At 36.7% G+C, this 71,936-nt stretch overlaps 5 protein-coding genes and 3 long non-coding RNA genes across 12 annotated transcripts in view; 7 read left to right on the forward strand and 1 right to left on the reverse strand.

The window, feature by feature from the left end:
- Window positions 1-1,136, forward strand: part of LOC110864734 — a 4,769-nt gene extending 3,633 nt beyond the window's left edge. The window contains exons 2-3 of the mRNA XM_022113859.2: window positions 322-533; window positions 603-1,136. Of these exons, the coding sequence (XP_021969551.1) occupies window positions 322-533; window positions 603-983 (593 nt within the window). The 3' untranslated portion in view covers window positions 984-1,136. The remainder of the gene's footprint in view (window positions 1-321; window positions 534-602) is intronic.
- A 20,759-nt stretch (window positions 1,137-21,895) lies between these two features.
- Window positions 21,896-25,134, forward strand: LOC110863758. Its single transcript, XR_002549342.1, has 3 exons — window positions 21,896-22,025; window positions 23,227-23,309; window positions 25,024-25,134. It is a non-coding gene; the product is annotated as an uncharacterized LOC110863758 (long non-coding RNA).
- A 2,061-nt stretch (window positions 25,135-27,195) lies between these two features.
- On the forward strand, window positions 27,196-30,423 carry LOC118479692. Its single transcript, XR_004860067.1, has 3 exons — window positions 27,196-27,325; window positions 28,527-28,609; window positions 30,324-30,423. It is a non-coding gene; the product is annotated as an uncharacterized LOC118479692 (long non-coding RNA).
- A 1,949-nt stretch (window positions 30,424-32,372) lies between these two features.
- On the forward strand, window positions 32,373-35,612 carry LOC118479693. The gene is made up of 3 exons (XR_004860068.1): window positions 32,373-32,502; window positions 33,704-33,786; window positions 35,502-35,612. It is a non-coding gene; the product is annotated as an uncharacterized LOC118479693 (long non-coding RNA).
- Window positions 35,613-36,645: 1,033 nt separating this feature from the next.
- LOC110864733 (SPX domain-containing membrane protein At4g22990) lies at window positions 36,646-45,501 on the forward strand. 4 transcript variants are annotated; one of them, XM_022113858.2, is made up of 11 exons: window positions 36,646-36,832; window positions 39,282-39,357; window positions 40,514-40,634; window positions 40,721-41,035; window positions 41,329-41,433; window positions 41,931-42,388; window positions 43,079-43,377; window positions 44,260-44,435; window positions 44,571-44,761; window positions 44,850-44,983; window positions 45,055-45,501. In XM_022113858.2, the coding sequence occupies exons 2-11, from the start codon at window positions 39,305-39,307 to the stop codon at window positions 45,291-45,293; spliced, it is 2,091 nt and encodes a 696-aa protein (XP_021969550.1). In that variant the 5' UTR covers window positions 36,646-36,832; window positions 39,282-39,304; the 3' UTR covers window positions 45,294-45,501. The 4 variants fall into 4 exon arrangements, with proteins under 4 accessions (XP_021969550.1, XP_021969548.1, XP_035830287.1 ...); XM_022113856.2 differs by having other exon boundaries at window positions 36,652-36,832; window positions 44,257-44,435; XM_035974394.1 differs by lacking the exon at window positions 36,646-36,832 and adding an exon at window positions 38,869-39,047 and having other exon boundaries at window positions 45,055-45,489.
- Window positions 45,502-46,773: 1,272 nt separating this feature from the next.
- On the forward strand, window positions 46,774-51,076 carry LOC110864732 (ATPase ARSA2). The gene is made up of 7 exons (XM_022113854.2): window positions 46,774-47,276; window positions 48,575-48,696; window positions 49,728-49,878; window positions 49,966-50,076; window positions 50,148-50,286; window positions 50,374-50,489; window positions 50,782-51,076. Exons 1-7 carry the CDS (start codon window positions 47,016-47,018, stop codon window positions 50,956-50,958), a joined length of 1,077 nt encoding a protein of 358 aa, XP_021969546.1. The 5' UTR covers window positions 46,774-47,015; the 3' UTR covers window positions 50,959-51,076.
- A 12,158-nt stretch (window positions 51,077-63,234) lies between these two features.
- Window positions 63,235-67,242, forward strand: LOC110864730 (peroxisome biogenesis protein 16). Of its 2 annotated transcripts, none has more exons than XM_022113852.2 (8): window positions 63,235-63,514; window positions 64,694-64,751; window positions 65,012-65,228; window positions 65,458-65,729; window positions 66,261-66,520; window positions 66,658-66,725; window positions 66,825-66,886; window positions 67,003-67,242. In XM_022113852.2, exons 1-8 carry the CDS (start codon window positions 63,446-63,448, stop codon window positions 67,062-67,064), a joined length of 1,068 nt encoding a protein of 355 aa, XP_021969544.1. In that variant the 5' UTR covers window positions 63,235-63,445; the 3' UTR covers window positions 67,065-67,242. The 2 variants fall into 2 exon arrangements, with proteins under 2 accessions (XP_021969544.1, XP_021969545.1); XM_022113853.2 differs by having other exon boundaries at window positions 63,236-63,514; window positions 64,694-64,767; window positions 67,003-67,212.
- Window positions 67,243-71,878: 4,636 nt separating this feature from the next.
- The window catches only part of LOC110864729 (transcription factor TCP9), a 1,129-nt gene continuing 1,071 nt past the window's right edge, over window positions 71,879-71,936 (reverse strand). Inside the window, exon 1 of the mRNA XM_022113851.2 lies at window positions 71,879-71,936. This exon is cut by the window's right edge and continues 1,071 nt beyond it. The gene's annotated coding sequence lies outside the window, so the exon portion shown is untranslated.

Consider the following 71,936-nt stretch of genomic DNA (forward strand, 5'->3'; position numbering starts at 1 on the left):
ACTTTTTGCAACAAAAGTGAAAGCAGTGGCGGATCCAGAATTTTATTCTAATGGGTTCCGTTTGCTAAATTCTCTTTAATTCTTACTATTTTTTCCAAAATTCTACAAAGTTCTCACTAATTTTTTCCGTTTTTTTCCAAACGTACTGGGTTCCTGGGAACCCACAAATGTGGGCTGGATCTGCCCCCGAGTGAAAGTTAGGAGTCCTATCAACGTTGTGAGTAATTATTATTGGAGAATGACCAAGTGAGCTAATTTGGATTATGAAAATCAGTTTTACACTCCAAAAATAAATTTTGTCCACTGTTTGTGCCATTGTAGTTGATGTGCTGGTTTTGGGGTTTGCCAACTTGGTGGCCGATGGGATATCAATGGGGTTCGGAGACTATGTTTCTAGTAACACCGAGCGAGATGTTGCAGTGAAGGAACGCCTAGTGACCGAATGGGAGGTCACGAACCGCCGGAGATGCCAAGAACAAGCATTACTCGACCGGTATCGAGATCTTGGCATGAACATCGATGATGCAACAACGGTATATATACACATATATATGCACTACAATTATTTTTCGTTTTATAATTAATCAGTTAATTGTTTCAAGGTTGTGAACATATTTGCAAAGTATGAGGACATAATGGTGGATGAAAAGATGGTCCAAAACGGAATTTTATCGCCGGACGACGGTGAGAAGCCATGGAAGAAAGGTTTGATCACATTTGGAGCGTTTTTAGTGTTTGGTAGTGCTCCAATCCTTGCATTCATCATCCTTATTCCGTTCACATGCAACGATACGCATAAGTTCATTGGCGCGTGTATTTTGTCTGCTCTTGCCTTAGCGGCACTGGGAGCTGCCAAGGCAAAGATAGCGGGACAAAAATACGCGTTATCCGTTTCCGGGACCTTGTTCAATGGCGCGCTTGCTGGTTTTGCAGCTTATGTGATTGGGTGGGTGCTTAGGGATGTGGCTGGTTTAGAAAATTAGATATGGGGCTTCAAATTAAGTACAACTAGCTAATATTATGTTTGTTAATTATCAATATTAAAGTATGGAAATGACAATTACCCCCAGCTGTTCTTAACTTTATAGATGTGATAGGCACAAAATGGTGTCAAATTTTCATAGGTTTAGTAGAAAGCAGGAATCATTTGCCTTGGAAAGTATATGCATAACAATAATGGCCTGGTCTATTCGCACACGCTCTTGGTCTATTTAAACACCCCAAAGCGCCCCGCTATGGCCAAAGAGGGGCGCTTTGGTGTAAAGTCAACAGACAAGGTCTGACAGGTTCAGTCCTTGTCTGTTGACTTTACATCAAAGCGCCCCGCTTTGGCCTAAGCTAGGCGCTTTGGTTTTTTTTTTTTTTTTTTTTTTTTCCAAAACGCCCCGCTTTGGCCTAAGCTCGGCGCTTTGGTTTTTTTTTTTTTTTTTTTTTTTTTTTACATTTTGGGCGTATTTTTTACTGGTGACTGGTCTACGTTTAAGTTCAAATTTTATATTTTTGGTCCAAATATTACAATATTTAATTTGTTTGTGCACATATATCTAAAGGTGAAGTCTCATCTCAATATTTAATTTGTTGAGGCATCTCACTGTCGTGTACAACCCTTTCCAACTCTTTGACTAGTCTCATCCGTGCTATAGTATACATTTTGCAGTTCTTGTGGGCTCCACAATGCCACTTGCCACAATGAAATATAGTATACATTAGGGTGTAGGGAGTGGTTATACACTTGAAAGTGGTAAACTTCAAAATTAACCAATGAGAGTGTGCCACGTCATTCAGTCATAAGTGTTTAAACTATGTTGAAAATGGTTGGCAATGGTTAGACACTTGGTGAAGTGGTAAACTTAAAAAAAAAGGTGTGATTGGTTAAAGATGGCATGGACCCCACTACCGACGGAGCTTAAATGAGTTCTTGTTAACATTTTTTGAAAAACAAAATTCATCTATAATGCCGACACGAAAAATTAATATGTTTGAAATATAACTGCTAGATATATTTGACTAATATAGTAAGATGATAGCTAGATAGTAGAGGTGAGGGTCCATGAATGACACTACAAGAAATTTTGTCTGACAAGTCGACTTTTTTCGACGGCCTATCCCGATGACATCGTCAGGAAAATATTTTGTCGATGCTGAAGCTACTCTACCTTTTTAATCACATCTCTTAATTTAATAAGTTAAAATATTTTGTCCATACAATTTTTAACATGATACGTTCATGTAAAATTTTATTTTAAAAAAATCGTTTCTAACTAATAACAATAATATACTTAAAATAAGTAGCATGTTTTAATTCCTTTCACACATAATGTAAGTTGTTATTTGTTAGGTTAAACTCTTTTGACCAACTTAGATTTGATTTATGTATTAGATCCCAACATTATTTAGTGAAATCTTCTACTTTATATAATGGTTAAGTGCTTTTAGTGGCGAAACTTGAGATTTCTAACTGGGGGGAAGAAGTCACCGTACCTAAAATTTCTATACGAAAACTACACTCTCCACTACTGAACGAAAAGTTAAATGTGTTTAATAATAATGACGTTAATTCTTTTACAATCCAAAAGTACGTTTGTGTTTGTTCAATATATGCGTTACATCACGTTAAAAACCGAATGTCACCGACACGACCCAATCAGATTCAATACGCACTTGTACGACCCAAAATGACAATATACATCATAATACTACAATTTATGAAAAAATACGTCATATACATGTACGGTAGGCGGCTGATACACATAAAACTACTCATAGGAGTACTTGTGCTTTCAAATCAAAATGATACGATATAATGGAATACGACATCACACGTAACCGATTTGATCCGGAACTTGCAGTATAGTCCATATATATTAAAAAATGATGTATAATGGAAAAAGCGTAAAATTTAGACTATTATCGACGCGTTTGTGAATTAAAAACAATTTTAAAAAAAATTAAAAAAAAACCCTAAGTGCTGCGCTTTGACCTAAGAGGGGCGCTTTGCCCAAAAATGTAAAAAAAAAAAAAAACCAAAGCGCCCCACTTAGGCCATAGCGGGGCGCTTTGATGTAAAGCAACAGACAAGATCTGACCGGTTCAGACCTTGTCTGTTGACTTTACACCAAAGCGCCCCTCTTTGGCCATAGCGGGGCGCTTTGGGGTGTGAAAATAATTTTGGCCGTGTGTGAATAGCATGATCCATAATAATAATAATAATAATAATAATAAGTTAAAATGTTGAATCCAACAAAGTTTAAATGATGCATAATAAGTTAAAATGTTGAATCCAACAAAGTTTAAATGAAATTACAATATTGTTCTGGTAACTACTAAATCATAATAGTAGTTTTGAGGGTGATTGAGGTTGAGACTTGTTTGTGTTATTCGTATATACATCAGCAAAGCCGTCCCCCTCTCCCCAAAAACTCTCGAAAAAATTTAGGCCTCGGCCAACAAAAAGAATTGGGCTCAAATTGTGGTTTAGGGGAAATAATTAAAAAAATAAAACCTTAGTGATTAAGCCAAGACTTTAACTTGAGACTTTTACATTATTTTAAGATAGTTTTTCCACTACACCGCCAATACTTTTTGCATAATAAATAGATGAATATACTAACTATATAATCTAATAAATTTATAAAAACTTTTTGGGCCCTTTGGATATTTGGGCCTCGGGCGTCGGCACGGGTTGGCCGGCCCAAGAGCCGGCCCTGAACATCAGCTGTTTGAAAAATTGTTTAACTAAACAAATGAACGATTTTGGTTGACGTTAATCGAACAAACGAATGATTTTTTTTTAAAAAAGAAAATAAATGTATTCGTTAGGGATGGGCTCGGTATCGGTGCTGGTAAAAAAATACCGATACCAAAATTCGCCAAATACCTGTACCGAAATTGTTCGGTATTTGAGGGTAAAATTCGGTAAAAAACCATTGCCATACCGAACCGAAAGTACCGGTACCAAAATTTTTTTTTGTTCATCATCGCTCTTTTTATTTAAATAAATGAATACCAACAAACTTCGTGTTGGTTCATTGATAGATGGATTAGTTTACATTGCCTGATTTTGTAATAATAAGAGTAAATTACGTTTTTAGCCCCTGTGGTTATATCACTTTTACTGTATTAGCCTAAAATAAGAATTTTTAACATATCTACTCCTATGGTCTCTATAACTAACCATGTTGGCCCCTAAGTCTAACCACTTTAGCTCTCATGGTCTCTGTAACTAACCATTTTGGCCCCCATGATCTCTAGACTTAGGGGCCAAAATGGTTAGTTATAGAGACCATGGGGGCAGATATGTTAAAAATTCTTATTTTGGGCTAATATAGTAAAAGTGATATAACCATAGGGGCCAAAAACGTAATTTACTCTAATAATAAATTAAATAAATAGTCACTTATTTTTGTAATAGTAATTAAGTATTAACTATTATTGTTAAGTTAAAACATATTTTGATAAAAGAACAGACTAGCTGAAATCTTAAAGGGGATCTTTTGGACGATTATCTAGTCGTGTTTTTGTTTTTGAGCAATGGAAAAATTATTAAATATGAATGTGAGTAATATTAAAATTAAAACATGTACTAAACATGAAAACAACATTCATGCTTTTTACCAAATGTTTAACTTTACCTTTGAAAGGTATATTTACCAAAGAAAATGCACATGCTACATCACTAACTTTTGGCTCTATTAATTTGCCAATCAAAAATAAAATTTGTGTTGTGATTAGTATGAAAGTATTATAATAAGTTTAACACTACGTGTCAAATGCGCAAGAAAGGGGGCTATATAAGTTGAGGAGTAAACTGCCATTTTGGTCCCTGTGGTTTGGCCAGTTTTGCCACTTTAGTCCAAATCTCAAACTTATTACATCTGGGTCCCTGTGGTTTGCATTTTGTTGCCATTTTAGTCCAAAATCCAAAAACCCTATTTTTTTGACTGTTGCAATCTCTTATTTTGTCCTGTAGTGCAGGGGCATTTTGGTCATTTAATTTTTCATTTAACATTTTCTTATATCAAAAATTAATATATATATATATATATATATATATATATATATATATATATATATATATATAATCAGCTCTCTCTCTCTCTCTCTCTCTCTCTCTCTCTCTCTCTCTCTCTCTCTCTCTCTCTCTCTCTCTCTCTCTCTCTCTCTTATTAAAACCCAACCCAGATCAAATACCCCATATCCCAATTACATCAAAACCCTAAATAGTTGCTCCCAACTCCGCCACTGTTGTTCTGCCACCGCCGCCGGTGGTGGTGGTGATGATGACGACGTCGTTTTGTTGGTGGGTGGTGACAGCAGTACCATTTTCTTGCTCATTTTTGTTTCTTTGTTGCACTGTGTGTGTGACAGTGTGAGTGTGTGTGTGATCCTCTAGGTTGGTCTGTGATTTTGGTATACTGATGGAGGTGGTGGTCGCCGGAGATGTTGCAGGTCGCCGGAGATGTTGCAGGTTACCGGAGGTTGGTGTATTGCGAAGATGGTGGTCAGTGGAGTGGGGTGGTGTTTGATGGTTGATGATGATGGTTTCTGGGGACGGTGGTGGTAGATGGGGGCGGTAACGAAATCAGGGGAGGAGAGAGAGGAGAGAGAGAGAGTAATCGGAGGAGAGAGATGGGCACGACAGCGACGGCAGACGAAGGTGCCGTCTCCGACAACGCCAAGAACGGCGGCGGTGGTGGTGGTGCTTGGCGGCGAGAGGGGGTGGTGGTGGTGCTTGGCGAGATGGTGATGAGGGTACTGGGTTTGAAGATAAAGAGTGTTATTGTTTAGAAATCGAATCGGATTCAAGTTACATTAGGTAATTTATCTTGTGTTTTTGGATTGGTTTTTGTTACTTGAATCTGGTGGTTACTTGAATCTGCATCTCTGGGTTTTGATGATGTTCACAAATACAATGGATGTTCAGAAATCGGATTTGTAATCGTTTGTTGATTTTTGTAATTTTTCTGGGTTTTGTTTAATAGTGTTCATATGTGTGAGAAAACAATAAATTTGCTGGGTTTTGATGATGACTCGATTAGCAATGGATTCAACAAGCAAATTGTTCAGAAATCATTTGTTGATTTTTGTAATTTTTCTGGGTTTTGATGATGATGTTTGAAGATGAACGATGTCTGGGTTTTGATGATGTTCTTGAAGATGATGATTTTCTGGGTTCTTTATTTTCTTGAGGATGTTCTTGATTTTCTGGATTTTCTGGGTTTTGATGATAATGTTTGATAATGTTTTGAAGATGATGTTATTAATTATTGAAATGTTATAATAAATTAATATGGACCAAAATGCCCCTGCACTAAAGGACAAAATAACCAGTTTTCAACAGTCAAAATGGAGGGTTTTTGGATTTTGGACTAAAATGGCAACAAAATGCAAACCACAGGGACCCAGATGTAATAAGTTTGAGATTTGGACTAAAGTGGCAAAACTGGCCAAATCACAGGGACCAAAATGGCAGTTTACTCTAAGTTGAGTGTGTAGGGGTTAATCCCTTCAATTATATACAGTCACACACATATGTGTGTGTGTGTGAGAGAGAGAGAAACCTTAGTGTAGCGCCGTGATGGTTTTCGCGAGCTCGCCGGATTCCGTTGTATGGCGCCCCTCAGGGCGGTGTTGCGCAGCACCATAGGGCACCTTTGGCGCGATACCCCGTTCGACTACATATGGTCTTAGAGATGAGGACCTAGGTTTAAACCTGGACATAGGAGATTAATTTAGGATTATTCAGTGTAATTGAGAAGAAGCAAGCGCTGCAATTTAAAAAAAAAATAGAGTCAATGAATCCTTTTCTAGTTATAACCAAAAATCTTAAAAAAAAGTATTAACTGCAATTCCTAAACTCATTTGTAACCTCAGCCAACCCATATACCACTAATTTAGTACCTTTAGAATCAACTTGATCCAAATTTATTTACATTCGACTCGCCTCTTCGACAATTTCAGATAATCAAAAACCATCTTCACATTCAATTATACATACATGTGTATGTAAATATATGTGTGTGTGGGGGGGGTCAGGCGTGATAATTTTCGCGAGGATTCAAAATTCAGACCCGATAGTGCCGGCCATAATGGTGTAGCCGGGCGCTATACACCACTACAACACGATATAAAGCCCCATTACGAATTGTCTAAGAAATAAAAAAAACTGATTATTGTATTTTTAAGTGATACACTCATTAAATATAAACACGGTTACAAGTCGGTTTGTAATATAGAAATTACTTAGGCATCAATTTTTTTCACACCTAAATGAAAATATCCTTATGTTGCATGGTATGGGATAAACCTCGTAGGAGTTTTATCACGTCACATTAATGTCACGTTTGGGTCACGTAGACAAATGAGTTATATAATTACATACCTGAAACTACCATGTAGTGGGATAAAACTTCTCTCATTATTACTCAAATATGTTTTTAAACTAATTTAGATTTATTTTTAATATATAAACATTTTAAAAATTATATTTTTTTTTGAACGGCAAATTTGGATCACTGACGGACCACTGGAGTATCATCGTGCCACCAGTAGAACCACCCGATCATATCCATATCCACTAGACATAATGCCTATACACCAATTCAGGAGGAAACCCAACAAATATGGTAAAAACCCCCTTGTGGGAATTGAACCCAGGACCTATCGGTCCCAAAGTTTTATCCCACCACCAAGATGCCATTAGGCTATAAAGCCATGGGCTTTTAAAAATTATATTATTATATTCTCCTATATATTAATAAATGAATGAAATGAACAGTAAATTATAATATAATAAAATATTATATACAGTTTTTTATAGTTTTACTATTTTAACATTATAATAATTGTTATCTTCTTTACTTTTTAAGTTTGATAAGCTTGGTGTTAACCGGTACTTGTATCGAAAATACCGGTTCGTTATTAGTACATGAAGGTAAGAAAACAGAATCAGCCTGGTACATAAAACGCCAAAAGTCGGTACCGGATTGAGTTTGATAATATTTTAGTTCGAGAAATTTGGTACTACTACCTAGTACCATTTGCTCATGCCTGATCATGGGTCCGTACGAACAACAACGGTATCGTACAACTTTTTTTTTAGTTTCAGGGGTAGGGATGAGCTCGGTGCCAACTGATACCGAATCGGTATTGGTACCGAAAATACCGGTTATGGTATCGGTATATGAAGGTAAAAACCGGTAACGAACCGGTACTAGGAACGCCAAACGTCAGTACCGAACTGGTATTTAGGATCTTTCGGTTCAGGAAATTCGGTACCGGTACCTATTACTATTTGCTCATCTCTGACTACGGGTTTCTACCGAACAACATCATTACCATACAACTTTTTAGTTGATTTTCTTGCGGTTATTTTTTAGTGTTTTTTTCTACATTTTCTTTTTATTCTTCTCAGCAATTCCGTGTGCAACGCGCTCGTAGTGATTTCAAACACATATAAACACAGACTAAATAACAAAATAAGTTCGCCGCAACGCGGCGACGGTTTTTGTTACATTGTAAAAAAAAAACAATAGTAAAATATTAATAAGAATATAAATTAGATAAGTAAATGTTAAAAACATGTAACGAAATTTATAACTACATACTTAAGAAAAAGGTAGGAAATTTTAAAAAATGGCTTAATTCCACTGATAGAACCTCTCAAAATTCTCTAAGCCTAATAGTGGCTAAAATTGGTGTTGTGAAGACGTAAAAGCTCGTCATGGGTCGTGTCAATCACTTCATCTTCAGTTAAACCCTCTTTATCGTTTAACACATTGTTAAAGAGCCTCTCAAATCCTGTAGACTTTGTTCGGATAGCCACAAACCTTGATATTACTTCATTAACATTACGTTGGGTTTCACTCACATGTTGCCAGAATTAGGTAGAAAACATGTTTCAAAACGAGAACGAATCTTGAGGTTGCCCTTGCTCGATGACATGGACCCAACCCGTAACGAAAACGATTTCCTCTTCCTTGATCCAACGTCTTGTCATTTGAAAATTGATGAACAAAAAATATTGAGAGTGAAAGAATATAGAGTGAGTTGTGTGAAAGTTTTGAAATATGTTGCGGTTTAGAGCATTCCCATTAGGTTCTTTATGTCAACCACATCACCAGATTATAGAGAGAAAAAAAAGTTTTTCATCTTTTCTGATCTCCATTAGCATCTCTAAAATAGAGATAAAGGTTTAGAAAAGCTATACTACTTCTCTAACTATTGAGGTATAATATTTTGAGTGTATGAAACCGAGAAAAAACAATAAAATGAGTGTTTCTGGCGGAAATAGAGATAAAGAATCTGACGAGAGTTTTTTTTAATAGACAAACTTTAGAGAAAAAAATGTATTTTAATTAAATTATAGTGATAGAGAACCTAGTATAAATACTCTTGGATGGGTATTTATAAAGTTTTAAAATAAAAAAATAAGTTATTAAAAAAATCAAACCATTGTTCAACGGTAAAAAAAATTGAGAGACTCATATGTTGTTTTCGTTGGCACTAGTGGTGATGGGGTTGGCGAAGCCATCCATAACGCCCTGGAACCGATGTTGGGGGTCGCAATAGGTGTGATGTGACAAGGGTCGTGAGCCCACACCGTAAGGCTTTATTTTAATAACTCTTACAGACATATACTTGTCGTGACTAGTGTTTTGATCGGGTTTTTACATGCAATAATATAACCTATATAATATTTTAAAACATATAATACCTCCAATTTTAAAATAAATACAAGATAATACACACAATTTTGTCATTCTTGTTAATGGTGTTTTACGTTATTGATAAAGTACATACATGTAGTGTTAAAATTTTGATATTTCAGATATGTGAACACAAAACTATTTCTATAGTGATAACCACCTTTCTTTTTTTAATTGGACAAGTGTAAAAAATACAAACATGATACAACAAAAGACTTCTAGGAACATTTTTAGTATGTAATAATTAATAGATAAGTACACTACTTGTAATTACAGATAAAAAGCCAAAGATCCATTAAGTTGATTGTATTTGTTAGTTTATTTTATATAGATTTAAGTAAAATTAACTTAACTAATTAGTATGATGGATACATATTTTTTGTTAAAATATAAAACTAAAAAATATATGAAAAATATAAATTTAATTAGTTTTTACCTTCTCATAACCCCTCACACAGTCACATGAGAATCATTTAATCAACATTTTCGCTTGTCTCCCATTGAAACATTATATTAGACCGTGGGGTATGGGGTTTGGGTTTGGGTGTGGGTTGGGTGAAAACGCCTAAGCCACCATCCCGGGTGGGCTTGGGTTTGGGGCGTGGCCCTTGGGGTTTGGCTTTCAAGCCGGGCGTAGGGCGGTATGGTCATGCTAGTTGGCTGAATCTCATTGGCTCACCTGTCACACCCCAACTGATGGCGGAATCATCGGGGCATGGCACTGAGCAAAACAGATTTTCCAGAAGTTTCCATAACAATTATCACCACTATCCAGTTTAAATTAACACGTCCCATACCGTGTCCCAAATAACAAACAAATTATTACAGATAACAACTAGTCAAATATTCTGTTCCGACAACTCAGATTTAAATAAAACAAATAAATATTGTTCGGATGCTCCTAAAGACCCAGCCTGACAAGATCTACAGACAACTATGCTCTAGTTGCTTTTTCCTGACAGACAACTATTTGTTGGGGGCCTCTAGAGCTTTATTCTAGCCTCGCTTTCCTAGCAAGCAAACATCTTAAACACCTGTCACATACGTTAAAATAAAGTCAATACACATGATGTAAAGGTGAGCATACAAGTTTGATAATAGCATATAGAGTTCGAAATAGTTTACGCATAACCAGCACGTACACAGAGGAAAACGAAGCATGTTAATTATCGACATGGATCTGTCGATACCAATGACTGCGGGTTGACCGTACGAGACGGTTCGCAATACATGATTACCACCGTAATCCATGCAAGTATTTGTCCTTAACAACCCCCGTGTGAACGGGTGCTGAGTCCAAACTATAGTACTACGTCGTTAAGGCAGGTAGACAGCATTCCACGTGTAAACACAATCAACAAGCATTCATTTAGTCACGTAATACATGCAAAATCGGTTAGCGTTCAAATAATTGAGTAGTGTGTTCGATAGTGATTTTGATAAGTAACGTATGTAACACCCAAAAGTGTTGAAAGCAAAAAGGGATCGAGTATACCCACAGCGATTGACTGATGGATTGAAGGGAACGCTTGAGAGTAGGGTTAGCCTGAATAGTTCGATAGCATAACGATGAGCAACACGTAGAAAGGAAACAAGTGTAAGTGGGTCGAACAACCTGGTCGATCGAACAGCAGGTTTGATCGGATGGGATGTTCGTTCGGTTAAACAACCCGTTCGGACAGTCTGTTCGATCGGCCGGTAGGCTCGATCGGCTGGACTGCTCGAGTGGATTGTTTCTTCCTTTGAGTAGGATGTGTTTGTGTAGGATGGTTTGAACTTTTGAAGTTTTTGTTGTAGTATTTGAGAACACTGAAGTGTACTTACCTTTCAGGTCGATCGATCGAACGGTCTGTTCGATCGGTCGGCTTGACCGATCGGTTAGCCACCTCAGTAGTTAGTCCTTAGCAGGATGTCACCGAATCGAGCAGCATATTCGATCGAACAACCTGTTCGTTCTGATAGCATGTTCGATCGGGTGGCACTCCAATGCGTCGAACGAGTTGAAAATCGATTAAGTGTTGAAGAATAGTATCTCATGATCCGAAGAGTAATGTTTACCAATCAGTCGTTCGATCGGACATTACTTCGTTCAATACCATACCTCATGAGCTGGTCAAATTGTGGGGCCACATGCTAGCCGATCGGCTGGCCTAGTCGATCGGCTGACCTGTCCGATCGGTTGGGCTGTTCGTTCGAACAGCCTAACCGTTCGGTCAGCATCCTGACCTGGTCGGCCTGTTCGTCTAACACTTGGCTGTTCTGGTTATTTGACGTTATATCGAGGTAGTTTGGCAACGAGCTAAACCATGGAACTTCCATTCTTACTTGTTTCACCTGTTCGGATAGGAATCACCCAAATCCGGCCAGTGAACGGTTCGGAACGGTAGTTTAATGTTTAACCCGAAATAGGTGAACCTCGTAGATAGAATCCGGATCTTGAATCACACAACCATTGGAATGATTAGTGAGTCGGTTCAAGCTCCGTTTCTACCGGTTTGAAGGCATTGAGTGTAAAAGAGTTGAAAGAAAGTTGGAATTCCTCCTTTCAATCCTTCACATCATGTAAATGTCTAGATCTTTGACAGATCTTAGCTTGTTTATGTGGAAGTCGGTTAGATCTGAGCTATTCATGGTGGATTAAGGCCAAAACATGGTGTGCTTGAAGAACACCATGATGACATCATCCAAGAATGCTTAGATCTTGGTGATTTCACGGTTAAAAATCAAGATTCGAAAGATAGAAAGGTGTAGGAGCATGTTTTGATCAAGAAAGTACAAGATTTAGGATGAAAACTTACCGAAATCGGAAGAAATCTGAGAAAAGAGGAGGAGCACGAGCTGGTCGGTCAGAACTTTCCAAAAGTGGTAAAGAGTGACAATGACAGCCCTATTTATAGGCTCAAAGAGAGGAAAAGAGCTGGCCGATCGGCCAGGCTTCCCCGATCGGACAGCCTGCTCGATCGAATAGCCTGTTCGATCGGCTGGGCTGTTCGATCGGCTGATAGCCTGATCGATCAACAGCCTGGTTCGAGGGTTCGGTGCGACGATTTTCGATATTTCGATTTCGATTGAAGACGATACGAGTACGATAAAGTTTCCTATTCAAATTACTTTCAGTCCCAACTACTATATCTAACATACAATCATCTATATTTCACCCTATACTTACGTTACCATTCGTCGTAATTCGATTTCGATTTCATTCGATTTGAGATTCGAGTTTTGATTGGAGTTTCGATTGAATCGATTGAATACCACACAAAACATAAAGTAAACACGCACAGGTAACACATAAGGCACACACACACGTATAGCAACAACCAAAGTTCGTGTAATTCGAGATTCGAGTTCGATGATAGTTAGATCGGTTTGACTACTGATTAGTTAACTTTATCGCATTGATACTTCCTACTATTCACAGTCGTAAATCGGTTCGCGTCGATCAAACATTCGATTACTTCGATCCTTTCTTGATTACAACACTTATTCTACATAATACAGATAAAACATAAAGTCGACTATATACAGTCAAAGAAAGTCAAAGTTGACTTGGATTTTGACTTTGACTTTGACAGTCGAAAACACGGGGTGTTACATCACCCGCCACGTCAGGCGGGGTAGTTTTGAATTTCGAATTTTAAATTTCAAACGGTCCCCCCATCTTCTCTAACCGCCACCCGGGTCCCCCAAAGGCCTCTATATATGGTAACCCCAACCCACTGGTCCCCCCATCCCACGAACCCAACAACCCCACCGGCTACCACTTCTGTCCCACCGGCTACCCCACTGGTCCACCCCTTCTCGAACCCGCTACCCCACTTCTCTCGAACCCAAACCCGCTATGGCATCCTGGACCCATGAAGAGGAAATTGCTCTCGTCACAAGCGCCGTTGACGCTATGAAGGGTCGGCCACCGGGCCAAACAAAATATTGGGTGGAAGCATTCAGAGCCTACCGACATAACGTTGGTAACGACCGCCACAACCTCAACGCGTGCCAACATAAATGGCGCGAGCTACGGCCCAAGCTCGAGCGTTTCAAGGCTTATTACGAAAGCCATTCCCGGTGGCGATTTAAGCCACGAGGACCGGGTGGCGGTGCGGTGGCTAACATAGAGTTTCGAGGCAAGGAAAAAAGGCGTTCGACAAGATCGACCTTTTTGAAATTTATTTAACGCTTTAGGTTTGTTATTTTGTAATTTTTAGTATTATGTAATTTTTAAAATTTTAATGAAGTTGTAGGTTTTTTTATAAATGTTGTGTGATTTTTTATAAATTTTTTGTATTTTTTTTAATTATTCTGCCACGCGGTGCACCCAACCCAAGCCCAACCCACGCCCCGCCATACCCCGCGGCCACGTAACCAGGCGGTGGGGGGGTCCCTATCCATGTGTCAGCATATGCCCCAACCCAAGCCCCACCATACCCCACAGCCTTAGGTAATAACTTTTATTTTCACCAATAAGATCATACAAGCTTTAAAGTTTGAGGTAATTTTGAAAGTTAACAATAGGTAATAACTTTTATTTTCACTGATAAGATCATACAAGCTTTTCCTACAATGAGTTTTTCTTATATTAGTCCGTTAGTGATCAAAATTTGTTGTAAAAAAAAAAAAGAAAAATCATACAAGCTTTAAAGTTTGAGTAATATTGAAAGTTAACAAGATTATAGATGATGGTTAAAATTGAGTAAAATTGAGAGTGACGTGTTTTTCTTTTATCAATATGTGGTCATGTGCAATCCTAGTATCCTACCAATGAATTTTCAGATCGTTGTCATCCCCTAATATTATATATGTATATATTTTAAAACTAGACACTATTACAAATAAAAAAAAATTTCTTTACAAATATTTTACGGACGCCACTTGGTTGATTCATGATCGAGTTGAGCATCAAGCCTTCTACCATCCAGAGCGTGTTTTCCTTGTTTTTTGTTTTGTTTTGTTTTTGTTTTTTTTTTTCTTTTCTAAATTGTCATGTTTAGTAAAAATCTGGTTTTTATATCGTCTGTAAAGAATTGAAAAGCTAAAGTCTCTAGAAATGATCCCCATTAACAGACAATATATTTGAAAGGGTATTATGTTTAAAGCATAACTAATGTGTTGCATCTTTCAAAATATAGTTATTTATCCAAATTTCAAATAGACCAACACATTATTATAATATAGAGGTTGGTTCAACTTTTTAAAAATTATTTTTTTAAGGAATATTCTTCGTAGATCTGTTCATGATATCAATTTAAGGAATATTCTTCGTAGATCTGTTCATGATATCAATTTTCATATATTAAAGTTGAAATATCTTTCTGATCTTGTTACTAATGACTTGATCTTGTTACTAATGACTTGTATAGCATTAGAAACATATCTATACTATCTAATAAAATAAACCTGTTTTGAGACACTTGTTATTCTCTCATTTAATTGATTAAAATTATTAATAATACTAAAAATAATAATATTTGATCTAAATTAACACAAATTCTTAATATTAATAATATTTAATCAAATCTAAAATCTAATCTAATACAAATTTTTATTATCAATAATATTCAATCAAATCTAATAAGAATTCATACAAATTCCAAAGTTGATATTAACTTTCTAATAATTAAAAAAAATCCGCCTAACACCACAAATGTTTCTGTTAAATTCAATTAATTAATTTGTTCAACAATCACTATTATCTTTATTATTCAGTACGGTTAACCGTTTTATCATAATACAACCTCCCACCTATTCAATCATATGATTTTTCAATCTTATATTAACTAAATAAATAAAGATTAATATTCAATCTTATCCTACTTTAAATATAAAAAAAATCCGTTAGTTTAGATTAATATTCAATCAAATCCTACTTTAAATATAAAAAAATCCATTAGTTTTTTTAAATATATTTTTTTATTATTTGGTATATAAAATCATATTTATTCAACCCATGTAATACACGGGGGTTTTTAAAAATATAACTTTTTTTTATTATTTGGTAAACAATGTTACATTTATTCAACCCGTGTAATACAATGGTTTTAAAGATATAATTTTTTTTAATTATTTGGTATATAATATTAAATTTATTCAACCCGTACAATACATATGGTCCTTCTAGATATGATTTATTTTATTATTTAATATATAAAATTACATTTATTCAACCCGTGCAATAAAGGAGGCTTTTAAAAAGATAATGTTTTATTATTTGGTATATAAAATTCATTTATTCAACCCGTGTAATACACGGGGTTATAACCTAGTATTTATATATAACATTTCTCTCACCTGTTAATATTCAATAAAAGTTCATAGTGTGTGACACACATACCACATCTAAATAGGGGAATATATAGTTCGGTTTAAGTCGGTTTTGGACTCAAAACTAAAAGGAAATGAAAATTGACCAGCGTTAGTTTTACATGTTTAAGGTTTAAGGGTGTCCGGGGCGTAGTCGGGGAGTGGCTTCGGTGAGGGGTTTCCCCGATCGGGAACACCGCCGCCATCACTGCGGGGTCCCGATTCGGGGTTGAACTTGGGCATGGATTCACCGATGGAGGAGGGGGGAAGTTTGGTGGGCCAGCTGAGCATCAACCAATCAAAGCTTTTGTTTTTTTTTGTTTTTTTTTTTTTGAATAAAAAAATAAGGGGAGTTAAGAGGGGAGTGGCGCCATCAAATTGGGGTGTTAGGGGAGTTTAAGAGGGGACTTGACGTGGCACACGGGGATTGGTTTGGCGTAAGAGAGGGGACTCACCTATTAGGTGAGCACCCCCTTCACCCTAAGTCGGTTTTGGACTCAAAGGTTATAGTTCGGTTTAAGTCGGTTTTGGACTCAAAACTAAAAGGAAAAGGAAATGAAAATTGACCAGCGTTAGTTTTACATATTGGTTCAATTTGGTCGTAGGTCGATTCTTTTAGGTTTACATTTGTGTTTGAAATGTCAGACCCTGAAAAAAGTTGACCTAAAAATAAATTAGGGCCTTAAACTTTTGGCAAATTTTTTTCTAGTCCATTTTTAATGAATCTGGATTTGAAACATTTTGCCCTAAAAATTTGTTCCAAAATAATAAATTTGGGGGCATAACTATAACCTGTAAATTAGCAACAAAATATTGCTTCAGTTACATCCCATGCATGGAGAGTTTTAAAAAAATAATTTTTTATTTCTAACCCAATGCTTTTCATTTTTTTACAATAACATTTTTTTATTTTCATCTTTGGCCCCTCATAATTTTCGTCTTTCACAAGTTATTCGTTTTACGGTTCCTACTAAATTTTGCAAGACACGCTGCAACGTGCGTGTGGGGTTCACCGTTTTTGGTATATTTTCCCATTTGACAGGCTCGTCGCAACACGTTTATTTTCCCCGTTCAACTTAGTTATTCTTTTCTATGTTTCGGTCTAATTCTTCGCATTAACGCACCGCAACGGGCGGGCATGGTTCAACAATTTTACGTCTGCTTTCGTTCGGTGTTATTTTTTCCTTTTTTATTTATTTTGTTTTTACGAACTTTTTCAATGTTGGGATCGCTAGTAGTTGTGTGGCATTGGTGCTACTTGGCACGGTTTTGCGAACGTTTTTAAGCTATTAAGTTTTTTACTTATAATTTGTTTCGAGTTTACCGCTAAACTTCCTTTACTTAAAAAACTATTTTACGTGCATATTTTTATTTACGTGTCGGTATATATATGATTTACTCTACGTTTCGACGTAAACTTTTCTGGAAAACAGTCAGATTAAGTATAATACGTTTTCATTAAAAAAAAACATTTTTTACGTGCATATTATTATGTACTATAAATTTGAGTTGGTCTACATTTGGATTTGAGAGATGAGTCAGGATAAATATAATATGTATTCGTGCATATTTTATGTATGTTTCTTAAATTTTGTTTCAAACCGTGTGGAGTCAAATTGTAGTCTCTTTTCTATGTATGAGTCGGATCACATATAAATTCGATTTACTTTACGTTTTGATCCAATCGCAATTCTTATATAGGTTACTTTGAGTTCAATCGGATACGTCAAAACGCGTGTTTTCATACGCTTAACGCATCACACGACGTTTGGACTAATCCATTTGGTGTTTGCAATGTTATTGCGCCGCAACGCGCGCGAGTCTTATTGCTAGTTTAAATAAAACCAAAACATAATCTGTGGTTTAAAAACTCAAAACCGAACCTATTAGTTTGGGTTATTTAATTTAATTCGTTTTTTCCAGGTTTTGGTTTAACTGTATTTATTAATTCGGTTTTGGTTTAATTAATCGGTTTCTCTCACCCAAATCTAAATCTTTTAAATATATATGTATATATATTCATATTTGACAAGTACTTGTCTTTAAAGGGATAATCTGATGGTAAAGGAGTGTATTTTCTAACTAAATGATTATAAGTTTAAATTCTTTAAAGATAGGGCTGTAAATGTGCCGAGTCGAGCCAAGCTCGAACCGACTCGAGCTCGGCTCGAACTCAGTTCGAGTTGGCTTGGCTCGAGCTCGAATTTCAAATCGAGCTGAGCTTTGAGGCTCGAGCTCGACTCGATTAAAATTCGAGCTAACTCGACTCGGCTCGATCTAGCTCGAACTAACAAAGAACCGCAAAATTTATGACTTAAAAAGCCTTAAAGATGAATCTTTTCATAGAATAAGGGCCATAATTTCAATTATATTTAACCAAATGGCTAAATATGCAAGTATAAATAGTTAACTCACTTAGTACATTTTCTTTACCTTATTGTATAGGGGAGATACCCTCTTAGTTTTTGTTTTCTGAGCGATGTGGGACAAAAAATGAAGGATGTAAACCTTATCGAGCTGGCTCACGAGCTCGCGAGCCGAGCCATGCCAAGCTCGAGCTCGGCTCGTTTATAAACCGAGTCAAGCCAAGCTGGCTCGTTTAAAACCGAGCCAATTTCGAGCCGAGCTCTTTTCGAACTTTTTTCGAGTGAGTTTCGAGCGAGTTGCGAGTTACGAGTTACGAGTTTTTTGAACACCCCTATCTAAAAACTAGGGGTCTGTTTGGTACGGGGTAATGGAATGGACGAGTGAATGGAATGAATGAGATAATGGAATGGACAAGGAAATACAATGGATCATTACTATTCCATGTCTTGTTTGGTTACCATGTGGGAATTGAATGAATTATTATTGTGTATTGTTTGGTAGGCAAGATAAACGAAGGAATAAAATCAGCGGTAAGGGGTGGTGGTCGATGGTAGTGATTGTGGGTGGCGGCGACGATGGTGGGTTGCGGCGACAGTGGATGGTGGCGGCAGCGGCGAGTGGCAGTGCAGGCGGCGATGGCGGGTGATGGTGACCCGGGGGTGCATGTGTCACACCCTGGCTTTGTGGAAGCGTGGTTATTTTGGTGTGACTTCTTAATACCATAGCTTAACCATAACAAAGCTATATGAAATAAAACCATGCAAGATCATCCATTTAAATAAGTTCTAAAGAAAACCAAATACAACGACATTGTATCAACGGGAACACACCCTAACGACATAAACATTGTTCAACAAACATAAACATCAACATAACATAAACACAGTTTAAGGATTGTGACTTGTCCAGGAAAGAGTCACATTCCCTAAACCCGGATGACCTCGTAACTAGTGCAGCGGGAAAACGTGTCATACCGCGCCAGATCCTTTAATTCCCTGAAATACATGTAAGTTGAAAAATCAACAATAATGTTGAGCGAGTTCATGTGTAAGTGAGTAAATAAATCTTTGGTAAGTATAAAAATCCTGGCATGTAGCAAATAAGGGAATTGAGATCACCAATGGTTTGCAAGGCCATTGATATGTGTGAAGTGCAAGTAGGGAGACTCAAACCTAGCGGATTTATGCGTCGGGCACAAAGTCACCCCGAGGTCCGTTTCTAGTTTGGCCTGGGGCTGGGCTCGCTACACCCAGATAGATTTACCGCTCCTGTCCCTCGGTCCTACCATGAGGATTAATGACCTCATGTTGCTCCTACCCACTCACATGATCTAAGTAGTAACCTCCTTACGCTAACCATACCATGTATAAAGTACTTGTAATCAAAGTAACATGTATTTCACCCCCGCAGTTTAGAAAACTGAAAACAGTTAAGAGAAAAGGGGGACATAAACTCACAGCGGTGCGTCTCTACCAAGTATGTCTCCAAGTCAAGCAGCTGTGCAACGACCTACATGTACTAACTCTATTAGACGGACGGCCGTGCTTAACTTTATGGTTTAAGTTTTTGGGAAATAGTTAGACAATTATTTCGTGTTTACTTCCTGTATATACTTGGTATTCATTTCCTTCCCAAGGATGGGGGATTTAATACATGTGTGTTCGAAATATATTATTAAGTCCCACTTAAAAATATATATTTTATTTCTAATTTCAAAATATAAATATTTTTCTCGAAAATATTATATTTTTATCACATATGATCTTGAAATGTGATGAAGGAAATCAAAAGATGGATGGATGTAGAGAGGGGTGTTCGGCCGAAGCCTTTGAGAGAGAGAGAGAGGAAGTGTTTGTGTTGATTTGTGAGATGAGAATGATCATATGTGTAAATGCTTGTTACTTATAGGCAAAAATTGAGTTAAGATCCAATGGAGCTTATGTTCTCTAGATATGGGACCAAAGAAATAAAATAATCAAATGGTACAATTTATGGTCACAATGTGACCGAAATCGGCCAAAGGGGGGGGGGGTTCTTGGTTGGATTTCAAGTGTTAGTTAGTTTATAGTTAGGTTAGATTAGTTAAGTTAGGGATTAACCCGGTTAGTTGTGCGTTGTGCTTTATGGCGGGTGTTAGGGTATTCAGGGACCCTAACTGGCTCAGAAAAAGATAAATAGTGTTAATGGCAATATTTTCATGTTCCGGGTATAGTCCGGTTGTTCGGTTGGATAGTAATCCGTTAAAGCGTTAAACAAAGCTTTAAAGTGTCGTTAATACCATTTTTAGTGACACAACTTATTCCTGACACTTTGGAAAGTGTCTGGTGATATTTTTCTCATGTTTTGGCACTTTATTAGTTAGCTAGAAGCTGAATTGTTTATTAAAGTGCTGAGTTTTGTGCTTAGTGTACGTTTTAGGCACATCCAGTCATTGTAACTTATTCCTAGAGACGCAGTTCTACAACCCTTGTATCCCTACACTCACCACTAGTGTAGTAACTATTTCTGTTAGTAACTATTTCTGTCATACAGGCCATAGAGGCAGTGTCTGCCTGATGCTGGCTTTATCAGCATGTTCAATAGGTTATCCGTTCATAGTGCTACTGTGCTTTTGTGCATCATGTTTGTCACTAAGGTTCAGTATGTAAATAATGTAGTGACGGTATGTAAAGTATGATGCAGGAATATGCATGTATCAGCATTCAAGTAGCAGTTTGTTCACAAGTTCAAGTAAGCACAGTAATCAAGCAGTAATTAATTATTAATTAAGTCGTACGGATACCTGATTTAGTGAGGGTTGTCACAGCGTGGAGGCAGAGGTAGCGGTGGGTGGCGGCGGCGGCAGTGGTTGGTTGTGGCGGTGGTGGTGGCGTCGACGGTGGTGGTGGGTGGCAGCGACGACTGCCGTTGGCGGCGATGATGGTTGGTGGCGGTGGCGGGTGGCAACGGTGGCGGTGACAGTGGTGGCTGTCGGGGTGGCGGCGACAGTGGTGGCTGTCGGGGTGGCGGTGGAGGCGTTGACGGGTTGCCGGTGGAAGCGACGATGGTGGTGGTGGGTGGTGGCGAAGGTGGTGGGTTTTGGTGTTGGTGATGAATGGTGCTAAATGGGATGGAATGAAAAAAAAAAACACATGGGGAGCGGATGGAATGATTTTGAGGGTATGGAATGCCTTATGGAATGGGTGATTCCATTCCATTGACCAACCAAACACCTATTTCTTCATTCTCTCGTAATGATCCATTTCATTCCGCCTTTTATTTCTACCATAGTTATTAAAGGCGCTAATGTAACGCCCCAAAATCCGAATGTTTATAATTGACATACATTTTTATATAATGTACCCCGAAATAAGTAATTTAGACCATTTTACCTAGTTAAAGTTTATGGCCAAAACTATTAAATGAAGAAAATTGTGACAAATATGTTAAGTGGTAAACATGAGGGGCTAGATGGATTAGAATGAAAGTGAGGGATTAAAAAGGGGTTAAACCAAAAAAACACACACACTGGTGCGTGTTTTGGTTCGATCAGAGCAGGGGAAAAACAAGGGTTAACCCTTGTTCTTGCAAGTTCATCAAATCATCAAGGAAATGCGATGTTAAATGATTGCATGTCTTCAAATTTTCAAGTAGCTCAACATACCCAATAGAGTGGTAAGTTCAATTTTGTGTTTTGATGAATAGTAGGAGTTGGGTTTCACCCGAATCATGAGTTTATGAAACACTTTGTGTAATTGGAGGTTAAGAATATGGATTGGAGCAGAATTTATGTTTGGCCTTGGTGATTTGGTAAGATTATGGCAAAACCCCAAATTTTTAAGAAGTTAGTATAAGTATGATAATCAAGTGAAATCATACATATGAATTTTGGGGTGAATAATCTGGTTTGTGATACATGAATGGTGAATAGGTTGATGTAGGATGAAATAATCATGTATAATAAAATGATTGTAAATGTTATGTGAAGATGAACTAGTAGAGATATGCTTTATATACTTGTACATTATGCTTAGATGATAGTACGCACACCAAGTGTTTGATGAAATGTCTATGTGATAATAATATAGGAAATTGTATGCAAGTTGTGGGTCAATATGTATAAAGAGTGAAAATGATGTGTTTGTTAGTAAACTACCATGAAGAAGACGTGTTAGATTGACTCCACATGGAGATTTTGTTGATTTCATTCCCGGGTAGAAGTGTGCACTAATGGCTTGCACTATGCGTTTAAATGATGTGATGCACACCGTGTGGTGGTTTGATCCGCTAGTTGTGAACTTGAAGTATATGTGAAGCATATGAGAGTCTTAAAAAGAATCATTGTTGGAATAGTATAAGGTTAGCTTAATACGTGTTATAGTGTTAGTTGTGGAGATATAGAAATACTAGTATGAATGGAATGAATTACGTGTATGTGTGTGTACATAGACAAGTAATTATATGGTTGTATGTGATCAAGAATATGATTACAAAATGCATAGGGTGTCGTTAGCATGGTCCACTAACATCATTATGGACATATGTTCTTGAGTTGGAAATTTGTATGCTTGATGGTTGACTTTCTGAAAAGTCAACGAATATGCGAATGGTATGGTTCGACTTATGAATGCTACTGTAAGATTTAGGAATAAATATGTGTCATGAGTTAGGCTAATGACGTGTTAGACGTGCGTGTGTTTAATACGGTGACACGACAGATTACATGAGTTTGAAATGACATGAACTTGGTTACATGTATTATGCTTGTTAGAAGTGACTATAGACTTCAAGTATGAATTATGTGATCGAAATGATCGTTATCATGTACGATTGCGTATGCTAATAAGAATGTGATTTCGATGACATGGAAGTATAGGAATCATGTCGAGACGGAATCAAGCACGGAAGACTACGGGTCAAGAAGTGGCGAGGAAATAAATATGAACACGGATGCATGAGGTAAGTGATTCCGCAATCACTTCTTAGTTGTTATGTAATGTTATATGCAATCTAATTATATGTGATAATTGAGGTCAAATAGGAATGAGTTGTATGATGTCAATAAAGTATTAAACGGATCTTAGTTTGATCCAAGCTAGGCAGGTGTGATTAAGAAATTGTAGCTAAGTAGTGAGATTGGTTACTCATGCAAGAAATTCCTTTGTTATTAAGGATATAGCATAATTGACTAAAATGCCCTTGATAGGTATATCGGGCAAACGACCTTAGAAGTCGTTTGGAATCAAGATATTCGATTAGTATAATATTTTGGTCAAGCATGAAAATGTGGAGTATGTTTTTGTATGTCATAAACTACTTAATGCATAAATACCCATAACGGGTCAAGGTAAGCTTCTGACCAAAAATATGTTAAAAATAGGTAAGACATCCAAGAATTTAATCCTCTATGATAAATGACGTTGATATTAAAAGGTTCATGAGGAGTCAAGGTTAAGTAATCAGATTATGTTGATAAATGCACGAACGGGTCAAATAGTTAGAAAAGGGTAATATGTCGAATGCACGTAAGTTAAGAATTTCCTTAATCCGGAGGTAGGATTTTAAGTTGATATGATAGAATGTGAATTTACAAGCATGTAGGAAGAAACGGGAGGTTAAACGGGTAAACGGTTCAAAAGTTATGCGCGTTTTAATGCATACGGACGACGAAACGGAACTGCAGAAAACTGCAGTTTCTAGAGGGCGTCGCCGACGGGTATGGGGGCGTCGCCGACGGGCTCCAGAAAGTGAATTTTTGTGCTGACGGATTAATTTCCTGTCTACGGGTTTTTGGGCTACGGGTAAATGCAAGGCCCGTCGCCGACGGCCCTAGGGGCGTCGGCGACGGCCTCCCCAAGCTCCAAAAGTTGAAATCTTGTTATTTAAGTTAATTTATGTATTGTAGGCTTCGGTTTGTCATCCGTGGTCTACGGCGGACCTTCCAAACATGATTTTGATGGTCCCTTAGATGTTTATGAGCTATAAAGCTAAGTCTAAGACCCATGTAAATAGTGTATGATTATGTAAGAGGTACGCGTGATCTAGCACATGTACATAAGGGTATGCATGTATGTAATGACGTAGGAAAGGTATGAACAAATGTAGATGTGTATGTATGTATGTATAAAGATATGTGCGAGTGTATGCATGTATGTAATGATGTAGGAAAGGTTTGTATGTATATAGATGTGCATGTATATATGTATAAAGATATGTACGAGCGTATGTATGTATATAATGATGTAGGAACGGTTTGTACGTATATGGATGTGCATGTATGTATGTATAAAGATATGTACGAGCGTATGCCTGTATGTAAAGATGTAGGAAAGGTACGTACGTATGTAGAAGTATATGTATGTATGTAATAAGTCATGTATGAGAGTATACACGTATGTAAAATTGTAGGGAAGATATGTACGTATGTAGATGTGTATGTATATATGTATGTAGTTACGCATGTATGCATAATTTAGTCACGTTGAGGGTTAACGTTATTAATGGTGCACCTTGAGATTGAAAAGTAATGCAGGTACATTATTGAAGCCTCACCAGGAAATGGATACGCATGTGAAATGCTTAAAGTTGAAAGATTACGAAATGTGAAGTATATGCGAATGAACCTTGTTTATATAATGTGTACTAATGTTATGAATGTATGTGGTGAGTGCAGGTTATACGGATAACGGGCGAATTATCACAAGAATTAGAGATCGAAGACCGAGTCACGAGATAGATTGTACGGGAATAATTAAGTATGTACTATTAGTAAACATGACTTATATTTTATCTTTGTAAAAGATACATTTTAAAACGAACTTTCAAGTAAGTCAAGAAGTTTGTAATGAAAGAAATTTTATGGCACGAATTTCCGCTGCGACTTTTGACAAATACGAATTAGGGCGTAACAAGTTGGTATCAGAGCCCTGGTTTGAGAGAATCAAGTAAAAGGAGGCAAATGCTTGAACTCAAACCGGTGTGCTCTAGTGACAAAGAACCCGTACAATCCAAGACTCGATCGAGGCCTAAAGGCAAAAGCAAATGTAAGTATGTGTTAGGTTATGTATTTGAAGGGAACTAATAATATGTTATGTGCAAGGTAAGCTTAAGAATTGGGAGAGGATGATCCGTGAATGCAGAATAGGATGAACGCTAAGGCGGGCAAAGGTGCAAATAGGCAAATTAACCCCAGGTACACACTACTAATATGTATGAGTACCGATGTCAAAAGAAAGGGAAAGGGTCTCCTTGGGAGAGTAATTATTAAACGAAAGATAATGATGTGGTCTTGGGGGAGTTTTAGAAATATGCACGAAACTGAAACCCATTTCTCGGGCATAAGGCGATGATTACACGAAGGCACGAAACTAGTGTGTAAATTGCGCACCTGGCCAGTACGCAAGGAGCATATGACGTTCGTGAGACCGTGGCAATTATTGCAGGTATGTCCGGTAGAACTGGGTAGCAGGTGGGCGCTATGTTGTAGCGAATACGAAATAGCAAACCATTGCGGATTTGGTTATGCTAACGAAGGTTATGAAAAGTTATGCGAGTCGACCGGTTCTAGCGAACAAGTCAAATAAGAATAAGCTACCATCTGTTTTGAACGAGTGATTTTGAATGCTCTAATGAAGGCTAGAAGCTTAATCCGTTATACGGATTGAAAGAAGAAGTTATGTTAAAAGCGAAAAACCCAATTATTTGGGTAGTGGAATGTGTATGCTTAACTCTCGTTGAGAGTGTTTATGCCAAACCCAATTATTTGGGTAGTGGAATGTGTATGCTTAACTCTCGTTGAGAGTGTTTATGCCAGACCCAATTATTTGGGTAGTGGAATGTGTATGCTTAACTCTCGTTGAGAGTGTTTATGCCAAACCCAATTATTTGGGTAGTGGAATGTGTATGCTTAACTCTCGTTGAGAGTGTTTATGCCAAACCCAATTATTTGGGTAGTGGAATGTGTATGCTTAACTCTCGTTGAGAGTGTTTATGCCAAACCCAATTATTTGGGTAGTGGAATGTGTATGCTTAACTCTCGTTGAGAGTGTTTATGCCAAACCCAATTATTTGGGTAGTGGAAAGTGTATGCTTAACTCTCGTCGAGAGTGTTTATGCCGAACCCCATTACCTGGGTAGTCGAGTGTGTAAGAAAGAAGAAAGCTCATATATGGATGGAACTAAAATGAAGTAATTATGATTCGACAACTGAGATTGCTAACTTTAAAACCTTGTTGCTGAAGGTAGGTAAAGCTTTAAGTTTTTGTTAAACACATGTAAGAAAGAAAAGGTACGGGTGATATGATTGAAACCGCTAGATAGATTCAAACATAGAAGGAATGAAGGGTATGGATGTTACGTTTAAAACCGTGGGACGGATTTAAAACATAAAAGGATGTAATGAACGCCTTTATAAGTAAGCATTAATATAGGTTTGAATATATAGAAACGATGAACTATTACTAACCGGTCAAGGAAATGAGAAGGTTACGTGGAAGCATGGCGTGGAAAGTATAGATTGGTTAAGAAGAAGTCAAACATAGATATGTGTATGTGTAAATGGAAGTGAGAAAGGTTTCGGGGACGAAACCTTATTTAAGGGGGGTAGACTTGTAACGCCCCAAAATCCGAATGTTTATAATTGACATACATTTTTATATAATGTACCCCGAAATAAGTAATTTAGACCATTTTACCTAGTTAAAGTTTATGGCCAAAACTATTAAATGAAGAAAATTGTGACAAATATGTTAAGTGGTAAACATGAGGGGCTAGATGGATTAGAATGAAAGTGAGGGATTAAAAAGGGGTTAAACCAAAAAACACACACATTGGTGCGTGTTTTGGTTCGATCAGAGCAGGGGAAAAACAAGGGTTAACCCTTGTTCTTGCAAGTTCATCAAATCATCAAGGAAATGCGATGTTAAATGATTGCATGTCTTCAAATTTTCAAGTAGCTCAACATACCCAATAGAGTGGTAAGTTCAATTTTGTGTTTTGATGAATAGTAGGAGTTGGGTTTCACCCGAATCATGAGTTTATGAAACACTTTGTGTAATTGGAGGTTAAGAATATGGATTGGAGCAGAATTTATGTTTGGCCTTGGTGATTTGGTAAGATTATGGCAAAACCCCAAATTTTTAAGAAGTTAGTATAAGTATGATAATCAAGTGAAATCATACATATGAATTTTGGGGTGAATAATCTGGTTTGTGATACATGAATGGTGAATAGGTTGATGTAGGATGAAATAATCATGTATAATAAAATGATTGTAAATGTTATGTGAAGATGAACTAGTAGAGATATGCTTTATATACTTGTACATTATGCTTAGATGATAGTACGCACACCAAGTGTTTGATGAAATGTCTATGTGATAATAATATAGGAAATTGTATGCAAGTTGTGGGTCAATATGTATAAAGAGTGAAAATGATGTGTTTGTTAGTAAACTACCATGAAGAAGAGGTGTTAGATTGACTCCACGTGGAGATTTTGTTGATTTCATTCCCGGGTAGAAGTGTGCACTAATGGCTTGCACTATGCGTTTAAATGATGTGATGCACACCGTGTGGTGGTTTGATCCGCTAGTTGTGAACTTGAAGTATATGTGAAGCATATGAGAGTCTTAAAAAGAATCATTGTTGGAATAGTATAAGGTTAGCTTAATACGTGTTATAGTGTTAGTTGTGGAGATATAGAAATACTAGTATGAATGGAATGAATTACGTGTATGTGTGTGTACATAGACAAGTAATTATATGGTTGTATGTGATCAAGAATATGATTACAAAATGCATAGGGTGTCGTTAGCATGGTCCACTAACATCATTATGGACATATGTTCTTGAGTTGGAAATTTGTATGCTTGATGGTTGACTTTCTGAAAAGTCAACGAATATGCGAATGGTATGGTTCGACTTATGAATGCTACTGTAAGATTTAGGAATAAATATGTGTCATGAGTTAGGCTAATGACGTGTTAGACGTGCGTGTGTTTAATACGGTGACACGACAGATTACATGAGTTTGAAATGACATGAACTTGGTTACATGTATTATGCTTGTTAGAAGTGACTATAGACTTCAAGTATGAATTATGTGATCGAAATGATCGTAATCATGTACGATTGCGTATGCTAATAAGAATGTGATTTCGATGACATGGAAGTATAGGAATCATGTCGAGACGGAATCAAGCACGGAAGACTACGGGTCAAGAAGTGGCGAGGAAACAAATATGAACACGGATGCATGAGGTAAGTGATTCCGCAATCACTTCTTCGTTGTTATGTAATGTTATATGCAATCTAATTATATGTGATAATTGAGGTCAAATAGGAATGAGTTGTATGATGTCAATAAAGTATTAAACGGATCTTAGTTTGATCCAAGCTAGGCAGGTGTGATTAAGAAATTGTAGCTAAGTAGTGAGATTGGTTACTCATGCAAGAAATTCCTTTGTTATTAAGGATATAGCATAATTGACTAAAATGCCCTTGATAGGTATATCGGGCAAACGACCTTAGAAGTCGTTTGGAATCAAGATATTCGATTAGTATAATATTTTGGTCAAGCATGAAAATGTGGAGTATGTTTTTGTATGTCATAAACTACTTAATGCATAAATACCCATAACGGGTCAAGGTAAGCTTCTGACCAAAAATATGTTAAAAATAGGTAAGACATCCAAGAATTTAATCCTCTATGATAAATGACGTTGATATTAAAAGGTTCATGAGGAGTCGAGGTTAAGTAATCAGATTATGTTGATAAATGCACGAACGGGTCAAATAGTTAGAAAAGGGTAATATGTCGAATGCACGTAAGTTAAGAATTTCCTTAATCCGGAGGTAGGATTTTAAGTTGATATGATAGAATGTGAATTTACAAGCATGTAGGAAGAAACGGGAGGTTAAACGGGTAAACGGTTCAAAAGTTATGCGCGTTTTAGTGCATACGGACGACGAAACGGAACTGCAGAAAACTGCAGTTTCTAGAGGGCGTCGCCGACGGGTATGGGGGCGTCGCCGACGGGCTCCAGAAAGTGAATTTTTGTGCTGACGGGTTAATTTCCTGTCTACGGGTTTTTGGGCTACGGGTAAATGCAAGGCCCGTCGCCGACGGCCCTAGGGGCGTCGGCGACGGCCTCCCCAAGCTCCAAAAGTTGAAATCTTGTTATTTAAGTTAATTTATGTATTGTAGGCTTCGGTTTGTCATCCGTGGTCTACGGCGGACCTTCCAAACATGATTTTGATGGTCCCTTAGATGTTTATGAGCTATAAAGCTAAGTCTAAGACCCATGTAAATAGTGTATGATTATGTAAGAGGTACGCGTGATCTAGCACATGTACATAAGGGTATGCATGTATGTAATGACGTAGGAAAGGTATGAACAAATGTAGATGTGTATGTATGTATGTATAAAGATATGTGCGAGTGTATGCATGTATGTAATGATGTAGGAAAGGTTTGTATGTATATAGATGTGCATGTATATATGTATAAAGATATGTACGGGCGTATGTATGTATATAATGATGTAGGAACGGTTTGTACGTATATGGATGTGCATGTATGTATGTATAAAGATATGTACGAGCGTATGCCTGTATGTAAAGATGTAGGAAAGGTACGTACGTATGTAGAAGTATATGTATGTATGTAATAAGTCATGTATGAGAGTATACACGTATGTAAAATTGTAGGGAAGATATGTACGTATGTAGATGTGTATGTATATATGTATGTAGTTACGCATGTATGCATAATTTAGTCACGTTGAGGGTTAACGTTATTAATGGTGCACCTTGAGATTGAAAAGTAATGGAGGTGCATTATTGAAGCCTCACCAGGAAATGGATACGCATGTGAAATGCTTAAAGTTGAAAGATTACGAAATGTGAAGTATATGCGAATGAACCTTGTTTATATAATGTGTACTAATGTTATGAATGTATGTGGTGAGTGCAGGTTATACGGATAACGGGCGAATTATCACAAGAATTAGAGATCGAAGACCGAGTCACGAGATAGATTGTACGGGAATAATAAGTATGTACTATTAGTAAACATGACTTATATTTTATCTTTGTAAAAGATACATTTTAAAACGAACTTTCAAGTAAGTCAAGAAGTTTGTAATGAAAGAAATTTTATGGCACGAATTTCCGCTGCGACTTTTGACAAATACGAATTAGGGCGTAACAAGTTGGTATCAGAGCCCTGGTTTGAGAGAATCAAGTAAAAGGAGGCAAATGCTTGAACTCAAACCGGTGTGCTCTAGTGACAAAGAACCCGTACAATCCAAGACTCGATCGAGGCCTAAAGGCAAAAGCAAATGTAAGTATGTGTTAGGTTATGTATTTGAAGGGAACTAATAATATGTTATGTGCAAGGTAAGCTTAAGAATTGGGAGAGGATGATCCGTGAATGCAGAATAGGATGAACGCTAAGGCGGGCAAAGGTGCAAATAGGCAAATTAACCCCAGGTACACACTACTAATATGTATGAGTACCGATGTCAAAAGAAAGGGAAAGGGTCTCCTTGGGAGAGTAATTATTAAACGAAAGATAATGATGTGGTCTTGGGGGAGTTTTAGAAATATGCACGAAACTGAAACCCATTTCTCGGGCATAAGGCGATGATTACACGAAGGCACGAAACTAGTGTGTAAATTGCGCACCTGGCCAGTACGCAAGGAGCATATGACGTTCGTGAGACCGTGGCAATTATTGCAGGTATGTCCGGTAGAACTGGGTAGCAGGTGGGCGCTATGTTGTAGCGAATACGAAATAGCAAACCATTGCGGATTTGGTTATGCTAACGAAGGTTATGAAAAGTTATGCGAGTCGACCGGTTCTAGCGAACAAGTCAAATAAGAATAAGCTACCATCTGTTTTGAACGAGTGATTTTGAATGCTCTAATGAGGGCTAGAAGCTTAATCCGTTATACGGATTGAAAGAAGAAGTTATGTTAAAAGCGAAAAACCCAATTATTTGGGTAGTGGAATGTGTATGCTTAACTCTCGTTGAGAGTGTTTATGCCAAACCCAATTATTTGGGTAGTGGAATGTGTATGCTTAACTCTCGTTGAGAGTGTTTATGCCAGACCCAATTATTTGGGTAGTGGAATGTGTATGCTTAACTCTCGTTGAGAGTGTTTATGCCAAACCCAATTATTTGGGTAGTGGAATGTGTATGCTTAACTCTCGTTGAGAGTGTTTATGCCAAACCCAATTATTTGGGTAGTGGAAAGTGTATGCTTAACTCTCGTCGAGAGTGTTTATGCCGAACCCCATTACCTGGGTAGTCGAGTGTGTAAGAAAGAAGAAAGCTCATATATGGATGGAACTAAAATGAAGTAATTATGATTCGACAACTGAGATTGCTAACTTTAAAACCTTGTTGCTGAAGGTAGGTAAAGCTTTAAGTTTTTGTTAAACACATGTAAGAAAGAAAAGGTACGGGTGATATGATTGAAACCGCTAGATAGATTCAAACATAGAAGGAATGAAGGGTATGGATGTTACGTTTAAAACCGTGGGACGGATTTAAAACATAAAAGGATGTAATGAACGCCTTTATAAGTAAGCATTAATATAGGTTTGAATATATAGGAACGATGAACTATTACTAACCGGTCAAGGAAATGAGAAGGTTACGTGGAAGCATGGCGTGGAAAGTATAGATTGGTTAAGAAGAAGTCAAACATAGATATGTGTATGTGTAAATGGAAGTGAGAAAGGTTTCGGGGACGAAACCTTATTTAAGGGGGGTAGACTTGTAACGCCCCAAAATCCGAATGTTTATAATTGACATACATTTTTATATAATGTACCCCGAAATAAGTAATTTAGACCATTTTACCTAGTTAAAGTTTATGGCCAAAACTATTAAATGAAGAAAATTGTGACAAATATGTTAAGTGGTAAACATGAGGGGCTAGATGGATTAGAATGAAAGTGAGGGATTAAAAAGGGGTTAAACCAAAAAACACACACATTGGTGCGTGTTTTGGTTCGATCAGAGCAGGGGAAAAACAAGGGTTAACCCTTGTTCTTGCAAGTTCATCAAATCATCAAGGAAATGCGATGTTAAATGATTGCATGTCTTCAAATTTTCAAGTAGCTCAACATACCCAATAGAGTGGTAAGTTCAATTTTGTGTTTTGATGAATAGTAGGAGTTGGGTTTCACCCGAATCATGAGTTTATGAAACACTTTGTGTAATTGGAGGTTAAGAATATGGATTGGAGCAGAATTTATGTTTGGCCTTGGTGATTTGGTAAGATTATGGCAAAACCCCAAATTTTTAAGAAGTTAGTATAAGTATGATAATCAAGTGAAATCATACATATGAATTTTGGGGTGAATAATCTGGTTTGTGATACATGAATGGTGAATAGGTTGATGTAGGATGAAATAATCATGTATAATAAAATGATTGTAAATGTTATGTGAAGATGAACTAGTAGAGATATGCTTTATATACTTGTACATTATGCTTAGATGATAGTACGCACACCAAGTGTTTGATGAAATGTCTATGTGATAATAATATAGGAAATTGTATGCAAGTTGTGGGTCAATATGTATAAAGAGTGAAAATGATGTGTTTGTTAGTAAACTACCATGAAGAAGACGTGTTAGATTGACTCCACGTGGAGATTTTGTTGACTTCATTCCCGGGTAGAAGTGTGCACTAATGGCTTGCACTATGCGTTTAAATGATGTGATGCACACCGTGTGGTGGTTTGATCCGCTAGTTGTGAACTTGAAGTATATGTGAAGCATATGAGAGTCTTAAAAAGAATCATTGTTGGAATAGTATAAGGTTAGCTTAATACGTGTTATAGTGTTAGTTGTGGAGATATAGAAATACTAGTATGAATGGAATGAATTACGTGTATGTGTGTGTACATAGACAAGTAATTATATGGTTGTATGTGATCAAGAATATGATTACAAAATGCATAGGGTGTCGTTAGCATGGTCCACTAACATCATTATGGACATATGTTCTTGAGTTGGAAATTTGTATGCTTGATGGTTGACTTTCTGAAAAGTCAACGAATATGCGAATGGTATGGTTCGACTTATGAATGCTACTGTAAGATTTAGGAATAAATATGTGTCATGAGTTAGGCTAATGACGTGTTAGACGTGCGTGTGTTTAATACGGTGACACGACAGATTACATGAGTTTGAAATGACATGAACTTGGTTACATGTATTATGCTTGTTAGAAGTGACTATAGACTTCAAGTATGAATTATGTGATCGAAATGATCGTTATCATGTACGATTGCGTATGCTAATAAGAATGTGATTTCGATGACATGGAAGTATAGGAATCATGTCGAGACGGAATCAAGCACGGAAGACTACGGGTCAAGAAGTGGCGAGGAAACAAATATGAACACGGATGCATGAGGTAAGTGATTCCGCAATCACTTCTTCGTTGTTATGTAATGTTATATGCAATCTAATTATATGTGATAATTGAGGTCAAATAGGAATGAGGTTGTATGATGTCAATAAAGTATTAAACGGATCTTAGTTTGATCCAAGCTAGGCAGGTGTGATTAAGAAATTGTAGCTAAGTAGTGAGATTGGTTACTCATGCAAGAAATTCCTTTGTTATTAAGGATATAGCATAATTGACTAAAATGCCCTTGATAGGTATATCGGGCAAACGACCTTAGAAGTCGTTTGGAATCAAGATATTCGATTAGTATAATATTTTGGTCAAGCATGAAAATGTGGAGTATGTTTTTGTATGTCATAAACTACTTAATGCATAAATACCCATAACGGGTCAAGGTAAGCTTCTGACCAAAAATATGTTAAAAATAGGTAAGACATCCAAGAATTTAATCCTCTATGATAAATGACGTTGATATTAAAAGGTTCATGAGGAGTCGAGGTTAAGTAATCAGATTATGTTGATAAATGCACGAACGGGTCAAATAGTTAGAAAAGGGTAATATGTCGAATGCACGTAAGTTAAGAATTTCCTTAATCCGGAGGTAGGATTTTAAATTGATATGATAGAATGTGAATTTACAAGCATATAGGAAGAAACGGGAGGTTAAACGGGTAAACGGTTCAAAAGTTATGCGCGTTTTAGTGCATACGGACGACGAAACGGAACTGCATAAAACTGCAGTTTCTAGAGGGCGTCGCCGACGGGTATGGGGGCGTCGCCGACGGGCTCCAGAAAGTGAATTTTTGTGCTGACGGGTTAATTTCCTGTCTACAGGTTTTTGGGCTACGGGTAAATGCAAGGCCCGTCGCCGACGGCCCTAGGGGCGTCGGCGACGGCCTCCCCAAGCTCCAAAAGTTGAAATCTTTTTATTTAAGTTAATTTATGTATTGTAGGCTTCGGTTTGTCATCCGTGGTCTACGGCGGACCTTCCAAACATGATTTTGATGGTCCCTTAGATGTTTATGAGCTATAAAGCTAAGTCTAAGACCCATGTAAATAGTGTATGATTATGTAAGAGGTACGCGTGATCTAGCACATGTACATAAGGGTATGCATGTATGTAATGACGTAGGAAAGGTATGAACAAATGTAGATGTGTATGTATGTATGTATAAAGATATGTGCGAGTGTATGCATGTATGTAATGATGTAGGAAAGGTTTGTATGTATATAGATGTGCATGTATATATGTATAAAGATATGTACGAGCGTATGTATGTATATAATGATGTAGGAACGGTTTGTACGTATATGGATGTGCATGTATGTATGTATAAAGATATGTACGAGCGTATGCCTGTATGTAAAGATGTAGGAAAGGTACGTACGTATGTAGAAGTATATGTATGTATGTAATAAGTCATGTATGAGAGTATACACGTATGTAAAATTGTAGGGAAGATATGTACGTATGTAGATGTGTATGTATATATGTATGTAGTTACGCATGTATGCATAATTTAGTCACGTTGAGGGTTAACGTTATTAATGGTGCACCTTGAGATTGAAAAGTAATGCAGGTACATTATTGAAGCCTCACCAGGAAATGGATACGCATGTGAAATGCTTAAAGTTGAAAGATTACGAAATGTGAAGTATATGCGAATGAACCTTGTTTATATAATGTGTACTAATGTTATGAATGTATGTGGTGAGTGCAGGTTATACGGATAACGGGCGAATTATCACAAGAATTAGAGATCGAAGACCGAGTCACGAGATAGATTGTACGGGAATAATTAAGTATGTACTATTAGTAAACATGACTTATATTTTATCTTTGTAAAAGATACATTTTAAAACGAACTTTCAAGTAAGTCAAGAAGTTTGTAATGAAAGAAATTTTATGGCACGAATTTCCGCTGCGACTTTTGACAAATACGAATTAGGGCGTAACAGCTAAGCACACTCAAGGCGCATAGGCCTTGCCTGGGGCCTAGGCGCAAAGCGCAAAAAAAGCGAGGGCCTGAGAAAAATTAAGCGCATAATGAAAAAAAGTTAAAAATTTATTATGTATTAGAAAAAGAATACTATTCTTCAAATAAAATAAACAAAAGCTATTATATAAAACTATATATCATCTATTTAGAACCAAAAGTTCTAAAAATTTTAGTGTATTAGACCACCCGTAGTGGGGCGTGATTTTAAAAAAAAATTGAAAAAAAACGCCGCAAAACGCCCCTTCCCCCATTACGGCAGACGTTTTTGGGCGTTATATTTGAAAAAAAAGAGGTTGGGCGTTTTAATAAAAACGCTATGCACATGTTTGTTGAACCAATCAATGGTGAGCATTTGTATGACAACTTTGACTAGCCAATCACCATCCATCCATGTGTTTGCTTTTTTTTTTAATGATTGGAAGGGGCTTTATTAGGTATTATTCCCACTACACCACTTTTGTAATAACGCCCATGCTGACTGGGATGACACGTGTCAGATAATGCCCCATGGTGGGGGCATTATATTTTTCTTCACCACTACACATGGTCTTAGTGTAGAAAAGTAGTTTTCCATAGATAAAAGTAGAAATCTGGCTAGAATCTTGTCGGAATTTAGAGAATTTGGCCGGAAACTATCCGGAATCTCGTCGGAATGTGTGCTTGAACCATCACCTGGAGAATTAAAGCGCAAATTCCTCGACTTAAAGCGCAACTGCCTCGCCTCGCCTGAAAATGGGCCTAGGTGCAAAAGGCGATGGCTTTTAACAACTATGATTTCTACGTACCAAACACTACCTAGGTGTTTTGTTATTTTAGGCGTTATTTTTTTACTATTACTTCCCTTTATAAACAATCTTTCTATATATAGCGTGACCTTTGCATACCTAAAAGGACACTTCCACAATATCCACCTTCCTTTCTTTCTCTCTCTCTCTATATATATCTATTTATATCTATTGTCTTCAGTTTGCTCACTTGTAGTCGCAGTGGTGAGTGGAGTGAATCTTCAGAAGGGTTACACGCTCTCAAATTTCCTCATATACCCTACAATCGTAAGTCAATATTTCTTCTCTTCATGTTTTGCACATATATAATTATATTTTATTATTTTACATATATTGGTGTTTAGATATCCACAATCGTAAGTCAATATTTCTTCTCTTCATGTTTTGCACATATATAATTATATTTTATTATTTTACATATATTGGTGTTTAGATATCCAAAATACTAATCAATTAATTATTTTTGATATAAGATACTCCTTTTTTCTTCTTTACTTTTCATGCATAAAGTTGATGAAGATAAATGAAGTCTAACCACCACATAAAATCTAAAGTGGAGAACTTGCATGAAAAATAAAAATAAAAATGAACGCTATTATCATGGAGGGGAAAAATCATGCATATTCACATGGTCCACTTTGATATGAACCATATCCACCATTTGATTTTCCCCGACCAAAATAAAAAGCTTTTATCAAAACCAATAATCTTCAACATGTTATTAACAATATATGTACATACACTAAATATCTTCTCCTTTCAAACCTAGATATTTAAAGGTTTTGCTTTTGCCATATACAAAATATACGTATTATGGCATAACATATTTGATACAGCTAACTTGAAATATATTTTAAATAAAATTTGTACGCATTTATTACGTTCTATTTCAAGTCAAACATTTTTACTTGACTATTACATGATATTTTTTATTTTTTTCATAGTTAAATCAACTCAAAATAAAGTTGGGTACTGTTCCTCAAGTTGCCTTTTAAAGGTATAGATAATAATATGTGTGTGTATTTAAGGTATTATGCAATTAACTTAACACAACAAATACAGTAGAAAATAAAACAAGGATATGTAAAAAAAATAGTGAACACAAAAGTGTTATTTTGGTGTTTTTCTCTATAAAAAAAGTGGTGTGAATTCAAATTCTTAACGAATGCAAGGTTATGTGGTATGTAAATGAAAAAAAAAATGCTAAAGAAAACGAAATAGAGAGATGGGGGCTTAATGGGTGTTTAGCTGAACCTAATGGCTAATTTATGGGTATGAAACTACAAATTCTATTTTCGTTATGGTGTTTATGGTTCAGTTCAATCAGTTTATTTTATTATTTTTTAATTGAGGTATGAGGAAATGAGAAACTAAACTGGCTAGGTTAAGTGGGTTAGTTAGACCATGCTTAGTCGTTGAAGTGAATAATGCCCCACCCTAGGGCGTTTTGCGCCATGTGGCAGCCCAGTCAGCAATGGGGCATTATTGGGCGTTTTTACAAAATGGGTGTAGTGGGGATGTGGGCCATTATGTTAAATGAGGTGTAATATAATTAAATAAAACAAAAAACCATAAAAAACCTTATTGGATAAACAATATGAAGATGGAATGTTATTGGTCAATCTCTCGCCCCAACCGCGTTATTCAAAACACGCCGAAACACATTTTTTGAGCAAACACGCTAAATAACGCCGGGGTGTGGTGGTTGCTGGCGTGTTCCGGATTTTTTTTAATTTTTTTTTAAAAACAACGCCCCATTACGGGCGGTCTTAGACCTATTGGTTTTAACATGTTAGTAAACTAAATCAATGTTTTTATATTAAACTTTCTAAACAATAAAGATGGTTGTATGTATAATTTATAAATGGACATTATGTTTAAAAAAAAGAGTTAATTACTGTTTTTGTCCCTGTGGTTTGTCAAAAATCACTATTCAGTCCATTAGTTTAAAAATTGCGATTTCAGTCCCGGTGGTTTCACTTTCGTAACCATTTCAGTCCCTGTGGTTTCACTTTCGTAACCATTTCAATCCATTTATTCTGTAAGTACAGGGACTGAAATGGTTAGGAGGTGGACTGAAATGGTTATGAAAGTGAAATCACAGGGACTGAAATCGCAATTTTTAAACTAATGGACTGAAACAGCGATTTTTGACAAACCACAGGGACAAAATCAGTAATTAACTCAAAAAATAATAATAATAATAACATTTCCAAAACTATTATTAAAATATTCCATTAACCCACCAACAAACAAAATGAGCAATTTTGTGTATAGTATTTGTGTTCACGTGTAAGTCCTAGTTTTTGTTTTTTTTTTTTTTTTCATGTGCGAATTCACTCCACCGACGACACGTATACTTCTCTGATCGAATTATTCCGATGGTATATGTTACACCTACCATACAAAAATAATAATATTTAACTTCGAATCTCCATGAAAACTCACACAAGTTTCATAAAACACTTTGTTTGTTACTAAGGTAAGCATTTTGTTCTCAATTACTACATTGTTTGATTTCTTAATTAATAAATGCTCTGCCTGCCTGTTGTTGCAAGGTCATTTCATTTTCGGCAAATTATTATTATTATTATTATTATTATTATTGTTATTATTATTATTATTATTATTATTATTATTATTATTATTATTATTATTTATGAACTCTAATAAGTGTTTGTTTGATGATGGCATTGTTCTGTTTTGTGGTACAAAGGAGTGTGATTTGTGTGGTCAACTATGGTAGCATTTGGGAAAAAGTTGAAGGAATTGCAGATCCAAGAATGGAAAGGGTAATCTTCTTCAACTTTCACATACTAAGGCTGGGGTGTGGTTCAAAGCCCCTAGGGTCTTGGTGGTGTCACGTCAGATCGACATCAGCGTCATGTCACAAAGGGTCTTTGATGATTTAAAACCCCCTATTAAACAAAATAAAAAAGAAAATATTTGATTGGTTGATGGTTAAAAGCCCACCCGCACACACCCTTTAGTGCTCGTTAGTGTGCTGGTGGGCCATCAATGGCGCCCCCTCTTTGGCGGGCAGGGGGTGGCTGAGGGGCGCTAACGAAGGTGATGTGGCCAGGGGCGGTATACCACATCCCAATCTATACCAACCATTAGATTAGACTATACGGTGTGGAATGCCATGAAGCTTCACGTCTGTCAGAAGGAAGGCGTGGTGCCAAAAAGTGTGGGGTGGGATAGGGTGTGGAAGGGTCACGATGCATACACTTTTTATATTTAATTTAACTTATACTAAAAAAAACAAAATCAAATAAAAAACCCACCACGCCATCAAAACAAAACACCTCATCACCATCCTCCCTCCATGCCGGTGTGGTTGAGCACTAGGGATGAGCTCGGTACCGGTAACGAAAGTACCTGTACTAAAAAACGTTCGGTACAGTAATGTACCGGTATTTGTGTGTAAAATTCGGTAAACTACCGGTACCGGAAATGCCAAAAAGTGGGCACCACGCAAAAATTTCGGTACCGGTACCAAGTCCTAAACGTTCATCCCTGTTGAGCGCTCCACGCCCTCCTCCACGTTGCACACCGTGTGGTCTTAAAGCGTAAAATGGTCCCCTTTTATACTAAAGGGGCTATGGATATGAGAGAGTAGAACTATATAGTTAAAGCGTGCTTGGGTATGAGCAATCCGAGGACGGGACCCGTCCTGGGAACCTCCAATTTAGCAACCAAAAAGAAAAAAAAAATTGTGAGCTCCTTGTGGGCAAACGGACAATATTGGTTGTTACAGCAGGCTAGATGTTACCCGGGTTTGAGTTTCATTTTTCGTATGCGGATTAAAAAAGTTGATTAAATTTTTTTTTTGAACAAGAATTATTTTCCAATGCAAACCAATGCAATGAAAAATGTTGTTAAAAGGCCTATAAGACCTGTTAATTAGTTTGTAGATTTATCATACAGCTTGCTTATTGTTTTCAGATCGTATATCGACTACAAGTTACTAAAAAAGAAAGTGAAACATTATGCTCGACAAGACGAGGTTGATGGCCCGAATCGCGAGTATGTTCTACATGATTTCTCTCTAATGCTTGACGAACAGGTACATGTCGAAATTTAAAAAAAAAAAAAAAATAGCAGTTGTTTTTTAAGCTAATAACCTATGTCATGGATCTTGTTTTGTTTCAGATAGAAAAGATAGTTTTGTTTTTATTAAAACACCAAGGTCAACTCGCGACCAGGCTATCAGGTCTTGCTGACCGCGATGATGAGTACCTTTCACATGGACCGAATCATGACTCGATAGTGGAACTTAGAGAAGCATATAGAGAAGTAGGAAGAGATCTTTTAAGGCTATTATTTTTCGTTGAAATGAACGCTATTGGTCTAAGAAAGATTCTTAAAAAGTTTGATAAGCGGCTCGGATATAAGTTCACAAGTTACTATGTCAAAACTCGAGCAAACCATCCTTATTCTCAGCTCCGACAAGTGTTTAAGCACGTGGTACAAACTAAAATATCGAAAAATAGCTGTCTTTTGTTGTTTGTGGTTGCAGTCTTGCAGATATGCAACCATTGGGTGTCAGCCCAATGGCCACCAGCCCGCATTCTAACCCGGAGGTGGCGGGTTCGAGTCTTGCTCGTTCCCAATGCCCCTACGGTAGCGGATTTACCCCAGACTCAGGCTTGCTGGGTGGCGGTCTGCGAGGTGGGATCACCTCGGCGGTTGGGAGGACCGTGGAATATCCCCCCCCCCAGTCTTGCAGATATGCATCACCACCGTATCTATACATGCAGGGTATATCCGCAGTCGTTGGATCCATAACTAGGAATCTTGCTGATCTGCAAGACGTGGATAGACGTTATGTATCAATTTATGATCACCCAAATATTCACATCTCGGTATTTGTTTATAAATTTCTTCGTTTTGCAAGATCATTTAAATCAGTAAAATGTCATTTTCGTCCCTGAGGTTTGACCAGTTTTGCGACTTTTGTCCAAAGGTTTGTTTTCCCGCATCTGGATCCAAAAGGTTTGAAATCTTGCCATTTTCATCCTGCTTGTTAACTCCGTCCATTTTTCTCCGTTAAGTCAAGGGTATTTTCATCTTTTTTGGTAACTTAAAGGGCAATTCACTCTTTCTCAGGGGTATTCGGTCTTTTTACATAAAGTGAACAAGACCGATTCCCCCTTAAGTTAACTAAAAAGACGGAAATACCCCTGACTTAACGAAGAAAAATGGATGGAGTTAACGAGCCTGATGAAAATGGCAAGATTTCATACCTTTTGGATCCTTATGCGGAAAACCAAACCTTTGGACGAAAGTCGCAAAACTAGCCAAACCTCAGGGACGAAAATGGCATTTTACTCATGATTTTATTTCTTGCTGCAAATTACAGGATCCTATAATTGAATCAATAAAAGCAGCTGAGAAACGACTACTGAACTCAACTGATTTCCTCCACTATTTGGGAAAACATGCGTTTATAATGCAAGACGAGCTGCCATCGCCCTCATCCGAAGAGCATATTGTGAACGAAAGATATCATTTTATGTCACTTCTTTTGAACTTGGTTAATACGTTTTTGTATATGGTGAATACGTACATCATTGTCCCGACAGCAGATGACTACTCTTTGAGCCTTGGAGCTGCAGCCACGGTTTGTGGTGTTGTGATCGGATCAATGGCCGTTGCACAGATTTTTTCGTCGGTTTATTTTAGTGCATGGTCAAATAAATCGTACATCCGACCTCTTATATTCAGCAGCATTGTTCTTCTTATGGGCAACACCTTGTACGCCCTGGCTTATGATCTTAACTCGATATATGTTCTTCTGATTGGACGTTTGTTCTGTGGGTAAGCCGTCTATATCTTGTAGGAATTTGTCTTGTTAAACTAATAGCGTATTACTTTTGTGACCCGTTTCAATTTGGACCTGTTTTGACCCGTTGCACACCCCCTATATAGTTAACTATAAAGTGATTTTTTAAGACTAAAATGCGATTTTCCTCCCTGAAGTTTGGCCACTTTTGCGACTTTTTCCAAAGGTTTTTTTCCACATCTGGATCCAAAAGGTTTGAAATCTTGCCATTTTCATCCGACTCGTTAACTCCATCCATTTTTCTCCGTTAAATGTGGAGCCTTTCCGTCTTTTTAGACATTTTTTATCAAAATAAAAAAAAAAAAAACACTATAAGAAATAAAGATCCACCTCTGTCGACTTTCTCCCCACCCAAACCCTTTAATCATCACAAAAATGTCTAAAAACACGAAAATACCCCTGACTTAACGTTAGAAATGGATGGAGTTAACAAGTTGGAAGAAAATGGCAAGACTTCAAACCTTTTGGATCCAGATGCGGAAAAACAAACCTTTGGATGAAAGTTGCAAAAAGTAGCCAAACCTCAGGGACAAAAATGACATTTTACTCGATTTCTAATTAGGAACTTGAAGAATTCATGGTAAATAGACCAACTTCAAAACAAGATGAACATGTTTGACCTTAAAAGTCTGATTTTTGAAGAGTCTGATCTTATTGTTTGGTAGACTGGGATCAGCTCGGGCTGTCAACAGGCGGTATATTAGCGACTGTGTGCCGTCAAAACTAAGAATGAAAGCGTCTGCTGGGTTCGTGAGCGCGAGTGCACTTGGAATGGCTTGTGGTCCGGCTCTTGCTTGCCTATTTCAGACACAATTTAAAATACTTTGGTTCACCTTCAACCAAGATACTTTACCCGGGTGGTTCATGGCATTTGCATGGTTCATCTATTTACTATGGCTATGGTTGTCTTTTAGAGAGCCACCACTTGAGAAAGAAGACATTGTTGTGCAGCACGAGACATCTGGTACGTTTTATATTCTCACATCTTGTAACTCAACTCGTTCATTTCTCAGTAGATAGATTTGGGTTGGGTTTTTTTTTACTAGGGGTGTTAGAAGCCAAGCCGCTAGTGAGCTACTCGAGATCAGCTCGCTAAAAGCTCGAATTGAGTTGAGTTTAAACGAGCATGGGCTTGACCGCGAGCCTAAAAATAAACTTGTATGTAAATGAGCCTAAGCCCGAGCTTCACTTATCGAGCTCGAGTAGTTCACAGGCCTAAACGAGGCTATTATTTATATTAACTTTCTAAGACAGCATTGGCGAAGCTTTGAAGGGGCCGGGAGGGACGCCCGACCCCCCGAACTTTTCGCTCAGTAGTGTTATATATGTAGTTTTCGTATAGAAATTTTTGGGTATATACGTTTTCGACCCCCAGATTCTATAGAAATTTTGGGTATATACGTTTTCAGACCCCCCGTCGAAAACGTCAAGCTTCGCCACTGTAAGACAGTATTAGTTATTTGTATATAATTATGATAAGAATAACTAACTAAATTGTATTATGTTATAATAAAAACTATGATTATATATAATACATTAGGCAAGCTCGGGCTCGGCTCGTTTACACCACTTGTTGCTACTTTTTATCTCAAACGGTGAAACGGGTCAAAATAAAAATAGCTAAATAGGAAATGGGTCAGACAGAGTCAATAACTTATATTTTATAAAATGGGCAAATAGATGTTTGTGGGTCAACCTGGCCCAAACAGTGTTGACTCGTACTAAGAATGACCTGGTTCAACTCGACCCGGTTCAGTCTGTTACCCACCCTGCTCATCTTGCCACCTCCACTCCGTTTTCAAACAAATGCGAACAAATTAGTAGTTATGTATGTTGTTGGTAGCAGGTACCACCGTAGAAATTGGTTTTTCCGAGCCTTTACTTTTGGATTTTGGGAAAAATGAAGAAGATGAAGATCAGCAACAAGAAGATGATGATCCTAGCGATGAGTTATCTGAAGATAACCGTGAGCCTGTGACATCTATTATGTCTGCATACCGACTGCTTACTCCATCTGTCAAGGTTCATTTCAATAACTAAATTATCATCCTAATAATATCTTTTTCATATCATTTGGGTTGCCTGATCCGTTTTGACCCGTTACCCAACATGTCCATTTATATAACTACATGTTGACACCTTATTGCTTGTGAACAGGTTCAATTGATTATATACTTCATGCTCAAATACGCTATGGAGATCTTACTTGCTGAATCGAGTGTCGTCACGTCATACTACTTTGTGTGGTCAACAAACAACGTCGCCATGTTTCTTGCTTTTCTTGGGCTGACTGTTCTTCCCGTCAGCATTTTTGTCGGGAGCTACATCAGCAATGTGTTTGAAGAAAGGTAAAAAAAATTTAGGAAATTTCATAATTTTTATAATTTATTCCAATATCTCTTATATTTTACAAACATGATCGTGTTGTCGATACAGGCAAGTTTTGTTGGCTTCAGAGATAATGGTATGCTTGGGTATCGTTTTAAGCTTTCATACGATCATCCCCTATTCGGCACCTCAGTACATCTTCTCGGCTCTTCTAACATTTGTGTCTGCTGAAGTTCTTGAAGGTACATACAAATCTACCTATATATATGGTTGATTAATAATACATAATACAATAGTATTGTTAAATTAATAGGTGTGAACTTGTCCCTCTTATCGCGGGTGATGTCATCTCGCTTATCACGTGGGACCTACAATGGCGGGCTACTGTCAACTGAAGCTGGGACGCTAGCTCGAGTGGTTGCAGATGGAACGATTACACTTGCAGGATACTGGGGTATGAGTGAGCTCTTGAACATCACGTTACTTCCTTCACTCGTTATTTGCATTGCGACCATTATAGCCACTTCCTTCACTTACAACTCTCTTTATTAGTACGCGGCTTATGTTATGTAAATAGCAAACGAAATGTGTATATAACTTCTAAGGAGTCGTGACGCGTTTAGTTTCATCCTCACTTCTCGTGACATGTCTGTTTTAAGGTAGGTAATAATTATGACGCGGGTTGTAATGGATAGTGTTTAAATTATGTAATGAATGACTACTTAACAAGAGTTTCCCTGTTGTGACCTGTGTTGTAGCATGTGATGATTCCATTCCTCTGTGTGCTTCCATTGTTGATAACAAAATACATTGTTCAAGGTAGGGGTGTTCATGGTCCTGTTTGGTCGGTTTTTGGGTCAAACCGTGAACCAAACCGTTAGTCACACTTTTTGATAATTGAAAACCGAAATCGAACCGTTGAATTCTTAAACCGAACCAAACCAAACCATTATTTACGGTTTGGTTTTGGTTCGGTTTCACGGTTTGAGCCTTATTTGCTAAAAATGAAAAACAAAACAAAAGAATAAAAAGAAAAACAAAATGTCCAAATTAGAGAATATCATAACACTTGTCCATATGGACATTAGGTTAATATATGGGCCGACATGTACTGTATTAGATATTGAAATTGAAAGTTCACATAGGGCACAATTTTAGTTAACATAATCAATTTACTTACTTATACTTATAGATTAAATTTAGATTTAAATTTATTTATGTCCTTATATATGTAATATATTAAATATTAAAAAATAAAATAAAATACAATCTTACGGTTGGTTTTTGCGATAAACCGTAAACCAAACCGTTTGCTACGGTTTGCAAATATTGAAACTGACCGACCGAAAGATAACTAAAAAACCGACCGTGAAACCAAACCGATAATTGGTTTGGGCAGTTTCACGGTTTAAAACCAAACCATGAACACCCCTAATTCCAGGTCCATATTAGTGTCATTACCCAAAGCATCGGTTTCAACATCATGATCAACATAAGCCTTCAAGATGCATGTATAATAATATTTAAGATTATTAACATAAAAAAATTAAAAGGAAATAACCTCAATTTTCACTAATTGGCGGATAACACTTCCAACTTTCGATTTGTACCACACAACACCCAACTTTCAACTTATTTTCCTATGGCATTCTCAACAAACTAACTTAACCCAGTTAGTTTTCTTGCTATGTGACACTTTATGGTGACGTAAAGATTGATGTGGCAGCTGATTTGGTCTTTTTGATGAGGTTGCATATGACTTGGCTTTTTTGATGACGTGGCAGCTGATGTGGCATCTAACGTCAGCAAACTTGGTTAATGTTGGGTTAGTTTGAGAGTGAAATAAGTTGAGAGTGGTATGATACAACTCGTAAGTTAGAAATGCTATCGACCAATTGATGAAAAAACCAAAAATAAAAAATGCCCTTTAATAATTTAACTTAACTCACACTTAAACAATTTTTATAGTTACAATTTGTTAGTAACTAAGAAAATACAAGAAATATTGCATAAACCAAAATTGCATGCATGAATGATTCAATGGTTATTAGATCATACACAACACAACCAAATTTCATTCTTCCTTAACAAATCCCATCAAAAAAATCTCATCTTTCACCCAAAATCCCTCCAAATTTAAAATCCCCAATGTAATTGAAACCCATCATTTCAGAAATTCATCACCCAGATCTCTTACCAAACTAATCCACATCAAAACCCATCTCAAATTTCTAGGGTTTCTGAAAATAATAAAAACAGAGTGAGGGAAAAAAAATGTCGGGGAAAGAAGATATGCCGGAAGGGACGGTGCGAAATGTAATGGAACAGGAGAATTTGAAGTGGGTTTTCGTTGGTGGAAAGGGGGGTGTTGGGAAAACTACGTGTAGTTCGATTCTTGCGATCCTTTTGGCGTCTGTTAGATCCTCTGTTCTCATTATTTCAACTGACCCTGCTCATAATCTTAGCGATGCGTTTCAACAGAGGTTCACCAAGGCTCCTACTTTGGTTATTGGCTTCCCCAATTTGTATGCTATGGTTAGTCTTGCCTCTTTTTTTTGGTAGGTTATGTGAACAGAGGTGGTTGGTTAGGTGTAAAAAACAGAGTCACTTGTTTGAATTTGGAATTGAAGTATGTGTGTTGTGTTAAGGTTTTCAGCTTTTAATTAATGGTTCAGACCGTTTGTTTCGCGAGCCAGGGGCGGTTCTTAGAAGGCCCGTGCCAGGCCACGGCCCTGGGAAGTTTTTCGGCCGTAGTGCTAATTTTCCGTATTTCGATCGAAATTTTTTATATATACTATGTTCGGCCCGGGCATTTTTTAGTGCACGTATCTTTCGGCCCTGGGACGTTCAACGGGCAAGATCCGCCACTGTCGCGAGCAAGTATCTGAATGGTTTATACATTTGTGTTAAGCATTATACGAGTCTGAATGGTTAAGTACTCTTATCTGAATTGGTCAGACCTTTCACATCTGCCTTTAATGGTTCAGACCTCTTACTTGTTCAGATCTCCTTTTACTGGTTACTTATCCATTCAGAAGTTGCCAAACAACCCTAGATTTTTGTAAGACTTGTTCTTGGGTGAAATTTGATTATGATCATGGGTTTTAGTTAATCTATTGGTGGTTAGTAGGGTGTTGCTGGTTTGGTAGGGTGAGTTTTCTGGTAATGGGTTGTCATGGTTACCAAAAAAAGTTAAAAGGTTTGGAGAAGTAGATAAAAAGTTTACGGTTACCAAAAAAGTAAAATAATTAAAAAGGTTTCAAGAAGCAAATAAAAGTTTTGTGAAAAATTTACGGTTACAACAACTATACCCAATAAAATGTCACTGATAGCAAAGCTACTGGTAGGATCCCAGGAGGGTGGGATGTACGCAAACTGTACCTCTGTCATCCCAGAAGACACAAAAGATAGAGAGACTTGTGATAGGAACCTGGTTCGGGTCTATATCCGTAAGGGTAAACGGGTCAAGTCACTTATTCAAGTTCCCGCTTAAATTATTTAATTCAAGAGAAATTAATGGAGGGAAAGTAGTGGGGAAGTTTTGAATTAGTTATAGCTATTAGCTAGTAACTGTCTTAGGATTAGTATTAATTTCTTTGTTCTTCCGTTGTAATTATTTGATTACCTACACATCCAAACACTTCCGTTGTAAGTGGTGGAACGATCTTCGCTAACGTAACTTGTGACAAGTTCTGGTTCTTATTTAAGTCGATTGTCTTGTTTGTGTTTAATGAAATGTTGCATCTTGCTTAGGCCTTTTTCAGATGTCTAATTTCAAACCAGAGTTGTGCTTCTTAATGTTGTGACCTTACATATTATATTTTGTATTTTAGGAAGTGGATCCCAATGTGGAGGAAGGAGAAGAGGGGGCAGAAGGAATGGACGGTTTCTTGTCGGATTTAGCAAACTCAATTCCTGGAATCGATGAAGCTATGAGTTTCGCTGAGATGCTAAAGTAAGAGTCCCTTTTTATAGTTCTATAACCACCAATGAAACTATCGATATTTGGAGGTAGTATACTAATGTCACTCTAGAAATCGAATGCTTTACATGGTTATTTGAGGCTTTAAGTATATGTTCAATTATATTCTTCGTTCTAGTTTTGGTGTCTGCTTTCGATTTTTGAATGCCAAATTGACTTTTTTTTGACCTCATCGTTTGCACGAATGTATTTGATCTTTGTATAAATTTTATTGTTGTATTAGACTTTACATAAAATAGGTGGATGTGCTCAGGTATTGAGGTCAATAAAACGGTACACTTAAGTCAAGGCAAACAGTACAATAATGCACTTCTATGACGATAATTAATGATCAATAGCAACATGCGATAATGAGTCTAACAAATAGTAGAACTTTAGGAAAAAAAATGAGTAAATTGCCATTTTAGTCCTTGAGGTTTGTCCCAAATTGCCATTTTAGTCCAAATAGTTTTTTTTTCTCCTCTGGGTCCCTGAGTTTTCCATTTTTTTGCCATTTTGATCACATTGTCTAACTCAGTCTAAAAACCTTGTTATAACCAGGGGTATTATTGTGGTGGTGATTATTGTGGTTGTTTGAGTATAAAATGATAAAAAGAAAAAGATTATAAAATGGTTTTGGATGAAAATGGCACTTTAGAAACCTTTTTTTGTTAATGTCAAAAATACCCCTGGTTATAACCAGGTTTTTAGACTGAGTTAGGAAATGTGATCAAAATGGCAAAAAAATGGAAAACTCAGGGAGCCAGGGAGAAAAAAAAACTAGTTGGACTAAAATGGCAATTTAGGAAAAACCTCAGGGACTAAAATGGCAATTAACTCAAAATATATATATAAAAGAACTAACATTTATTTTGGATATAGAATTTACAAGCTTTGACATTGAATTGTCAGAGGAAGACACCTCAAGTGATATTTTGGCATTATAGATGATAATGTTAATATGTTATTAAGATCAAGGGTATTCCAGGATATAACTTTTACTTTTTTATTAATTACGACGCAAGGTTGGTGCAAACGATGGATTACTCGGTGATAGTTTTCGATACTGCTCCCACTGGTCACACGCTTCGGCTGTTGCAATTCCCATCGACGTTAGAGAAAGGTCTTACCAAAATGATGAGCTTAAAGAGTAAATTTGGTGGCTTGTTGGGTCAGGTATTTTCTTCTTTGCTCACATAAATATGTATTTTAAGTTTTTACAGAGTGACAAAAGATTTCTTGTTTTTGTCATTTTAATGGCAGATGGGTCGTTTGTTTGGAGTCGGAGATGAGTTTGGTGAGGATGCAATCCTTGGAAGGCTCGAGGGCATGAAAGACGTGATTGAACAAGTCAACAGACAGTTCAAAGATCCGGTAACCGTTTTAAGTTCTTTTTTCTGCAATATTGAAAATTAAAAGATTTGACTTGTTTTCTTCTTTAATAGGACTTGACAACTTTTGTATGCGTATGCATCCCAGAGTTCCTGTCATTATACGAGACAGAGAGATTGGTGCAAGAACTCACTAAATTTGAGATAGATACACATAATATTATCATCAATCAAGTGCTTTTTGATGAGGAAGGTACACATGAATACATTTTTTATATATTTTTTTTTTTGAATATTTCCTTTGTAAAAAAGTGTAGTTTTGATAAATTTTTTATTTTAGGTGTTGAATCGAAGTTGCTCCAAGCTAGAATGAAAATGCAACAAAAATACCTAGATCAGTTCTACATGTTATACGACGACTTCAATATCACAAAGTTGCCGTTACTGCCAGAAGAGGTATAAATTTCCAAAATGAAAGCTTTATCGTCAACAAAATGACTAATCTACCCTTGGAATAATCGTCACTGATTCCTAAGGGTATCGGCCATCGGGTTATCATATGCGATCGTTGTTGCAGTCTTGAGTGATTAATCTAGCAAGCAGGAAACTTTCTTTTAGCAAAATGACCAATCTACCCTTGAATACAATCATTGTTGAACCTCATTATATCACACACTAGATGTTTTACTTTTACAGGCTTGTGTTCTATTTGCTTTATTTAGAAAATATGATATAATATAATGGGCAGGTTTGTGGAGTGGAAGCGTTAAAAGCGTTTTCGAAACATTTTCGAAAACCATACGAACCTTCGATTGCTCGAGGGACCGTAGAAGAGCTGGAACTCAGAGTTTCAAGGCTACAAGGACAGCTTAGAGATGTGGTATCAGAACTAGAAAAGGCCAGGAAAGCCAATAAAACACTCTAAACCTACACTTTCTTTTTTTTTTTTTCACTTTTGTAAATTTAGATTACAATAAACCAAATTCTTTGTTTCAACTTTGTAAGATTATTATTGTTGTTATTATTACTATTATCATTCTAAACGGTCTTTATGTAAACACATGATTGCGTCATGTACATTTTGTGTTTGTATATACGTGTATCCGACATGCATATCTGTGCATAGTACATTGTGTTTGTATATACTGTCGAATCCCTAAATCCCTGGATGACGTTCAAAGGGTCTTCGCTGACGTCGTAATACTCCAGCCCTTGCTTGCTACAAAAAAGGAAACCGTTAGCCTCGTCAATGAGGGCCCCCGGGGGTTTTAGTTACATATTTGTACATACTTATGTGTATATGCATTATCATCAATGTTACATTTTTCATAAAGCCAGCTCTTGCTAAATTGTCATCATCCTCATGTGTTTGTCGGCATGGACAACATTTGCTAAATTTGTACTCGAAGATTATTCGGATGCTAATGGTCTTGAGTTGTCAATTTCAAGCTGATATGAAGAAGGCTTCAACATTTCAATCAAGTCAAAAGAGGAGGCTGAAAGACATGGTATGATGATATCAAAACTTGATGTATTACATTGATGTAAAAAGTCTTATATATACAAGAGATAATAACAAGAATGATGGAGAGAATATCTCCTCTGTACATAAATACATGATTGACTAATAATGATAATCAAAGGTAGTAATGAGATGGAGGATATGTAGGCATAGATATAGCCATTTCCTAATACCCCCCGTCAATGCAAGATGGAGGTGGTCCGAGACGAAGCATTGTACGAAATTTCTCAAATAACGGCTTGGGAAGACTTTTCGTGAAAATGTCCGCAACTTGATTGTCTGTGGAAATGAACCTGGTATGAAGCTTGCCGGCGGCGACCAATTCTCGAACAAAGTGGTAGTCGATGTCTATGTCTATGTGCTTTGCTCTTTTATGAGAGATAGGATTTTGACTCAAGAACAATGCACTTTTATTGTCACATAATAATGTTGGTCGTCCCGGAGGTAATGCGTGAAGTTCCCGTAGAAGATTGGTAACCCAGATGATCTCTGCTGCTGTATTTGCCATAGCTCTATATTCGGACTCACAACTGGATCGTGAGACTGTAGGCTGTTTCTTAGCACTCCAAGATACCAAGTTTCCACCTAAATATATACAATAGCCGTAGGTGGATCTTCGAGTGTCAATGCATCGCGCCCAATCTGCATCTGAAAAACCTAATAAAGTAGTGTTAGGAGGTCTATCAAATGTTAGACCGTGTGATAATGTGCCTTTAACATAACGAAGAATCCTTTTGACAAGTTGGAAGTGAGAGGTGGTGGGTTGATGAAGGAATTGGCTAGCTTGGTTGACGGCATAGGAGAGATCGGGACGAGTGATGGTTAGATATTGAAGAGCACCCACGAGTGACCGATAGAGAGTAGGGTCATGGAAAGGTTGGCCTTGAGAATGAAAGATATCTTTGGAGGTGAGAGGTGTGGCGACCGGTTTGGAATCTAGTAAGCCCGCTCGTGTGAGGATATCGTGAGCATACTTGGATTGATTGAGAAATAGACCGGATTTGGTGTGTGTGACCTCAAGGCCGAGAAAGAAATTTAAAGAGCCAAGGTCTTTGATTTTGAACTCTTTGTGAAGACGAGAGGTGAATTTGTTGATGAAGGAGTTGTGATTGCCGATGATAATGATATCATCAACGTAAACGAGGAGGTAGATTAAGGTACCTCCGTGTGAGTAGACAAATAGGGACGGATCGGACCGACTGTTTTGGAACCCGAGGGTGAGCAAAAAAGTGCTTAAGCGTTGGAACCAAGCTCGTGGCGCTTGTTTGAGGCCATAGATAGCTCGCTTAAGTTTGCATACATGTGTGGGATTTTTTGGATCTTCAAATCCGGGTGGTTGTTCCATGAAGATTGTTTCAGTGAGATTGCCGTTTAAAAAGGCATTATTAACGTCCAATTGACAAAGGTTCCAATGATTGATGGTGGCAAGACTGAGGACAACTTGTATGGTTGAGGATTTTACAACCGGACTGAAGGTGTATGAAAAATCAAGACCCGGTATTTGAGTAAAACCTTGTGCTACAAGTCTAGCTTTGTAGCGATCAAGGGAGCCATCAGATTTATATTTTATGCGATAAATCCACTTGGATCCAATGATGTTGGTACGAGTTGGACGAGGTACAAGATCCCATGTTTGATTGGTTTGTAAGGAACTTAATTCATCATGCATGGCTTGGACCCATTTGGGATCTTTGAGAGCGGTTTTTATTCCCTTGGGAACATGTGATGAAAAGAGAGAGTGATGTAGATTATGGGTGGAAACTTGGGAAAGGTTAGCAAAATGCTTGGGTTTAAAAATGCCATCTTTGGCACGAGTGGTCATGGGGTGAGTGTTAAGTGGTTGGTTTGGATTAGATTGGTTATTTGGGATTGTTTCAGGAATGAAGTTGTTATGGGGCAGGTCGGATGAGTGCGTTTGTGGTGAGGCAGTGGGTGGGCTAGATTGTTGAGGGGATGATTGGTTTGGGCCGATGGTAGGTGAGGGAGGATCAAGCGAATGGGTAGGAGTAGGTATTGAGCTGGACGGTTGGGGAGAGGTTGGGGCGGAAGTGGTAGTGGGCTGGGAAATATTTGGTAAAGTTGTTTGGGCCAGTGGGCTATAACACAAAGGAGTGCAAGGTGTATGATTATGGGTTTGGGCAGGTTTGGGTGTTTGAGTTGTGAAAGGTGTTTCATTGGGAGTGGGTGTAGGTAGCGACTCATCAAAGTTTGTGATGGGTAGACTAGCTGAATTGTTTGGTGTGGGGTTGTTGGTGAAGGGTAGGACATCCTCATCAAACTTTGCATGTCTAGTTGTGTAAATGCGACCTGTAGTAGGGTCAAGGCAACGAAAACCTTTATATCTTGTACTATACCCAATGAAAATGCAAGGTGCACTTCGTGGTTGTAGTTTATTTTTTTGTATAGTCACGAAGATAAGGAAAAACACGACAACCAAAAATGCGAAGATTTGAATAGGATGGTGGATGATTAAAGAGAACCTCAAAAGGTGATTTTTGGTCAAGAATTTTTGTGGGAAGGCGGTTGATGATGTAAGTGGCGGAGGTGAAGGCATCGAACCAAAAATTTGGTGGGGCATGAGCATTAAACATCATAGCAAGACCGGTTTCGGTGATATGACGGTGTTTCCGTTCGGCCCTCCCGTTTTGTTCGGGTGTGTAGGGACATGATAGTCGATGATGTATGCCATGGTTTTGAAAACAAGTTTGCACTTGGTGATTTGTGAATTCGGTTCCACCATCGCTTTGAAAGGTTTTAACCTTCTTTGAAAATTGATTTTGAACAAAAGTTAAAAAGGTTGTGAGAATGGTGAAAAATTCCGATTTAACTTTTAAGGGGTAGAACCAAGTGAAACGCGAATAGTCATCGATAAAGACAACATAGTACCGATATCCATCGGTAGAGGGCACGGGTGCGGGTCCCCAAAGGTCACAATGTATAAGGTCCAAGACATGTTGTGCGCGTTTAGGATTTTCAATAAATGGTAAGTGTTTAGCCTTTGATAATTCACAAGAGTCACATAAACCCGGTTTGGTAACAAAGATGTAACAAAAACATGACCAAGTTTATTTAAAGTGGAAATAGTATCAAAGGAGACATGTCCTAAACGACTATGCCATTATTGAAAGAAGCACGAAGGTGCGAAGCAGAAAGCGCAGCAACAAGGGACTTGTGACTTTGAGTGAGAACATAGAATCCATTTTCACACGTGCCTCTAGCAAGAACCTCCGCTGTTTTTCGGTCCTGAATTTGAAAATAATCATTAGAAAATAAAACATCAACGGGTGAATCATTGGTTAGTCTACTAATAGAAAGTAGATTTTTTTGTGAGATTGGGAACAACTAAAACATTTTGTAAAGATATGGAATTATTTAGTTTAGTGTTTCCAATATGTGTGACGGGTAACGATTCACCATTCCCAAAAATTACCCGAATACCATTAGTTTGAGATTTAGCATTTTTTAAACCATGGTTTGAGGGTAACATATGTGTGGTGGCACCTGAATCGGCGGTCCAATCGGGAGTGTCGGTTGCTATATTGCATTGAGCAAGAAATGCATCGGCTAGATTTGCATCAAGGGACGTTGATTTTTGAGCAAAAGAAGCGAGTTGAGGGCAAGTACTCGCATAGTGTCCCTCTTTACGACACAGTTGACAATGAGGAGGTCTTTTGGAGTAGGAAGAGCCACGGCCTTTCGACGAGGAGGCACGGCCACGGCCACGGGTTGAGGAGGAGCGAGTTGAATGATGATTTTTGGGTTGATGGGCATAGAAGGCGGCTTGGGGAGTTTGGGAACCATGAAGTTTTTGAAGGAACATTTCTTGATTTTCGGCATTAGCCAAAAGATCACGAAATGAGGGAGCCGGTCGAATGGTTCGTTGAGAAGTGGAGAAGGTTTCAAAAGAAGCGCCAAGGCCACAAAGGAACCAATGGCGTTTGTCCTCGTCATTGATAGGATGCCCTATAGCGGTGAGTTGATCGACCAAAGCTTTGAATTTTCGGCCAAACTCGGAAACAGAAGAAGTACCTTTTTGAAGGGTACGAAGGGTGTCTTTGAGATTGTGAATACGTTCAATGGAACAATGACTATAGGCATCGGAAAGAGCTTCCCAAACAGCAAGAGCCGTTGTATGACCGATTGTTTCGGCCATAGCTTCTTCGGTTAAGGTAGAGTTGATTAAAAGGAGGACTTTTTGGTCTTCGGTTTTCCAGGCTAGGTAGTCGGGATTGGCAACAGATTTGTCATCTTTGATGATAGTTTCGGAGGGAGGAGGAGTAGTACCGGTTACATGTCCGACGAGTTTAAGGTATGTTAGGACAGGAGAAACTTGTTTTTCCCATGAAAGATAGTTGGTGGAGTTTAATTTGATGTTTATGAGATGACTTACAGAATGAAGAGGGATGTCAATGCTGGTGGCAGCCATGGACAAAAACAGAAAAGAAAAAATTGCAGAAAAGGACGATAGAAAGGAAATAACAAAGCAAGAGAAAGAAGGAAGAAGGAAGGATCTAGTTATGTGGCTGATACCATATGATGATATCAAAACTTGATGTATTACATTGATGTAAAAAGTCCTATATATACAAGAGATAATAACAAGAATGATGGAGAGAATATCTCCTCTGTACATAAATACATGATTGACTAATAATGATAATCAAAGGTAGTAATGAGATGGAGGATATGTAGGCATAGATATAGACATTTCCTAATACATGGTTTGAACATTGATGCACATGAGCTGCATACTATAAGGGTCTGTTTGGTATGGGGTAATGGAATAGATGAGAGAATGGAATGGACGAGGTAATGGAATGGACAACGGAATGAAATGGATCATTCCATTCCATTGTGATGTTTGGTTACTCATATGTGAATAGAATGAATCATTACTTTGTACAATTTGATAAACAAAAAAAAAAGATAAAGTAACGAAACACAACTGTATTAAAAACGATAAAAATTATAATTGCCTCAATAATAATAATAATAATAATAATAATAATAATAATAATAATGATAAAAAATTAATAATAGATTTTTGATATATATTAATATTAGTATGAATATTAATAAATATAAATATAAATACAAATAAAAGTATAATAACAATAATAATAATAATAATAATAATAATAATAATAATAATAATAATAATAATAATATATTTCTTTCCATTACTTGAAGGAATGAAAAAAAAACACCTACATACCAAGGAATGAAAATTATTATATTTGGAAGGAATTACATTCCTTTGGAATGCTCCATTCCATTACCACATGATAACCAAACATGTTTCTTTTCATTCCATCAGAATGATCCATTCCATTTCACCTTCCATTCCTTCATACCAAACGCTACCTAAGTCATTTTGCAATTTTGGGTTTTTATCATGAAACGAGCTTTTTTTCGAACTTTGAACTTTGAAGCAAGTTTTTAATCTGTACTTTGTATATTACTAGTTTATGCTCCGCCCGCGTTGCGGGGCGGTAAGCAGAATATTTCTCAGTTTAATAACATGCACACATTTGTTTCGATTACTTGTACATACTATCAATAACACGGTCTCCATAAAAATTAGACATAACTAAAAATACGTGTGTCAAAAAATTTATGTTTTAATAAAGTTTAGGAATTAAAAGTAACTTTATTAAAGTTCTAGAGTAGTAGCGGTTGTCCACTAATAGCTAACGGTCACTATTCCTCCGGGTTGATTCGTTATGGTAGCAAAGGGAAACGGCTAAAAGATGAAATACTAAAAGCAACAAAAGTAGAGGTACTAAACATGTACATTACCAAAAGTTGAAGTAAAGGGACGAAGCATGCATATAAACAAAGTTAACCAATAAAAAAAAAATTTCTCTAAAAAACAGAGAGATTAAACACATACATTAGCGAAGTTGAAGGTTTAAAAGTAAAATACATAAAGCGACAATCAATTACTTAAAAGAATAAAAGTAGAGGGACTAAACATGTACACTACCAAAGTTAAAGCAAAGGGACTAAACACACATATAAACAAAGTTAACCAAGGAAAAGATTATTTCTAATTAGAGAGGCTAAACCCGTATATTAACGAAGCTAAAGATTTAAAATTAAATGCAAAAAAAAAACGACCAATGAAAGGGTGTCAGACAGCTACGTGACACTATTTCCCCTTATTGTTTTTGTAGTTACAGGTAATATGGACGAATTAAATATAACCCTCTTAATCTTTTATATATTCAAACGGAAATAAATCGGTCGCTTTTACGTGTTTGAGATAAACCGCTTTGTTTCATCATTCGGTTTTTGCTTTTTACCATCAATTAGTTGTATGGCCAGAGCTTTATAAGATTAAACGTAGTGGATCAACGTCCCAGGCCACATCATCCGATTGGGCGCCATACACTATTACTTAGGCGCTAAGGAGTTCTCCGCCAAGGCTCTAAGACCATGTGTAGTGGTAATGCTTTATAATGCCCCCATCATGGGACATTATCCGACACGTGACATCCTAGTCACACTTGGGCATTATAGCAAAAAGTGGCGTAGTGGGGCATTATGCCAATAACCCCCATTCAATCATTTCACAATTACTTTTTAATTTAAAACATAAAAAACTTCATTAATTTAAAAAAAAAAATTACATTACTTGAAATAAAAATAAAAAAACCTGAAAAAAAAACTGAAAATAAAAAAAAACTGAAAAAAAAACGAAAAAATTAAAATAAAGTTAAAAAAAATAACATGATCTAGAGTCGATATTTTTCTCTAATTTTTTGGCGACGCATTTGCGCAAGGATCAACGCATCGCCTTGTAGGTGGTCGATAGGTTTGTACAAAAACTCAATGTCCTTTTTCATTTGCCTCGCCTCTTGCATCTCGTTAAATTTTTTGGTTTCGGCCACTCGTTCCTTCATAATCTCATAACGTTGGTGGCCGAGGTCGCGAATGTCTTGGAGACGACGGTTCATCTCATCGAAATCTTCCTTTAACTCGAGATCGAAAGACGACTCGACCGTTTTTTTCCCGGTTCCCTTTCTTCTACCGGTGGGTCGGACCAACTCTTCTTGAATTCCCTCGTCAACGTCCACCGCCTCATTTAAATCAACATTGCGGGCATCCGATGTCGGAGTTGACAGGTCAACGGAGGATGATGTTTTTGACCTTTTAGCCCGACGTCTACTACTAGACGTCATTGGATTAACTACCGCCCGTTTGAAAGTTTGCTACAAATTAAAAAAAAATTATAAGTTGTATGTTAAAAAATAAAGTAACAAAATAAGTAAAATAATATATATATAAAATGGTTACCGTTATCTTCGTCCTCCGAAATGTCGAGCCACGCCCGAGTCAACGTGAATTCCTCTTCCTTCGTCCATTTAATGATATTTTTTGTACGCCGTGGTGCGTCTTTTTCCTTCTTCTTATGCGACCTTTTGCCGCGTTTCGATGTATCTTGCACCGGTTCGGGTTGCGTCTCCGGCACGACTTCGACATCGGGTTCGGATTCGGGTTGTGACGGTTGAGACCCGCCGGCTTGACCATAGCCGAAAGTGGGAGGCACAAACGGAGTGACGCCACTCAAGTAAGCCGCGTACGTTAAAAAGCTCGGGTCCATGTCTTGAAAGTTATACGAGTTTTGCGGTTGGGTTGTGTTCGGGTTCGTGGGTCTTGCGGGGACACCAAAAGGGGGTCGGAATGGATGCATGATTGTATAAAAATGTAGGAGAAAGTGGGTGTTTTTTTTATAAAAAATACAAGAAAGTAGGAGAAAGTGATTGTTGTTGTATAAAAAATATGATAAATGGGTGGATATATATAGTGGGGTAATTTATTAAATTAAAAAAAATAAACAACTTTTGACCGTTTGCCAACGGTCCATTTTCTCGATCCAAGCGAAATTACAGCGTTTTAATTAAAACGCCAAAGTCATTTTTTTTGAAAAAAAAAATGCCCGGTCACGCCCCATGTAATGGTGACCGGGGCGTTTTGCAGCGTTATTTTTGAAAAATTAAAAAAAAAACGCCCCACTACGGGCGATCTAATGGACGTAAAGGGAAATAGGAGATAAGGTCCACCAACAACTAATCATCAATTTCTTTATTTTTTTGTCGTTTTTTATTTATTTTTTAATCAAATCATAGATTTTTTGTGAACCCTAATTATCTATATATTAAAAAGAGAATGCAATGAGCAGTCTTTTTTAATATGTTATAATACAATAAAATATTAAATACAGTTTTTTTATAGTTTTATTATTTTAATACTATAATTATTGTTATTTTCTTTACTTTTTAAGTTTGATGTCAACCGGTACTTGTATCGAAAATACCGGTTCGTTATTGACTTATCGGTACATGAATGTAAAAACCAGCACTAGCCTAGTACATAAAACGCCAAAAGTCGGTGCTGGATGGTATCGTACAACTTTTTTTTAGTTTCAGTGGTAGGGATGAGCTCGGTGCCAACTGATAACCCGGTTACGATATCTGTATATGAAGGTAAAAACCGGTAGCGAAGCGGTACCGGAAACGCTAAACTTCAGTACCAAACTGGTACTTAGTTTAGTTCAATATTGGCAACCAATGGATATGATGGTCAATTAAGGGGCTACTAAACATACCAATTTCTCTTTATTTTTACTGAATATACACTTCCCCTTAAATTGTATATTAATACAATTATAATCTTTTTGTATCCTTTATCATGTTTTATCTCATATTGTTATTTTTTAAAAGTCTTCTATTTTATATGTTAGAGGAACTTTTTCTTAAATGTCTTTTTTAAATTTAAAGAATTTATTTTACCTTACTTTAAAAAAAACGTTTTTTATTTTTAAAAATTTTTTTGCTTATTTAAGAAAACAATTTTTTTTTTCATTTCTTTGTTAGCTTGGAGTTGGGATTTAAGAGACAAAAGTATGATATTTACAATTTTTTTTTTCTTCTAGCTTTGAGGGGATTCTCGAATGAAGAAAAAAAAGGAAACTATATGTGAGACATTTACATATAAGTCTTACTTTTCTTTCTGAAAGAATAAAAATTTATATTGTATTTAACATTTTAATAGAAGATATAAATGGTTAAATGTGATCGTTAACGATTTAGCATAACAGATAAAAGTGATTAGATAAAGATCATGCTCCTAATCACCTCAATACAATCGAGGAGCTTGATATCACTCATTGTGTCATGTCGTATGAATTTTTATCACATGTATATTAATATTTTTGTTTTTTAGTTCTTGGTTGTATATGTGTATATATTTCATATTTGTATGTCATGTTCTTCCTTCATGACGATTAGATTCAATTGTTGTTTTTGTTTGTATAACAAATAAGATTAATTTAACAATTAATTACATAAAGTGGTTTTCTTTGAGCATCGATTAATTAATCTTAGGCTGTTAAAAAAATTCTTCAAGGGGGAGGGGGGAGGGGGGGGAGAAAAATTAATTACATAAAGTGGTTTTGTTTGAGCATTGATTAATTAATCTTAGGCTGTTAAAAAACATCTCTTCAAAAGGGGAGAAATGACAACTTTTTATTTTACTTTTTTTAGAAAGAGGGTATGACAAGTAGAGTTAAGTTCACGTACAAAGTGTTTTATCGTACAAATTGTTTTATCGTACAAAATGTACGAAAGACATGAAAAGCCAAAAAAACATGGTGACATTTTTGTAATTATTTGCTTGTAAGATAATTATCAAAATTACTCTACAAATGATCTTGTAGAGTAATTTTGATCTTGTAGCGTAATTATCAAAATTACTCTGCATCAAAGTTACTTACAAGTGTATCAAAAATACTCTGTAAGTTTATCAAACAACATATATGTATTCATTACCTTATAAGATCAAAATTACCATACAAAATCATTTGTAGAGTAAGGGTGTACGGGTGGTCGCAGCAAGGGGTGCGGCAACCCCCTTTGCTGAGCGGCAAACACCGCCGCCACCAACATATGCCGCCGGGGGAGGTGAGAGATCGGGGAAGGGTTGCCGCTTGCGGGAAGGGAAAAGGTGAATGTGTTGGGTTGGGCCCACTAGTATTCAACCAATCTCAATTTTTGTGTCTATTATTTTTTTTAATGGTTTGGAGGAAACCACCCCGTAGGTTTTTTTTTGCAAGGGGGATAATGAGAGGAGAAATGACATGACATATTATAATTGGGTGGGTGGAAAGTTTGTCCATCTCATTAGGCATGCACCCCTTACACCCTAATTATGATAGTCTACAAAATCAAAATTACCCTACAAGAACATTTTATAAAATTACTCTACAAGATCAAATTACCTTACAAGATCATTTGTAAAGTAATTTTGATAATTACTCTATAAGTAAATAATTACGAAAATGCCACCATGTTTTTTACATTTTCATTCTATTCGTACGCTTTGTATGATAAATGTATTTGTCTTTGATCTTTTGTCATGACAAGTAATGAGGGTACGTTTAGCTTACCCCATTGATAAGTAATGGGGGTACGTTTTGTATGACAAGTGATGGGGGTACGTTTTGTATGACAAGTAACGTATTTGTCTTTGATCTTTTGTCATGACAAGTAATGGGGGTACGTTTTGTATGATAAATGTATTTAGCTTACCCCATTGATAAATACAAAATCAAGTGGAGAATCGAGAGATTTTGGGTTAAGGTCCCGACCAATGTTTTAAAAACCGGTAAATACCGGCCGGTTATACCGGTATTACCATTTCCAGATGCAAATCCCGTATGAAACACACCGGTAAATAAGTGAAACAGCATACGGTTTGTATCGGCGGTAAAATCTGGTATATCGGTTTGAAGTGTAAAACCGGTACCGGCCCAGGTTTTTTTTTAGTTTGGGTTGTTACTTATTTTTATTATATATGTTACTTATCTTACGTAACTTTTATATATTATGATTATTCGTAACTAAAAGTTCTTATTTAATATTGTATGAAACGAAAATAGTTAACCTCTAGTTGATAATGATGTCGATAATATTGAATTTCATGTTTTATGCGATTGTGAACTTGATGTATTCAACACTAGGTAACTTAAACATATCGTACACTTTTATTTAGAAGAGCTTGTTGGAAAATTGAATGATTTTCGATTATCTTTTAGGTTATTTTTTGTTATGGAATTACTTTTGGATCATCTTTTAAAGCATTCACATCCAGCTCCCTAAAAATATACATACATTCCACTAAAAAACAACTCATATATCAATATATTTCCACTAAAAACAAATACTTTTTCTCTCTCCTTTTCAATTAAATAATATTTTTATACCTTTCTCATTACATTTTTCTCTCTCCTTCACTCACAAGCACTTTCAATATATATTAAAAAAATATAGTGGGTGAACAGTGTCCCCCTAAATATACAGATGAACAGTAATATTTTCTCTCTCCTCCACTCACAACCACTTTTTATACTTTTTATATTTTAAAAACCCCACACACATATTTTGATTCCCAGGATGTGAATGCTCTGTAATAATGCATTTTTTGTTTAGCTTTTGAGTTGATGATGTAATTTATGAAATTATAGAGTTAGCTAGTTAATCCGGTTGAACCGCTCGATACAACCTGGTTCAACCAATTGAACCATTTATTAAACAGTTAAACCATTTTTTAGCCAAACATGATTTGATTTAAAAACTGGTTTTTAAAACATTGTTCCAGAGCAAACAAAAGAAATGAAATTTTGTACTTAAAATAACCAAAACGTTCCCAAATATTTCCAACTGCTTTGATCTTGTTGGTTTTTCACTTTTCTCACAAATTTTCTTGACGATTGAGACATTGAATTACCAAAGATAGGAAGTTTGAGTTGTTGTTAATTTGGGGCATAGGCAGATTTAGCAAGAATTGAGTCGCTGGAGAATTGAGAAAGATTGTTTGGAAGGAAGCCATGGAAGCTTATAAGAGATGGGTTCGGAGAAACAAGGAGTATCTTCATTCAATCGAGTCTCTTGCTAATGTAAGTCCACTCAATTTTTCTATAAAAAGTCAAAATTAACCGCAAGTAAGTAAACTCAATTACTGATCGAAAAATCTGATTATGAATTGTGATTTTGACTTTTTGGTAAAAATTATCACATTTGCAGAAAGAAGTTAGCTTATTAATTATCAAGATACTTTTGTTTACTTTGACTAGATCAAGATAATTGTAAACTTTCGTGGCTGTGTGTGTTTGCTTATTGTTTGTTTGGTCGTTTGTTTTTCTGGGTTGTGTTTTGACTTGGTTTTATTTCCTAGGCTTCGGTTTGTGGAGTCTAGTTGGTATGTCACTCTGGCATACCCTTGTACTGATTTGAGTTATTTATAAAATTCACCAGGGGTAACCCTTTACCAAAAAAAAAGATAATTGTAAACTTACCTAATTATTCTGAGGAAATTTGCGGTGTGCACATATAACATATATATGTTTGGGCGCTCGGGGTCAAAAGTGAAAGTGTGAAACGGTACTAACTTTAAAGTTATTTTACTAATTTCGTGAAAATAACGTTAAAAGCGGCGGACGGTTAATCATGCGTCATGTGGTGACGTTGATAGCTGAAAGACACGGGGTACATGCACCAATCAGTCTCTGTCCCGATTGTTTGAGTGTTATGTGTCTTAGGTCCAAGGCTTATACAAAACTACAATCGAGCCAGGGGTCTCACTGGAAGCAGCCTCTCTATTCCTACGGGATAGAGGTAAGGCTGTCTACTTCTCACCCTCCTTAGACCCTACCTTAGCTTTGCTGTTGGTGGGATTTACCGAGTATGATGATGATTGTTTGTTGGCGTCGTGATCTTTAAGTCCACATAGTCAGTTTGAAAACATAAGGTAGAATGTGTAATGTAGCCTTATTAGTTTTTTATGGGATCCGGTGCATTGGTTATTATCATCAATGCTAATGTTTTAACAAGTAAAAACCTCATTCTGCAAATTTGAAATTGATTTTGAGCAACATATAAGCATTAATGTTGATCTTTCTTCTACTTAGGTCTTTTGGTATATGGTTTTAGGCATGTTGATGAACTTGTTACTCATGGAGTCAGTTTTTTTTTAAAGCTTTGCGAGTAAAATACTTGTTAAGACGGTTTACCATATTTTGTCTAATATTTTCGGCAACAAGCTATGTAACTCTTAATTATATGTTGTTGAACTATAGGGATTGACTTGGCTTCTTCCGGAGAGATTTGCTGAGTCGGAAATCATACCAGAAGCAGGTCCTGTGATACTTCGGTAACATTTACCTTTCTTTTTTCACCTATAAACTTGTATCTCTTCAACTTCAAATTGGTTTTCTTCACAAGTAAATATTTTGATGATTTAATGAGCTAATAGATCCATAATATATTATTTCAGTTTCATAAACTCAAATCCAAATATCATCTAAAACTAACACTTTCGACACACAAAGCTCAAATATTGACATTTAAAAGTCTTGGTGGATTCTTTGTGACATTTTGCATTATTTTTTATGCAGTAACATCGATATTGGGTATAATGACTACTGTCAATGGACATATAATTGAAACAACTCCATCCAACGCACACGTAAAACCTCAGGAATGTTCTTCTTTTCCATACTCTTTGTGTTTGACTTTGATGAAAGACGTGGAAACTTTGGTTGAAGTTATAGCAGAACAGTTTTATGGTGATGATAATAAATGGAATTTCATCGCTGTTACAGAGGCCGCAAAGTAAGCAACGCCTCTTGATGATTATTTTCTTCTTTGACTTTTAAGAGTCAAATCTTCTTCTTTCAAGACTTACAATTGATACACGTTTCTTCATCATTTTAGCATAAAATTCTTTCCATGACTAGAATTCATATACAATATGGTTTATCTATCAATATTAGCCTGAGATTCATGAAAATTGAAGTTGAAAGCAGACCGTTTGACTTTTTAATGTCAAAATTTCTATCAGGGTACTAGCTAGACTAGCTTTATTGCGTAATAGCGGGTACAAAATGTTGTTGCAAGGAGGGGAGACGATAAACGATGGAAAAGATCCAAATGATGCAAACCAACCGCAAACACATATACGATTATCACAAAAATGGCAAGACGGTAATTTCACTCTTGAAGGAAGGGCTCTCTCTGCATTGAGTATGTTCGGTGAAAATGCTAGGATGATTTCCAATCCAACATGGGTTCACAGTGCTGAACATCATCAACGTGCAACCGTCGAGCTTCCTGGTAACTTTAAACTTTCTTTTCTTTTATTTTTTAGTAGAATACCATTTTCGTCCCTGAGGTTTGGCCAGCTTTGCGACTTTCGTCCAAAGGTTTGTTTTTCCGCATTTGGATCTAAAAGGTTTAAAATCTTGCCATTTTCATCCATCTCGTTAACTCCATCCATTTTTCTCCGTTAAGTCAAGGGTATTTCCATCTTTTTTGTTAACTTAAAGGACAATTTGGTCATTTTCATTTTATGTAAAAAGACCGCTTACCCCTGAAAGGCCTGAAAAAGACCGAATTGTCCTTTAAGTTAACAAAAAGATGGAAATAGCCCTGACTTAACGGAGAAAAATGAATGGAGTTAACGAGTCAGATGAAAATGGCAAGATTTCAAACCTTTTGGATCCAGATGCGAAAAAACAAACCTTTGGACGAAAGTCACAAAACTGGCCAAACCTCAGGGACGAAAATGGCATTTTACTCTTTATGTTTTTATTTGGTAATTTTTCGGGTGAAGAAAATGTCAAAAGTGTCCTTATGTGGTAACAGAAACCGACATAAAAAGACCGACCCTCTTGAGTATCTTGACTGAAAAAGGCCTTACCGGGGGACTAATGTTAACGGGGGAGGTGATGTTTATTGCAAGACCGCTTGTTTATGTTTTATTAATAAGAAAATACGGGCCCCGGTCATGGCTCCCGTGGTTCATCTCTTTGACTATTGACCTCATTGGGATGAGTTCATCAACGATGTCATTGATTGGTCATAAAGACAGGAGGCTTCGTCTATCCGATCCTGAGAAGGATGAGGTAAAATTTTCGTCAAATTTTATACGTTTTGAAATTGTTTCCCAACTATTGCTACAATTTTGTTATGGCAAGTTTTTAAGTGGAAAGATATTGAAGGGTATTTTAGACATTTGACAAATGGTTTGAATAATACGCAGTTGAGAAGGCGAAAACTGTGGTTGGCTTTTTACCTTATGAGAGATCCGTGTTTTGGCAAATACACACGGTATAGTTTATATATTTCAACTTTTTTGTGTTTGTCCATTTAAGAGGTATGAAACCGGATTGATTTTGACTTGGAAAATGGTTGACTTTTTTTTTTCAGTCAAAGATTGGAAAGTGCTGAGAAAACGTTGGAACATGTCCCCGTTGTTGGATTTTTCGCAGGTTTGTTTGTAGCACAGGTTTCATCTGTTTATTTAGTTAGTGGTCACTTAATGTGCAGCAAAACATATTTAAGGTTTGTGGTGATCCGGTTGTTTAAGGTTTGTGTTTTTTTGCAGCGAAGTTGATCGAGCTTTTGGTTGGAGCCCAAACGCGTTACACTTACATGTCTGGTTCTTGAGACATATACGAAACAAAGTGGTATGTTATGTGCTTCAAACTAGAAGTATTATAAATAGTTTGATATGTATGTTTAAGCGGCATTCATATTCAAGTTCTTTTTTCATAACGTTTTCTCATGGAATTATGAATATGATTTTATGGCATAATGATGTTTCATTAACTTTTTCGACGCGATCCATTAATATCTTGTAGAGATCTACATGGAACACCGTCACATAGATAAACCATTTACGTTAGGTGTTACATCATCATAAATGACTAGTTGAGACCCGCTGAGTCATACATTTGAGCCTAGGCATGAGTTAGCAAAGTTCATCAAGTATCATTACAACTTCACTACCCAACCTTGTCATCTACAATCAACATGTCTAAACCATTTTTACTTGCCTGCCTGCATGTACACACATCGAGGAGTTTTCGAAAACACACGTTGGCTACAAAGCTGAGTAGTATAAAGGGTGACAAACAAGTTGCTACTCGGATTGTCTTTATTTATTGTTGATGCAACAAATAATAGACCAAGGGTAGTAGCTAGGCTGGTTAGGCAAAAGGGTTGAAGGGTTCAACTTTGCCTAACGCAGGTCGTGGGGTCCCCCCACGTTTGCAAGACGTGGAAGGAGGTTCACTAGTTTTATTCTTGTTGTTTGCGATAGGTCCTCTTCTGAAATGTGTTCAGATTCGGATGAAGGAGCAAACAGAATGTGTGTGTTGGATGCGAAAGGAAGTATCTTGCGAGAAGCAAGTACTTGAAGTAAACGACCAGAGATATCAAGAATCAGGGCTGGTCTGGGAATTTGTTTCTCAGTAAATGAAGTGTCAAATATATAGGAGAAGACACCTTCCCAAAGAGGGATGCATTTGACTAGCGACCTTGCTTGCAGTGAGGGGCTTACCCTTTCGGGGGTTAAAGCCTTTTGACCCCTGGATAATAGAGTGTGTTCTGTGGACCTGCATTGCTTTTGCGGCTGGCGAGTTGGTGGAGATGTGACCATTTACTGTTCTCACATTGCTTTACTTCACCTCCTCAGCTTTTCAACCTTTGAACCGTTTAACCCTTTGGGCGCTCATGTATTTTAGTCATTTTATTTTGTCTTGGGCTACCCCGTCATCATTTATGGTTGTCAAATACAAGCTCTTGATGTGTGCATATAAGCTTGCAAAGTGACACATTTATGTCACTCTATACCACATCTATATTCACCTTCCCTTTTTCATATTTTCTCTCTATTTATCTTTCTTTCTTTGTTTTCATTACCTTTATTTGGAGTTTTTAGAAAAAATATATATATTAATATAAGAATATTACTCTAGTAATCATAACCAAAACAACATTTATAATGTGGTCAAAAGAAAATTTTGTTACATCATAACCTCTTAGAAAATTCCTTAAAAAAAAAATCTTTCAAGTTTCAAGTGTAAGATAGATAACCAGATACCAATTGTTACGTAACTAGTACTGGGCTCCTTGCGTTATGTGTGTGTGTGTGTGGGGGGGGGGGTAACATCATGCTATGCAAGTCAAAGACGACTAAAATTGGGAAAAACATAAAACAAAAACATGAATTTATATCACCAAGTGACTCACATAACGTAAAACGTATACGAACTTGAATGTATACGGACACCTATTAGAAAGTTGAGGTGGTCAAAATAATGCTATATAAAGTTTTTAGAAACCAGGAGCAAAAGTGACAACTTTGAAATTTAAGGGTATGGAAAAAATTACACTAAAAAGAAAAATAATTGAGGGACCACTTTTGACCACCAAAGAAACTTAGGTGGCCAAAAACAAACTCATGAAATACGTAAGTTTGTCTATAGTTTTGGAGGAAACAAAAACTAGAGATTTCTCAAAGTAAAAATCTTGCTATTTTCTTTGGAATTTGACCCACTCAACGGGTTATTTATCACACATCCAATTAGTACATATCAGAACACTTTCGAGTGTTTCTAAAAGCAATCGAGTTAAAAAAAAAAAACAAACCACCCTCATTTGTATGATGTAAAATTTCACCCCAATTGGAGTTATACCTGATTTTACATTAATTCCCTAATACAATGTTGTTGAATTTGTATAATTTCTTACTCGTCATGAACAACGATATTTTTGCCCAATCTAGGGTCCAAATTGGACAAACGACTGTGTCAAAGAAAACTTGAATATGAGATCATAAACAACGATCTACCCAAACCTTTTCCTAACGAACCCACAAAAGTTTACAATTAATAAAATATTCAAGACACCCTCTCCAAAATGATGAGAGATCAATCCATACACAAAAGACTCGATCTATAGAAAGACCTAGACAAAATGAAGATGAAGACGACGGTCTCTACAACAAGACACGATAAGATGATCCTCTAAATTAAGCATGTAAATGAACTACTCAGATGCTTTCATAGAATGACGACAGTTGTCCTTTAACTTTAAAGGTTTGACAATTTCATCCAGACTTTTAGCACGCTACCCTTTTACCCCTTAAACTTTTACATCCTAAAACAAAACAAACAAAAACTAAACTTAAGATTATCATTTGATTTGATTTAACAAACCATAATATTTTTAACAAACCGGAAACAGACAAACAGTTTCAAATGTCAAATTTCTTATGAATTCAGGTGACTAGTAATCTCTTGAGAATTTACAAATGACTAATAAGTTTCAAGAAATTGCATTTTCATGAACAATCAAACTTATACACTTGAGATTCTTCAAAAACATATTAAACACAAATGATTAAGATTCATATATTCTTACCACATCAAGTATGTTGATAATCTTGATGATCCGTACGAACTTCATATTGAAATTACTCCTTAAGTGCAATCCTTAGGCTTTTTAGTTTTCTTCTTTCTCTTTTTCCCATTGTTGATTCTTGACGGAAGATTTAAGGGTTGTTTAACAAATTCTGAATGGTTAAGTACTGAAAACCAGTAACAGGTCTGAACCATTAACAGACAGTATGATGCTTAACCATTCAGAGGCAAATGTCTGAACCATTCAGACATCTGCTCGCAAAACAAACAGTCTGAACCATTAAGTGTTGAACAGGTTGGAATCATTAATAGCCCCATTAAAAGCTAAACAAACATTCCCTTAGGGTCTGTTTCGTACGACGTAATGGAATGGACGAGGGAATGGAATGTAAGAGGTAATGGAATGAACGAGGTAATGGAATGTATCATTACCATTCCATGTCTTGTTTGGTTACCATGTGAGAATGAAATGAATCATTACTTTGTGTTGTTTGGTGGAAATAATAGACGGAGGAATAAAATTGGTGATGAGTGACGGCAGTCGGTGGTGGTGGATGGTGATAGGTGGCGTTCGGAGCGGTGGTCGGAGGAGGTGGTGGCAACGGCGGTGGGGTGGTGGTTGGGGCGGAGGTAGGTGACGGCGACGACAATGGTGGTGGGTGACGTCGACGGTGGTGGTCGGTGGTGGAGGTGGGTGGCGGGTGACGGTGGAGGTAGGGGTGGGTGGCGGTTGTGGCGAGGGGTGGTGGCGGGTGACAACGGGGGCGGAGGTATCGACGGTGGGAGACAACAAGGGCAGTGGTGGGTGGTGGCGGTGGTGGTGACGGCTGGGGTGGTGGTGGTGGTGGCGAAAGTGGGTGACGGTGGCGGTGGGTGGCAGCGACAATAGTCACAAAGACGGTTGTGTCGGTAGTGGTGTCGCCCGTGGTTGGCGGTGGAGGTGGTGTCGTGTGACGGCGGAGGTGAATGACGATGGTGGGTTATTAAAAATGATAATAATAACAATAATGGTAAAAATTAATAATAATAATAATAATAATAATAATAATAATAATAATAATAATAATAATAATAATAATAATAATATATTTGTTCCATTCCTTAAGGAATGGAAAAAAAACACCATATCACAAAGGAATGAAAATTGTTATATTTGGAAGGTTTACATTCCTTGTGGAATGCCCCATTCCATTACCACATGATAACCAAACATGTTTTTTTTTCATTTCATCAGAATGATTCATTCCATTCCGCCTTCTATTCATTCATACCAAACGCTACCTTAAAGTTTAAGATCTTTTAAATTTCTAGAGATATGGCACACTTTCTATATATTTTTTATTTATACATGACAATTTTGTTAAGTCTCATGTGTGTATATCTACTTTTATTTTCGTAAAATCTAAATTAGAGTTGTATATTCATAGACTTCTATAATAATACTATATAACGAATATAACACTATATTTTGTCTGATAGCATGTCTATAATAGATGTATGGTGTTATATGGTGTTATATGATGTTACATAGTGTTATACGGTGTTTATATGATGTTATATATAGTGTTATAATACACTTCTCACACTTCTGAATTAATGTACAGGATCCCTACCCTAATCTTATATATCATCATAATTAAAACAGATATATATCTTATGTATTTTGTTTTCATCAAATTATTATATATATTTAGGTAACAACATTATAAAATTAATATTTATCTAGAATTCTAAATCACTGAAATAAGAATCTTAATTTTAGTTATTATGTTTATTAACATTGATTGTTTTGGAATCATTAACAACTTATAATTTTAAGAAATAAGCATGAGAAAATATTTATAGATTTAAATGTATAAGTTAAATCACTATGGTTTAAAATATTTAATAATAATAATTTAGTATATAAATTTGTGTATACCTTCTTATAAAATTACATAATTTATTATACCTTTAATCCATGTAATGCACGAGTCTATAATCTAGTTAAGTAATAATAACACCACATAAGTAATCTTATATGATAAACTTAACAAAATTATAAATCATTGTATAAAAATACTAAACTGCATACATTAAAATCGTTAATACCGGAAACACAAGACAAAGTGGG

This window comes from Helianthus annuus, chromosome 6 (genome assembly GCF_002127325.2).
Source record: "Helianthus annuus cultivar XRQ/B chromosome 6, HanXRQr2.0-SUNRISE, whole genome shotgun sequence".
Taxonomy (NCBI): Eukaryota; Viridiplantae; Streptophyta; class Magnoliopsida; order Asterales; family Asteraceae; genus Helianthus; species Helianthus annuus.

Coding starts and splice junctions, on each gene's coding strand:
- LOC110864733 (XM_022113856.2), top strand. CDS start 39,305: ATGGTAGCATTTGGGAAAAAGTTGAAGGAATTGCAGATCCAAGAATGG. Junction 41,036..41,328: donor GACAAGTGTTTAAGCACGTG/GTACAAACTAAA, acceptor CTATACATGCAG/GGTATATCCGCAGTCGTTGG. Junction 44,436..44,570: donor TGCTTACTCCATCTGTCAAG/GTTCATTTCAAT, acceptor GCTTGTGAACAG/GTTCAATTGATTATATACTT.
- LOC110864732 (XM_022113854.2), top strand. CDS start 47,016: ATGTCGGGGAAAGAAGATATGCCGGAAGGGACGGTGCGAAATGTAATG. Junction 47,277..48,574: donor TCCCCAATTTGTATGCTATG/GTTAGTCTTGCC, acceptor TTTGTATTTTAG/GAAGTGGATCCCAATGTGGA. Junction 50,490..50,781: donor TGCCGTTACTGCCAGAAGAG/GTATAAATTTCC, acceptor TATAATGGGCAG/GTTTGTGGAGTGGAAGCGTT.
- LOC110864730 (XM_022113852.2), top strand. CDS start 63,446: ATGGAAGCTTATAAGAGATGGGTTCGGAGAAACAAGGAGTATCTTCAT. Junction 65,229..65,457: donor GCTGTTACAGAGGCCGCAAA/GTAAGCAACGCC, acceptor AATTTCTATCAG/GGTACTAGCTAGACTAGCTT. Junction 66,726..66,824: donor TGTTTTGGCAAATACACACG/GTATAGTTTATA, acceptor TTTTTTTTTCAG/TCAAAGATTGGAAAGTGCTG.